General features: G+C 35.7%; 4 protein-coding genes across 7 annotated transcripts in view; 2 read left to right on the top strand and 2 right to left on the bottom strand.

The window, feature by feature from the left end:
• Positions 1-710, top strand: part of LOC132616019 (protein OBERON 3-like) — a 1,441-nt gene extending 731 nt beyond the window's left edge. Inside the window, exon 1 of the mRNA XM_060330626.1 lies at positions 1-710. This exon is cut by the window's left edge and continues 731 nt beyond it. Coding sequence (XP_060186609.1) covers positions 138-710 — 573 coding nt within the window. The 5' untranslated portion in view covers positions 1-137.
• LOC132616018 (protein OBERON 3-like) lies at positions 502-3,262 on the top strand. Of its 2 annotated transcripts, none has more exons than XM_060330624.1 (3): positions 502-1,043; positions 1,178-1,537; positions 2,732-3,262. In XM_060330624.1, the coding sequence occupies exons 1-3, from the start codon at positions 1,007-1,009 to the stop codon at positions 2,932-2,934; spliced, it is 600 nt and encodes a 199-aa protein (XP_060186607.1). In that variant the 5' UTR covers positions 502-1,006; the 3' UTR covers positions 2,935-3,262. The 2 variants fall into 2 exon arrangements, with proteins under 2 accessions (XP_060186607.1, XP_060186608.1); XM_060330625.1 differs by having other exon boundaries at positions 508-1,015.
• A 131-nt stretch (positions 3,263-3,393) lies between these two features.
• LOC132616017 (alpha-xylosidase 1-like) lies at positions 3,394-9,429 on the bottom strand. The gene is made up of 3 exons (XM_060330623.1): positions 9,038-9,429; positions 8,159-8,847; positions 3,394-5,375 (listed from the first exon to the last, which is right to left on the bottom strand). The coding sequence occupies exons 1-3, from the start codon at positions 9,268-9,270 to the stop codon at positions 3,505-3,507; spliced, it is 2,793 nt and encodes a 930-aa protein (XP_060186606.1). The 5' UTR covers positions 9,271-9,429; the 3' UTR covers positions 3,394-3,504.
• A 28,827-nt stretch (positions 9,430-38,256) lies between these two features.
• Positions 38,257-40,580, bottom strand: LOC132614955 (protein stu1-like). 3 transcript variants are annotated; one of them, XM_060329506.1, is made up of 4 exons: positions 40,216-40,580; positions 40,052-40,119; positions 38,685-38,741; positions 38,257-38,617 (listed from the first exon to the last, which is right to left on the bottom strand). In XM_060329506.1, exons 1-3 carry the CDS (start codon positions 40,387-40,389, stop codon positions 38,732-38,734), a joined length of 252 nt encoding a protein of 83 aa, XP_060185489.1. In that variant the 5' UTR covers positions 40,390-40,580; the 3' UTR covers positions 38,257-38,617; positions 38,685-38,731. The 3 variants fall into 3 exon arrangements, 2 of the variants coding, with proteins under 2 accessions (XP_060185489.1, XP_060185488.1); XM_060329505.1 differs by having other exon boundaries at positions 38,257-38,594; XR_009572516.1 differs by lacking the exons at positions 40,052-40,119; positions 40,216-40,580 and adding an exon at positions 39,259-39,988 and having other exon boundaries at positions 38,257-38,594.
• Between the last annotated feature and the right edge of the window lie 31,509 nt (positions 40,581-72,089).

Here is a 72,089-nt window from a genome sequence, read left to right as displayed (position 1 = left end):
TACTCGGAAATTTCAGGATTGCGATGTCTCTTCTAGGGCTGAGAAGATGGTTAGTTATAAGGGAAAGGAAATAGTTGCTTATGAGGATCAAATTGAAGAAAGCAACATATGGTTAGAGAGAGATTTTCGTCAGTTGAATGAGTGTTAGAGGGAATTCCTCTAAAAGAATAGCTGAGAATGATGAGGAATATCAGGCAGAAAAAAAGCCAAAAGGTGGAAACTTGAATCTTTCTTTGGCTTTACCTGATGTTGATATACAATCTTCACTTGAACTATCAAATAACAACACAAGGATCGGCTATTTCAGGAACGGCTCCTTGTTGTCGTGCTATTCCCATCCTTTCTCCCACAACCTAAGCTACTCGCTTACCCTGAGTTCGGAAGAGGATAGTGAGTATTCTGTCAAGGGACTTAATTGGTCGGATTTTACATTGCCTTGTGGAAGTAGTTTAGCTCTAAATTTTAAACTGGTCAATAAGGAAATACTATGTGATAATGATATTGATAGGATTAGCAGCTCCAATAGCAATTCGCTTTTCCTGTTCGAGTTGCCTGCAAGACCAACAGGCGATTCGAGAGTATCAGGAAGTATGGATCCTTGGAGAATCCTTGGAGAAATAGTTTCGCAGTGTGTTCCTCATATGGCTCAGATGTACAAGAACTTCCTGATGGAACAGTTGAATCAGCAAAAGAATACTTCAGAAACCTAATTGCAATTCCTGAGAAGAATGATTTGTTGGTCAGCCTTCAGAACACGCTTAATGACAGAACTGATCTTACCGTTGAGACTCTCTCAAAGTGTAATAAGACTCAACTGGAAATTTTTGTTGCAATAAAAATGGGTTTTGGAAGCTTCTTATCTTTTGAAACCCACCTTCAAGACACTGAATTAATGGAGATTTTCGCTTATGAAAGGTGTCGAAATATTCACTGCAAGAGGGTGTTACCTGTTGATAATTGCAAGTGAAAAATTTGTTCGAGAAACAAGGGATTCTGCAACGTATGCATGTGTCAAGTATGTTTGAACTTAGATTATGCCAATGGTACTTGCAGTTGGGTTGGTTATTCCTGTTACTTTGGTTGGATTATTCGTAACTTGCATATTTACTATATAGGAGTGATGATTAGTTGGAGTACCTTTAATTAATTAACATCTCTTCTTGATTAACCTCTGTAGGCTGTGATCTATGCGTGCACTGGTGTCATGTTATCTGTGCTATTCAGAAAAATCTTATAAAGCCAGGTCCGAGTATCAACGGGCCATCTGGAACAACTGAGATGCAATTTCACTGTCTTGGTTGTGGTCATGCTAGTGAAATGTTTAGGTTCGCCAAAGAAATGTACAGGTGTTGTGCAAAGAACTGGGATCAGGAAATCCTAATTAAAGAACTTGATTATGTTCAAAAGATTTTCCATGGGAGTGAAGATTTTAAAGGTAAGGAGTTGGATGCTATAACTTACGGGTTGCGTAATAAGCTCGAGAAAAAGATGATTTCTCCTTCAGACGCCTGCAATTTCATCTTTCAGTTTTTTAAATGTGAGTATCAGACCAAACCTTATCCTTTCTAATTTCAACTGTTAGATGTTATTTGTTCTTACAGGTTTACGGTAGAAGCTCAACTCTCTCTCTCTGCATTTGTTGGTTTTTTTTTTTTCTTTCATCTTATACCTTTTATATGGTTGTGAGTTGCTTCTGTAGTTAAATTTATTTGGTTGAGAATGTTTAGTCTTCATAATGATTGATTATCTGTGTAAATTAATAAGCTTGGTTTAATAAGGTGTTAGCTGTGACACTAGAGGTCTGCTTCTTCTTGGAATGAAAAAGAAACTAAACTTATGAGCGTTACCCTTCTGAAGAGGGAAGAGCACTGGCTTTTGTAATACTCCCTGTTTCAATTTATGTGTCTTGACTTAGAGCATGAAGGTCAAACTGACTAATATTTGGTGTGAATTCAAATATAGAATCTTCAATTTTGAGTAAAATTGACATATTTAGAAACTCCATAAAAAGTAATATAAGTCACAATAGTTAACAATTTTAAATATATAGAAAATATTTGAAAAAATCAGACTCAAAAAAAATATCCTATGACTCTCCAAATAGTAACTAAGTCCTAAAACACATAAATTGAAACAGAGGGGTGGTGACTAATTATCATCAAGTCGTTCTAATCAGAAGTATTTGAAATGGAATTTGTTTAGCTTTAAGTTGTCACACCCTTTGGGGTACGGTCCTTCCCCTAACCCTTCTAAAGCGGGATGCTTTGTGCACCCCGCTTTTAAAGCCGTTCTTATTTACATTTCTGGCTTTTTAAAAGAAACTAAAATAATGAATAATGATCATTAAGTCGTTCTAAAATTATGAGCTTGGCCCTCACATTATCGCTCCAAGTGTACAAAATAGTCCACTTCATATCCAAAAGATTTCATTGAAAGGCTTCAAGTCATTTACCTTGAGCTTTTAAACAATAATGAAGGACAAAAACCAGCCTCTATAAGTTAAGAGATACATAGAAAGGTGCCTTTAACACTCTTGGACCTGAAGAACTATCTAAAATTTTAAGAACCACGGGAAGTTGCTTATCGATATGCAGTCTGTTGTGTCTCAGTTGACATGTCCAGTGTTTTATACTAGTATCATTTGTCAATTATATGAGTCATCTTACATGTGCCGTATTTCATACTTCACTTTTGTACATTTGAACTAATTCTAATTTCCTGTTATTAACAGACACAGATGGCTTGTCACATTTTCTTTCATCCAGTTTTCCTGCATCTATCCCTCTTTGTGGTAAATCTTCCTTCTACATTACGATCACTGCAAGTGGAAGAAAAGGTATGATTATTGCTGATCATCATCTAAGTGATGCCAAGGATTCCTCAAAGACTGACAAAATGATTGAGGATGAATCTTCAGCCATCAAAGAAATATGAGCTCTCCAAGTGAAAGAAAGATACAATAGTTTGCAAAGCATTTTGAGGATCAAGAAGCAGAAACACTGATTTTCTAATTGTTTTAACTTCATTTTTTGTGACCTCACTTTTCAGCTCTATTGAGGATTTCTTTTTTCCCCAAAAGGCTAGCATTGTGATTGTGATTCTTTTAATTACTTCAGTTTTAATCAAATAATGGATTTGATTAAATGTGATGCTTTTGATTGTTCAAAGAACCGGTTGTAGCATAGAGGAAATGCTCCTAAGCATTTGTTTTGCTCAAGAACCTGCATTTTCAGTTTAATCTGTATGTCGTGATGCAACCGATTCCAAAAACATGGTATTAGTAAAAATTATGAGAAATCCAATTTATTATGTTACGGATTCTTTGGTTTTTTTTTTTTCCTTTTGAAATTTGACTGAGAAGCAGCAAACATTCTAAAGAATTTCTCATAAACATTGCTTTAAAAAACTTCACTGGATTTATCAAGAACAGAATAATGACAACTCTTACAATACTATATCTAGTACTTGATTCTATTTGCCTATTTCTATAAAAAAGATGGGTCTTCACATTTTCCAGGACATAACAAAGTTCCTCCCTAAAGGCAATTCCAGTCCATGAATATCCATCATCATACTCTTCCTAGTATCTCCTTCATCCTCCAAATTGTATGTATACTTGTGTTCTGCTGTACTATACTTCACTTTCGAGGTATCTTCAATCGGCTGTCCATCAACGTAAATTTCAAATGCTCCATCTGTGCCATTTGTGCCTAAAACTATAACCTTCTCAATGAACCAGCCTTTATCCAATGCAAACTTGCCTTCTTGAACTTCTGACCACAGCTTCACTGTTCCATTACTTCTTGTTGCATGGAAATCGATATACGTTGAGTACCCGTTTCCTAATTTCATCTCTGGAAGCTCATCATCATCGAGGAAAATATTTCCTTTAGCTTCCACATCATTCGTCCCCAATGATGGGAAGGTCACTATGAGGGTAAAAGGCGTCATTCTTGCTTCTTTTGATACCATTCCACCGCGTTGCATCGCTATTATGGCGTTTTGGAACAAATGTACGTTCACCACATTTAGAGGGGCGGCTAGTGTGATGTATTGTATTTTTTTTGTGACAATCGCTTGTGTCATATCGAATAAATTATACCACGTGCCCGGAGCAAACAGAGCTTTCACCTCTGTTTTCCCCTGTTCCAGCACTGGTGAGACCATGACACTGCTTCCTAGTAAAAATTGTGTGCTCACGTCGTAAAGCTCTGGTTGATTTGGGAAAGAGAAGAAGAGCGGACGAGCAATTGGGGCCCCGGTATTATGTGCCTCATAGTTCAAAGTGTAGAAATATGGAAGCAATTTATATCTCATTCCTAATGCATTTCGAGCTGATTCAGCCACGCTTTCCCATTGATAAAGTTCTTGTCTAGGGGAGTAGTAGTTCGCGTGATCCCTTGAGAATGGATAAAACGCTCCAACTTCAATCCAACGGTTGCAAAGCTCTTCCGTAGGCGCTGGATAGAATCCACATATATCCGAACCAACCATAGGAACACCAAACAAGCCAAAATTCAGCATTGTAGATATTGAATATCTCAAATCATCCCAAGTTGCTTTGTTATCCCCTGTCCAGTGAGCAGCATAATGTCCCGAACCAACAAACGTGGAACGGGACAATATAAACGGACGTTTTCCCTCGAGTCCTTGGAGCGCCTTGTGAGTTGCAATCGATTGAGAAAACCCGTAAATGCTATGAGCATCATATTCCCTAACTCCGTTATAGTGAACCGCGCTAGTGGCTATTGTTTTGTAACCAACTGGTGCTTCTATTCCACTAGCATTAATCTTGTAAGGCGGATCATCCCATTTAGTACTCGTTATGTTTTTGCAATCAAGGCAACAAATCCAACCCGGACCGGTCCCATTAGGACAAATCCTGCCATCGGGAATCGTGCACAAACCCGAACAAAAGTTGGACACTTCATTCATATCAATCCAGAGTCCATCAACAGGCACAAGTTCATGAAATCTCTTAATTTCATCACCCCACCAATCAACCGTTTTTGGGTTGAGAAAATCCGGGAAATTGACAGCACCGGGCCATACTTGAGCTAAATAAGGCTTGCCTTCGTATTTGATGAAGACGTCGTTGGCTATACCTCTTTGGTAAACACCATAAGTGTTATTGACTCCGATTCCAGGATCAACGATAACAATGTACTTCATGCCTCGGGCATGAATTTTCTTCAAGAAAGCTAGCAAATTCGGACGAGGATAGTTGACAGGGTTGAGGGTGAAATCTTTTTTACCATCCATGTGATCATCATCGTTCCAGATCACATCAAGAGGGATGTTGGCTTTGTTGTAGTTCTCAACAACATCCTCTATTACTGATAAATTGTGGTAACCCCATCTGCATTGATGGAATCCTGTAGTAATCACAAAGTAGGAGAGTTTAATTAGGAGATGTATACAATGAGATATTAGCAATTTTGCAAACATTAATAGTGATTTACTTTCCAATTAGAAGCTAATCGTTTGTGTTATATGCTAGAATAACATGCTGATTTTAGTGAGGGCTAGTTACTAATTTGAAGGGGATATTAAGTAACCTGCTATAACCGGTTAAATTGCACAGAATAAAAAAGTGATCAAGTGCTATAGGACCAGCCAACGATCCATAAATGACACTATTTTTATTGAAACTAATGTGAGTTAGTATTTTGAGCCCAAAGAACTCATCACTCAATTGATTAATACCTACTATTTCTAACTGCTTAAACGTGGGTGTTGTACAGATACCTATATGTAATTTAAAGCCCTTAAGTGGAGTGATTATTGATTAAGCGAAGTATTTCATAGTGCATAATCATGATTCACCAATATGGCAAAGAAAGAAAAGAATAACGATGATATAGTTCATTACATTATGACTAAAAATGATACTTTCAATCTTCCCCTAGTGTTATGTAAAAGACAAATTGCCTACTTTCCCTTTTCTTCTAAGAATATTCCATCAGTCTTTATCACTTAAGGGGTCATTTGATTTAGAAAGAAGTTAGGTAGGGATAGTAATCTATATATTTATTCCATGCTATATCAGGTATAATAATACATCATTGGTGTATTAAATTATATTAGGATCAATTAAACTTGACTTATAATACAAATCAAACACTGCATAAAGTAATGCCATATTTTATACCAATTTTGATAGTGATATAAGGCCAGTAGACAAAACAGTGATTTTGTTTTGTTCATATCACGGTATCTCCTAACACAGAGAACAGCCAAAAACTTACTGAAAGCCTAGTCACGGGTTCTAATGAAGACAACCTAAAACTACACATTCTCCACTGCCTCTATCTCAAGCCAAAGATAAAGACAATTTCAAAATTTAAATATTATCAATTCTGAGTTAAGAATGTATATTTAATGCTATTTATAATATTTACTTTTGAACACATATATCGGATTCGACCCTAGACTCTGTGCTATGTCGAACCTGAGAATCTATGGCTGAATAGCAGTACATGTTGGACTGCATGGTTAATCAAGAATTGGGTCATTAAGTTGCTCTAATATGTCCTAACAATTATACATATCTAGCAAATATTTTTGTCAAGGTTATTGGTTTTGTTTATGGGGCAAAAAGTTTTATATAGTACTATAACCTATGAAAAACACTGTTTCATCAATTTATAACATGAAATTTGTAAAGACTATGCCAAAGGAGCTCCATACTTATAAGTAGGTGTGTACAAAGTAAACCGACAAACCGTACCAAACCGAGTCAAACCGAGAAAAAAACCCGACTAGTGGTTTGGTTTGACTTGGTTTGGTGTTGAAAAAAAAAACCCGACCATAATTGGTTTGGTTTAGTTTTAACTAAAAAAAGTCAAACTGAACCAAACCAACCCGACATTACATGTATTCAATTTTTAAAATATTTTGTACATAAAAATATTTATTTGGAATGTAATTTATAAATATTTCTTAAATTTTTTGTAGTTTTTTATCTATTATCATATTATTCAAGCTTGAACTTAGAATTTTGAACGTCAATAAGTTTTATATCCTATGGATGTTAGTAACTCAAATAAAGTCCAAACCAAAACCAACTCAACACTAATGCTAACAAAAGAAATTCAATTTACCATTAGGAATGATAATAATGTTGGATATCTATTCTTTAGTTTTGCATAACTGATTTAGAGAGTGAAAATACATAACTTAAGTTTTTTTTCTCTGTCATGTAATTAATACTTATTTTAGCATGACTTAATATTTTTAGATTATGGTCATTTTCTTTATGGCTTGTTAATTAGCAATATTTATTTTAACCGATTTTATTAGCTTTTGTTAAATATTTTAATACATTGTCATCACTCTTCTCACATTTTGTGTTATTTTCTTAAGAAATACCTTAATTATATAGTTGTACCTTACTAGGACTAAAGAAATATTTGAAGTAAAAGTTATATGTTTTGTATCAAGACTATTTCGAAAAAAAAACCCGAAAAACCCGAGAAAATCGAATAACCCGAGAAAACCCGAGGTTGAAAAACCCGAATTTTATTGGTTTGGTTTGGTGTATAAATTTAAAAACCCGACGCAATTGATTTGGTTTGGTGTTTAAAAAATCCGAACCAATCCGGTCCATGTACACCCCTACTTATAAGCTACAGACACCACAACTAAAAATCAAGAAGATACTATTTCGATTCATCTTTACTACTCTTAGGACGCATTTCGGGATGTGATAAGGACTAATTTAGTCAAATGCCTCATTTACTTAATGCTATCGAATAGTTTTCTCAGCGGATTTAACAAAATCTTACACTATACTCCTTCCGTTCCAAATTAACGGTCACTTTAGCTCAAAACAATCTTTCCAAAATAGTTATCACTTTAGGGATTCAACACTAAAGTTGGCAATTGTCTTTAATTATACTCTTAATATTAAAGAAATACAAATAATTTTTTCTAATATTGCTCGATTTTCAAAAAGCATTTATTAAATAAGAATAACTCAATAAACTATACCGTATATTTATTATTTTACTAATGGACGTGAAAAAAGATTTAAATGATAGTTAAAACGTGACCGACCTACAATTGGGAGAGATGTGGTACCAACAAAAACTAAAAATGTCAAAGAGTATCACCATAAATACAAATGCATTAAAGGAAAAGAGAATTTTAAACTTACCAAAAGACCAATAAGGCATTGGAGCAGGTCTACCAATGAAGGAAGTATATTGATCAACAACAGCAAGAGGTGTGGGACCAGAAAAGAAGTAAAAGTCCAAAACACCCCCAATAACTTTGTAAGTTAAAGAATCTCCCCTGTAAAACACATCCATCCCATTGCTATTAAGCAACAAAACTGCATGAGCATTTGCTTCTCCATTCACATTTCTCAAATCCATATACATAGGATGGGACCCATACAAATCCACATTAAGATTAAGAGATGATACATCTGCTGTGTACAAAGTGTAAGGGTCATTTGGGTAAATTTTAATCCCATGGGGTTGTGTATTTTCACCAAGGCCATATAAAGAAGCGTCTTTAGGCAATTTTGTGGATATTTCAAGATATTGGTCTTTAAATACCAAATTGCTATATGGGTCTGAATCATCAGAGGTGGAATTGAAAAGGGTCTGTCCATTTGATTTTCTTTTCACAGAAAAACTGAAAGGGTCATTTTTATAACTGAATATTAACTCACTCCCTGAATATTCTGATTCTGCTGGTGGAAAAAGGTTCTTTCTTGATCTACCAACATTTTGTTTCAATGATTGGGGTGTACTTCTTTGTAATAAGTTGTAAGGCACCTCCCACCTCTGTTGCTCTGCGTCGGTTATGTGAATTCTCAAACGATCCTCTGTCTCATGCCTGAATAATAATAATAATAATCACAAAACTAACATAAAGATTCAAAAAAAAAAATGATATTTATGTCAGGATAATAATCACAAAATTGACATAAAGATTCAATTCTTTTTTTTTTTTTTCTTTTTCAAGAATGATGTTCATGCAAGTCGAAGACATGATTTTTTTTAGAGTGAAAAGGGGAAAGACTTACTTAACATAGAGCTGCAAATTTGGAATATCTGGTCCATAAATATTGTTCTTCTCCTTGACTTGGAGGTGACCTATGAGGCCTCCATCTGGTGATTTTTCTATGGAGATCAACTTGTAACCTTGGCCAATCTTGGATGGAGTTGTGTAGATAAAATCAACACCAGCTGTAAATAGAATCAAGATAATAAGCAAGAAAGTGAAGGGAGAAGGTGATGAGGAGGAAGAGAAAAACATGATTTTGTAGTGAAAGAATCAACTAAGTTGGCCTCAATGTGGCACTTGGCAAGAGTGAACGTTAGAGGTTTTTGTGTATGGATTTAACCAATATATAGGATACCATTTTTCTATACATTTTGTGTATTTTAATCTATTGTACTTTAGCAAATACTTGGTAGATTCAAACAAATGTCCCTTTTTAGCCCAATATTTAGATTTTATTCCTATTTCTAAAAGTTCTCCGAGTATAGCTTTTGAGAATAACAAATTAAAACAGATGCGTCTAATGCTACAAAATTTGAGATTTTGCTATGATGTCACTACTTAAAAATCACTATTAGGTTACTAATCCAATCTACATTTGGTAGATTCGCACAAATATCCCCTTTTAAGCCAAAATTCAAATTTTGTTCCTATTTTTAAAAGTTGCGCGAGTATAGCTTTTGAGAATAACAAATTAAAATAGATGTGTCTAATGCTACAAAATTTTAGACTGTGCTATGATGTCACTAAGAAGAAATCACTATTTCCCACTGAAAAATATTCAGTGGCTGAATGTCGGTGGGCAAAGCTAAATAGTACTGTTTTCGCACAAAAAAATTAGGAAGTTTCCAGTGTTTTAATAAGAACCTGTTTCCTACCATGTGCTTTTTCAGTGGGCTGGTTTGGTAGAAATGAAGTGGGAAAATCATGTTTTATGACACAAATTTCTCACTGAATTTCAGTGAGGAAAACCTCTATTTCTGATAATGTGTTTTCTCATTAGATTTTTAATTTGCTCAGAAGATATTTAGATCATGATCTCAAAGGTACATAATCTACCATAGAAATAGAAAGAGATTATTTACTAAATAGTCTACCATAGAAATAGAAAGAGATTATTTACTAAATAGTTATTCCAAATAAGAACACCGGACAAAAATTTCTTGTAGTACATAAATTTTTTACTCTACTAGTATATAGTTAAAACTAATTTGGCTATGTATTGGCTAAGGGGTCACAGAATACTTGTGATACAGATGAAGATTTATTCATCACATAATCATCACTTCCAAATTATCATGTGATTCTGATGTTCCTTCGGTCCCACCCATCTCTTTTGCTTTCCTTTGTTCCTACTTGGCTTAAGTCATCACATACCCTCGAACTTATTCAGAAATTTCATTTAAACCCTTCAACTAAAACTTGTACCATTTGAACCCTTAAAGACAACTTTTAGTGTGCCATTGAGACACTCCTCTGTCAAACAATCAACAAAGATAAATGTGTATATTGCACTCGTGGCAAAGTAGCCAATTAAAAAAATACATGTGGCATTTATTCCTAATAATCCAAAAAAATATAAAAACTTTTGCACAAAAAAGGAAAAAGAAAACTTCATAATCTGCATTCCCCTCCCCTCCACTGTCTTCGTGCAACTGCTCCGTCACCGTCGGCAGACGGCATTGCCTCCATCCCATATAAATCATCAAGATTTTTGCATTTCGGGGACAACAAGGATCTCATGAACAGAAACAACAACCAAGTTATTATCAAGAACAAGATATTCTGAGATTTCCATACAATTTTGGGGATTTTTCAAGAATTGAACCATCTAATAAAGGTAATGAATTTTGAACATCGGAAGTTATTTAATTTCATGAGGATGCCAAAGATTGATATAAGCCTTTTCTCTCTTTTCAGTTTATGGTGTAAACTGAAGATCCTTCGATTGTCCTGGGTTATGAATTGCTTGTTGATTAATTTTCATATATCCCCGTTAAATGGGAACAATTTTCTCATGAATTTAAAGGGGAAAAAAATCGTGTGATAGATGGGCGGTGTATGAAATTATTTGCGGTGGTTATCAAAATGGTGGAGGTATAGAAGGATCTTCTATGATGATGAGTTCAGTAAGGTGGTAATGAGAACAATGGCTATGGTGGTGGCACCAGTAGCTACGGTGGCGGAGACAATGGTTGTGAACTAGTGGGTTCGGTCGGCATATTGATGGTAATAGCGCAGGGAGAAGATGAAAATTAAAAATAATTTTTTTTTTTGTTTTATTATTGAAACATGTTATCAAGGCGGATCCAGGATTTGAAGTTTCGGGGTGCCGCATTTCTTTGAATCCAAATATAGCAAAATTTTGATCAGTTTGATCGACGTTAAGCTTCAAATCAGATTATTCGTCTTTTCAATTTATATTATACAAATCGGGATTGAACGGAAAAATATATAACTATGACAACTCGGTATAATAGAGATTTTGTTCCGATAGGAGAGAGAAGATTTTTGTACTAGAAAACTTATGATAATTTAACTTTATATATTTTAGCAAATACTATATATATATATATATATATATATATATATATATATATATATATATATATATATATATATATAAAGTCAAGATTAATTAAACAAAGATAATAATACTAATAACTAAAAGCAAGTTAAGAGGAGGAACTAAGGAAAAGAAAAGAAAGGAAAGAGAATAAAAGCAAGCGTGTGTATTTGGTTTAGGTGCAGCAAGCTAAAAAGTAACAAAAGTGCCTTGAACGAGGCTCGAACCCTCATCTCCTGGGAGGCAACTCCCGCTCCTTGCTACTGGCATTTTCTCATCACTTATTATTCAGGGTGCCAATATAATTATTGATATACTTTCATATGGATATAAACATATACACATAGTGGTTTCACCGAAGCTTGCGGGTGGCGTGGCACTCTCGGGCCCTTAGTAGATCTGCCCCTGTTATCAGGGCCCCACATCAATAGTGTTAAACTCCCTCCGTCCCATAATAAGTGTCACCTTAACCAAAAACACGCATATTAAGAAACCAATGATGAAGTGTAAAGTTTACCAAATCACCCTTATGTAAAAGAAATTTTTTTTCCTCTTGATGATTAGAGCATGTCAGCATGCACAAGTAGTTCATCTTTTGACATTAGGAATGCAACCATCATCATTTAGAGTACTACTACTTCTTTTGCCTCTCACTATTCCATAGGACAAAATTTTTATTTTCACGTGAAACCCAAAATTTGACATTGTGAATCCAACTTTTGCCTTGAATAAAGAAACTTGTCATTTTTTGTCCAAGGGCAAAGATGGAAAAAATTAGTCAATATATGCATTGGTATCCTAAGGTGACACTTATTATGAGATAAAAAAAATTGGCTAAGGTGACACTTACTATAAGACGGAGGAAATATATGAATTTCACCCTCTTAAAGGGTGTGTGGAACACGCACATGGACAAGTCCGCAATAGCAAAAGTTGTATTTGAGGGTTTAGATGGTACAAGTCTCGATTTGGGGCGTTCAATAAATTTTTTGGATAAGTTCGAGGGTCCGTCGATGACTTAAGCATTCCAACTTCCATCACAGGCGACAGCAATAACTATTGAGGAAACTGTGTTTAGCTTTTTGTCACTTATTATATCACCCAATAGATCTTTGTAATCATATTACCTTACCCTATGAGTCTGTGACACAAAATTTCATCTTATTGTCTTTCACGTTTTCGTGCTCTGTCACAACAAATCAAGAAAAGTATGCTGAAATAGGCAGTAAGCACATGTAGTTAACATTGGAATTAACAACTCCAGTATCGTTATTACGAAAGATGAATTTATTGTAATATATATAATAATAAATACTTTTTGGTGATTTAGTTCGTAGAGATTCAAGTATATTTTAGGGCTATTTGGCCATGTAATTTGGACTTCAAATTTAAAATTCTCATTTGAAGTTTGTGTTTGTTTATGACAGTAAACAATATTTCAACTTCAAATCGAAATTTTGTTTTCAAATGCCAAATTCACCTAAACGATAAAATTTCAATTTTTTATAGATTTAAAACTTGACTCATAAGTTTATATTTTTGTCAAGAAAAGATCCAAAATATTAAAATTTACAAAAAAAAAAAGAAAGGGGGGGGGGGGGGGGGGGGGCTCATGCTCGACATATAAAAAGATTGTCCACATCATAGGGGAGGATTATATTAAAGAATAGCTAGTTATTATTATCGCTGATTGGGAAAAGGGTCAAACATACCCCTAAAATATGAGAAATGGAGCAAAATCGCCGTTATTTTAACTTTGGTCCCAAGTATACCCTTATCACTGATGGTTTGGTTCAGATTTATCCCTCAACTATAGGAAATAGAACAAGTTTGCCCTCTGTTTGAATTTGATCACAAATTGTGTTTTTCATGGTGGAATAGCTCATAGTTGCCCCTCAAAATTAATATAATCCATTTTATTTCGACAAACCCTTTTATTAATATACATAATAACTCCATGCAATTTCTTTGTTTACTTTTAATTATTTTTCATTGATTTAAGAATTTCAATTTGTATTTGTGTTCTTGCAGATTGTTTATTTGTCCCATGAAAATAATTGATTTAATTTAGAAGTGGTGTTCTATTTAATACTAGTTGTTAAATTTTTGGAGAGTGAAAATAAAAATAGAGGAAAGACATATCGGATATGATGAGCAATAATATGTTTTCGGTTCTTTAACCAATTTAGATCTGTGTATTTTTATTTATTTTTTTGTTAAAAGTTTTACAAGAAATTTTTGAGGTTAAGATATTGCCTTGCATAGTAGAGATATCATCTTGCATAGTAGCAATCCATCTTGATATTAAAATATGTTTTAAATGGATTAAATTAAAAAGTTGAAAGTCTTTTTTTTAGGGGCGAATATGAGCTAGTCCGCTCATGATAAGGGCAATTTGGAATCCAATTCAAACGGATGGCAAATTTGTTCTACTTCCCATAGTTGAGGGGCAAATTTGAACCAAATCCACACAGGGGCGGATTTAAAGGGGCAAAAAATTATAGTGTATATATAGGATAAATTTTTTGTGTTTATGTACATATGTTAACTTTTGAACACCCTAAACGAATGCAAAAGGTTAGCTCAAGTGGTCCACAATGTTCAAAATTGTCTCTTGTGTTCTAGGTTCGATTCCAATTGACAACATTATTTTTTATATTTAGCTTTTGTTGTTTTTCTCAAACCCCCTGAATAAAAATCTTGGATCCGCCACTGAATCCACAAGTGACAACGGTATGTTTGAGGGCAAATTTTGCTCTATATCTCATAGTGAGTGACATTTTTTGCCCTTTTCCCAATCAACGATAATAGTAACTAGATATTCTTTATAATCCTCTCACATGGAAAATCTTTTTATATGTCCATCATGAGTCTTTTTCTTTAAATTATTCTCTGGCAAGTTGACATTCCATCTTAATAATAAAAAAATAAAAAAAATGAGTAAAAATAAGAAGTTGGAAGTCCGTTAATTTTGATGGGCAAATATGAGCTACTCTACTCGTGATAAGGGTATATTTGGGACAAAAGTCAAATAGACGTCAAATGTGTTCATTTTCAATAGTTGAGGCGCAAATCTGGATCAATCCACAAACGATAAGGGCATGTTTGGGGCAAAAGTTAAAATAAGGATAAATTTGCTCTATTTCTCACAGTTAAGGGGCATTTTTTGGACCTTTTTCCTTTTATAAAATTAAACCCCCATCTATTTTTGACCCGACTAATCTGTATCTACCATGCTTTCCCCGTTAATCAAGAATACTTTAAAACGTAAGAATAATTTTTGTTTTAATCCTAAAAATTATGTCACTGCTTGTAATGTCCAATATCTAATTATTGAGTATCCATATCGAAAGACATCTCACATTTGCATAAATTGAAATGCGGAAAACAGCACGATTCAACGATAAAATTACACAAACTGAGATGCACTCAACAAGAAAATTACTAAATTTGTAAAATAAGAGTACTGAAACCAAATTCAACAACAAAACTAAAACACATAAGAATGATTTGGGATTAGCAAGTATGTTTGTGGGTATGGTTGGATATTCTTAATAGTTTTATAAACTTATGTGTGCAAGTCATGTCTCCTGTTTTTCAAACAAAAAATAAAAATAAAATATGTTTTGAAAAATCATAACCAAACACATTTTTAATAAATTTTCAACCAAATTAGGTTTTTCAACTTTTCCGGAAATCTACGGCTAAACGCTAGCTAAAAGGAGTAGTTTCTTAGGCTGGCTTTCCTAGATAGAGAAGGGCAAAGCCACACGCATGACAAATTAAAAACTGAAAGCTTCAGTTGCTTTGCTTGTGGTTGTGGATTTTGGTGCCGAAAAGCATGCACAAACAAATCGTGGTCCATTTTCCTAAGAGTCGGAGACAGTGTTTTTGGTTTATTCCAAGTCTAATTTTAGTTTTTGGGATCGAAACAATAAGGGGTTATAAGCGGTACCATACTTTAATTTGACTTGATCAATTGATCTATATATGAAAAAAATTAATATAAAAGAAAGTATTTAAAAATTATGGATCGGAAATTTAAACAAGACAATTGTAATGATTACATTGTGGATTTTTTGTTGACAGAGAAGGAATTGATGGGATATATACTATTAACTATGTGTTTAGATATAATATTTATTATAGAATAATTGTTTATTCAATTTTAATAATGATTTAAATAGATCATGTACTCTTATGTGTGTACTTTTTTAAAAACCAATATTTTTATTACATAAGAGGTAGGGGAAGGGGGAATTGAGAAGGGATTATAATGTGGGGATTCAAACTCTCACTAACAAAATAAAAGTTTAGATAGTCAACCAATTTGAGCTACTAGATCCCTACCTTATGTGTGTGTCCTTTACTTATGTAGTAGATGATTAAGTGTCTAGAGTTTAGCTTATACACGGAAAATTAAATCATCAGTTCTTATAAGTATAAAGTTTATGTTCACAATTTAAGATGAAAATTGGACAAAACCATCAGGTATGATTGTAGCACAAGATTAAATATAATTTATCTTCATTATGGGAACGATATAATTCCGACTTCTTGTGTTAGTACATTTTATATGTATTGAACGGACCAAGTAAAGATAAGTGTTTTGGTGCTGAATATATAAAACAACTTATCCAGTTCATTAAATGTACTTATACTCTTAATCTTGACATAATTATTACGATCAATGTGATTTGTTCATTATTTTGATCTACCAAAAGGTACTTTTGTGAGGACCCACAGCTGGGCGCTAACCATACTGTGAACCCCTGGGTACAGCTGGGCGCTAACCATACTGACCCCATGAACATACGTACATACATACATACATGACATGCATACTCAGGTATTGTATGGGCAGGTGCCAACAGACAATTCGATATACGCTGCAGCGGCTGGTATCGAACCCGTGACCTCCCCCCTTTTGTTCTCCCAAAGGAGACGACTCTCACCAGTCTCTATTGTGAGTCAGTGTATCTAATAGGTTGGATAGCAACGAATAACATTTGAGAAATAATAATTAGTTGATAGAATCTATTTCTCGACTTTAAGATTGATGATACTCCTTTAAGGATGCTTATAAGTTTTCATGTGAAAACCCTACAGGTAGATTTTGTATCCATCACATGAAATAAGTTAAGCGGAAGTATAAGGGATTTAATTATTCAATGAATTAAATTGTCAGTAATTTAATTTAACTGATTGGTAACTGTAACAGAGGAGTGCAATTACAAATTTTTAGTGGAATAACTCATAATTTATTATGGTAGGATAAATTCAGATATTTCGAATTTTTTCCATAATAGGAAGCCTCGTTAATTACATTTTGTGGTCTCTACTGTGCCCGAATAATAAGGAATTAAATGGAATCTAATTTCTTGGTGGAAAAGAAAGACCTAGCAGGTTTGGGGGAAAAGTTTAAACCCTAAAACATGTAGTTATATACAGGATCTTATTCCATAAGGAGGTAAGAATAATATAAGTTTCTTCACATTTTCTATAGAAATTCACCTACACGAACTTCGCAAATTCTTGTATTATTCGGGTTACACATCAGAAGACCGTGGAACAAAAGGATGAACGCATGGACGGCTTTTGCTCATGGTTGAAGGCTAGATTCGTGGTCGTATTCACACTTCAATAGATAAGTATCAATTGTATGTTTGATTAAAATCTTGATTATGCGTTGTCTATTTCCTTCCGCTGTTTATGTCTGTATTCCATCAGAAATGATCTTCTATTTATAAAAGTTCAAATCTTTTCCTCAAGAAAGGATCAGTCAAACATGGAAGAGACCTTTTCCACCGATGAAACATTTTCTACCAAAAAGAATTATTTGAACTATGACAGGAAATCAAGACAAACCCTAACAATTTTGAAAATTCCATTGTGATTAACATTTTTATCTCTTTATCCATTCTGTCTTTCTATTCATGAAAGTTTGATAAATCTGAATTATTTCCTATCCAGTCTGCAGTGATGACGCAAAGCCTTGGTCATGTATATTATCAATAGTCTGCATAAAGTTTTTCGAACTACTTGTTGGTTGTACAAGGCGAATTTGCCTAAAAGCTGAAATGGAGAAGCAATTTTTTGAACGGCTCAATTAATTAGTGGACATGGTGCTCTATGCACCTTGGTTTGTTGGCTCATAAGTGGACTCGTGATCATAAAGTGTCTATGAATCATCCTGACCATTATAAAACATATTTAAATCTAAAATAGACATTCTCTTTTCAAGAGCTATCGGATGACTATCATGACACCATTTTAAAGCCAAAAAGTACATTAAAAAACAAGAAATAAAATTGATTTGGCTAACAGCTCATGGTGATTACTTCTCTTATAGATTGCTTAATTGATCAAATATTGCAATGGTCCACGTATATTGATAACTCAGAGGACCATACAAGGACAACAAAAGGTGGAGTTGGCCCAAGGCTACTATAACGTTATCAAGGCATGACTGAAAGGGTTAGGAATAGTGACGGAATTAGAAGGATCATCAAATGTTAAATCGAGAAGACATGCTTAATCACGATTTTTATATATGTGAGCAAAATACATGTTTTGTGTACTTATGATTTAATGTACGCATTAGATGCAATATAAATTTTCAAACGCGAAATTGTCACATATGTTTTTTCCAGTTGATCAGTTTACTTAAGGAAATTTTCAAAACGAGACTACTTGAGCAAATCTTGATGATGTTTTGCGTGCAATCATTAATAGCACTTTCGTTCAGCAAATTCCATTATCCCACAAAATTGTGCAACTAATTATTTGTTCGAGCATTAATAGGATTAAAAAAACTGCAGGAATGAAAGCTCTAATAATTAAATTAAAGACTACTCACACGGGAAAGAGCAGTTCCACTCATACCTCTTTTAACATTCAAACTTAGCAGAACTTAAAATTTTGTTGCGAAATAGTAATTCTTTTTCGGGGTTCTTGCGATTTGTTTTGCAAACACTTGAGAACACAAATTGATTTGAAAGGTATAAAATCATCCAATAATTTAAGGATATTTTGGTTAAACATAAAGAGAAAGTTGAAAATTTAGGTACTTATATGAGCAAAGTGAGGCAAAATGATGTTGCTGAACATATAAGAAGAGTTGGCGAATTGAACCGTAGGAACTTGCCTGTTGTGACGTTTCTATAGAAAGGCTAGAGGGTCTTTGAATATGTTAGCCCTTTTTTTTTTTTTTTAATTATGATACCAAGTTCAGTCTTAGTAAGCTGATCTCAATTAATAATGGGAAAATTTCATAAATATACGATTGAGTCACTTACATTGCAAAAAAATAGCCTAAAACTTACATTGCAAAGCTCTAACCCAAAACTCCCCTCTTCTCCCCTCTCTCTCTCCACTGCCTCCTTCTTTTTCGTTTTTTTTTTTTTTTTTTTTTTTTGTTGGAGTTCGCCACTACCTCCTTTAAAAAAGAAAAAAAAATTATTGTTATTTTTTTAAATTTTTTTAATAGAGTATTATAATTCATATACCCATACACACCCATATACAATATTATACAACATTATAATCCATACACTCATATACAATATTATGCACTCATATACAATATTATACAAAAATTATAATCCATATACCCATATGCATTCATATACACCTATATACAAATATTATACACCCATATACAATATTATAACCCTTATATCCATATACACCCATACACACCCGTATGCAATATTATACACCCATATACAATATTATAACTCATATACCCATATACATCCATATACACTCATACATAATTATACATACTTATACAATTATATATACTTGTATATATAGTATTTAAAAATGTATCAACATTGTATAGGTATGTATAAATAACGATAACACATGTTTACAGTAAAGAAGAAGAAGAAGAAGAAGAAGTGAGAAATCCACTAAATACCAGTAAACAATGTATCCATCTTGTATAATAGTGTATAAGAGATGTTTATACACCCATATACACTATTATAGAAGAAGAAGAATTCCACCAAATACATGTAAACGATGTATCAATCTTGTATAATAGTGTATAAAGGTGTTTATACACGCCTATACGCTATTATAAAATATTATAAAAATGAATCGTATCAATGGAGCTTCACATGTTCTTCTTTTTCCTTGAACTTCTTTTGAAATTTAATTCAAATTTAACTCAAATATGCTCCAAATCACATCAAGTTTAAGTTTTGAACTCTTGTTGATGTTTCCAATCCATTAGAACAATACCCAATGAAGTTTCCAAACAAACCCAACAACACTTATTTCAAAAATAATCTCAAATTTCACATCCGAGTTTAACTTTTAAACTCAAAATCTATGATACGGCTCAAACTTAAAGCTTAAGCTCTTCAATGGAATTTTCTTTTTAATCAATCAAATTTCAAATATGAGAAACTTGAGCTTCATCAATGGAGGTTTTCTGATTTTTTTCAGTAGCATATGAGATTCAGGGAAAATTTTAAACAACTGGGATAGTGGAAATCTTCACAAAAAGACATGGGTACGGGGCGGGGGAGATGGCTGCAAATGAGATTTTGGAGTGAAGTCCTCTGAATCTTAGATGCAATAGCCGTAGCATTGTTGGGCTTAGAGAAAGAAAGAAAGTTTAAGTTACACGCAAAGTGGGTCAAATAGTCTAAGAAGGTAAAATATGGGCCTAATTTTGTAGTATTGTTGCCCCAATTGATATACAGTGTAATTAATCCATTAATAATATCATTTTTTTTTTATGAAACTAATTGTTGTTCAATTGCTAAGTAGAAGACAATGCCCTAAACAATAAAACTCCTACTCATGTACAAAATCGATAGAAGAAAATGTCGTATATGTAGGATTCTTTATGTTAATTAATGCCTAGTTACTACTCATATTCATAAACAAAATGGATGGTCGGGATATTGGACTTTGGTTGGGTTATTGGAGTTTGGCTCTATGCTATGTTAGTTTTTCTTATAACATTGAATATATCTTGATTAATTATGTATTGAAAGTAGAACATTATATAATCTACTATTAATAAATAGTAACTATTTATATTTACCTGAAATTTGTGTAAATTGTCTCTATGTTGGTTTTCTTCTTTTTTAACTTTGGTGCACTTTATCTATATAACTGTTTCATATCCGTATTTTTCCTCATTGTTTTAATTGGTTGTTTTGTTATTAGCTATTGTGATTAGATATATGTTGTGTCAATTAGAATCCATCTTGCACTTTGTAAGTCTTTATCACTATTTTAGTGGATTTCAAAGTCTTAAAAGTTACAATTCTATCTTTAAATTAAGGACATAAAAGTCGTTTAATATTTAAAGGCTATTTGAGTCAACCAACATTTATATTCATAGTTTTAAAATAATAAAGATTATCTAAACACAAATTACTATTCTCAAAAAATAATTTTTCAAAAAATATTTTTACAAAAAACACTTCTCAAAATAAGCAATTTTTAAAATTTGGCCAAATAGGTTATAAGAGTAATGTTGAGAACAGCAGAGAAGAAGACATTCCACGAATTGTCCTTCAAATGGGCTGATCTTTAATTTTAACTCCTCCAAGGGTTGTTCTTTAATTTTTTTCCCTTTAGCATTACTTATGCTTAATCTGCATAAACTCTTTAAGGGTGCAGGACATAATTTGTGAATATTATGGTATGAAAATATAAATGTATGCCCTGAAAAAACAAATGTGTTATGGAGGACAAAAATTGAAGACCAACACAACATAGGACATAAGTGCAAATGACCGGCCGAGAATGATAGTTGTTTGCCAGTAAGCAATAAGCCTTAAGTAATTGCACGGTTTGTCCTTCAAATGGACTGGTCTTTAATTTTTGTACGTCAAATGGGCCAGTCTTTAATATTTGTCCTTCAAAATCAAACATATACCTATAGGCATAAATTCTTTAATAGTGTTGGCATAACTTTTGGATATTACAATGCGTAACTTATGCCTCTATAGGCATAAGTTCGATTTTGAACGACAAAAATTAAAGACCAGCCTATTTGAAGAACAAAAATTAAAGACTAGCACTCCCATTTGAAGAACAAAAATTGAAGACCAGCACTAAGTAGGGAGAAAAGTGCAAAGGGTCATTTGCACGATCACCCTTCGAAAGCACTGCTCTTTAATTTTTGCCCCTCAAATTGGTGGTCTTTAATTTTTACCCTTTGCCTAATACCATGAGGTTTGGGATTCGAACCCCGGCTTAGTTAAAAAAAAAAATACCAAGGCAAAGTTTCGTAGCAAAGTTAGGCCTATTCGGGCCAAAGTTAGGCCTCAGGCAGAGTTTAACTCTGCCTTGCAAAATTCTTTCTTTCTTTTATTTTTTATTTTTTTATTTACTGAGTTGGGATTCGAACCTAGAACCTCAAGATATTAGGCGAAGGACAAAAATTAAAGACAATAATTTGAGAGACAAAAATTAAAAACCAGTGCCTTTGAAGGACAATCCGCACAAAAATGACCCATAAAGCCTTATAATCACTTTTCAAGCCCAAGCTATCACTGGACTCAGCCCGCATCTAGGCCTACCATTTTCTGTAAAAGCAGTTTGAAGGACCAAAGGATTAACATCACGAAGTCAACTGAAACAACTTAGGTTACCTGCCTCTCAGTTGTTTCTCCATTTGACAGTTTCTTCCCTCGGATGCCTTCATTGAAAATGACTTCTGATCAGAGGCGAATCTAGAATTTTTAGAATAGTGTACTACTAAAGAAATATGAAAAAAATTGCATTAAGTGAGAATTGATTCTTGAACTGCTAAGTAAATAACTTAGGTGCCAGAAGGTAATACTAGATATATTTTAAGAATAATACACATAATATACTGAATTTAATCGGGTGACCATGAATTAACGTAACCCTGTTTTACACATAAATTCGTGACTAATTCTTACCTAAGTGAGATATTCGAGAGAAGCAAGTGAGATATTCGAGAGAAGCTAATGTTAGTGTCATAAAATCGTATGAGTGATTTTCACAAAAGGTAATACTGAACAATTTAGAAGGAGGTAAAACTTCCATTAGTTGGCACTAATAATTTCATACGAATTTAGCGTTATTTTAGTACCAACAACCCCTCATAATTAGGGGGCAGAGGTAGGCGGACTTAAGGGGTTCATTCAAATTCTTTAAATATAGTAGATGTAAAATTTCTTTATCCTTAGATGTTTTTACTTCTTTAGATTTTTGATCTCGTTATTAAAAATTCTGACTCGGTGACGGCTCATAAGTCATAATGTAATTGGAGTAGCATCTTTTGAGACTGACAATTATGAACTTATAGGAACGCCAACTTACTCTCAACTGACCCTTAAATAATCCAACTATACGTCATACATTAATATGATTCTACGTCATTGTTATTACGTCATATATAGGTGCACTAATTAGCTGACAACTGCAGATTCCTAAATTATCCTGAAGAAGAGCCAAACTTATTCGCTCGTGCATCTACTCTTCTTTGTTTAAACAAAAGGGTAAACGGGTCTTATACGTCAATTAAGAGCCCGTTTGGATTGGCTTATAAGTTAGTTAAACCGGTTTATAAGTTGGTAAAAATAAAAAATAGTTTAAATTAAGTTAAAAAGTGCTTAAAATAAATTAAAATCAAGAAGTTGCTCAACCCCAATTTTTTTTTCCTTAGAAGCTATTTTGGTTTGACCAACAACTTTATCTCTTATACTTTTTTTATTAATTTCAATATTACCCTTACTTCTAAAAACCCTTTAAGCACTTTTATCCAAACACGTAACTGCTTATTTATAAAATAACTTTCAGCACTTAAAAAGTACTTTAAACAATTATACTTAAAAGCCACTTTTTTTTAAGTTAATCCACACGGGCTCTAACTCATTTTTTATACCGTCACTTTGAAGTGTTCTCATTTCAACGGGCAGTTTATATTAAAATAAAAATCTAATGAAAAACCAACAAATCCCAGGCTAGTTACACTTCCGCAATACTCCCTCCGTCTCCAACTTATATAAGGCGTTTGATTTGGCACAACATTAAAAATAAAAAAAATAAAAAAATAAAAAAAAAAAAATTGAAACTTGTAGTTTAAAATATACTATAGACATTAATGTTAAAAATACGTTCGATTATTTTTAAATATAAAAAGATATCCTCGAACATACTAAAAAAAATAGTATCGATTAGATTGGACAGAAGGATTACTCTTATCACATAGATATTTGTGATGTTTTCATCATTTTAATTATACATAACTCTAAATGAGTTTAAATTTGAAGAAGAAACAAAAATATGGCCTACATTCATCAACACCATCATGTTTCTCGTTCGAGGAGGGGTATCATGGAAGATAATTTTGTATCATGGAAGATAATTTTTCTGACTAAGTTACAAATAAAATATTTGATTCTATAGATGCTGATTATATATTTGTTATGTGAGTGGTGCAGTAGGCGAGACAGATCTAGAGTTTAAGTTTTATAGTTTAATATTTAAGGTTCTTAATATTAAATTCATTATTTTTTAAAAGTTACAGATTTATTTACTATTTGTTATAATTTTCATGAATTTACACATTAATTTATATTCAGTGTTGAAAGTATTAAATTCAAATGAACTCGATAACGACACTCCACATCACCTTCTGGCAGTAAGGCACCTAAAATTTGAATCTTTAAGCAAAATATCTGACCTACCGAATGAAAACTGAAGTCATTCGCATGACGAGAGTAGGGTTGAATATTTCATTTCATTTCAGAATTGAGACAAATGATTGAATATTTGGTAGATTTGATTTTTTAATTGGTTGCTTGACCATCTGGACAGTCTGGTTTTGTACAAAATGATACTTCCTCGGGTGTTTGATTAGACACGAAATTTAAAAAATAAATTAAGATTTTTAAAATTTTCGGTCTAAAATAAATTATAGAAATTTGTGTGGATAGAAATCATTTCATTAAGGATGAAAAGACAAATTTAAAAATAAATTATTCTTAAATATAGAAATGCATCATTTTTTTAAACAATAACTTAAAAGAATGAAGTATCACATGAATTTGGACCGAGGAAGAACTATATTTTAATGGCTTAATACCTAGATGGACCCTTAAACTTGACATATTTTGTAAGATAGGCATATAAACTTATAAGGTGACCAGATAGACACTTAAACTTACTCAAAGTGTATTTTTCAAGTTTTTCAGTTGTTTTGAAAACAAAAACTATATTTTTCAAACACTCACAATTTTCATGGCCAAACAAGCCCTAAATATATCACAAAATATTTTTTTTAAAATGCAAAAATAAGGCAAACGCATATACATGAGACTATAAATATGCACTTAAACCAATAAATACTCGCTAATCGCAATTTTGCAGCTTTCAATTAACTCGGATTTTTTTTTACACTTGAATAATTAAAAAAAAATAACTTTAACCAATAAAAATTCTTAAAAAAAGAAATTTCAAATTAAGAAATTTCTAAGTTCAGTATTTCAAGTGTAAAAGAAATTTCAAATTAAGAAAACTGTAAAGCCGAGAAGAAAATCCTTAAAAAAAAGAAATTTCTTAATTGAAATTTCTTTTTTTAAGAATTTTTATTGGTTAAAGTTATTGTTTTTTAATTATTCAAGTGTAAAAAAAAAACCGAGTTAATTGAAAGCTGCAAAATTGCGATTAGCGAGTATTTATTGGTTTAAGTGCACATTTATAGTCTCATGTATATGCGTTTGCCTTATTTTTGCATTTTAAAAAAAATATTTTGTGATATATTTAGGGCTTGTTTGGCCATGAAAATTGTGAGTGTTTGAAAAATATAGTTTTTGTTTTCAAAACAACTGAAAAACTTGAAAAATACACTTTGAGTAAGTTTAAGTGTCTATCTGGTCACCTTATAATTTATATGCCTATCTTACAAAACATGTCAAGTTTAAGGGTTCATCTGGGTATTAAGCCTATTTTAATCCTTTGTTGTCCCCAATTGAAAGTCTTGTTTTACTTTTTCCTCATGCGGCTAAAGTCTTTTTTTATTACTTTGCCAGAGTTAAAGTCATCTATATCTACCTTTTCAAAAGATTTATTTATATGTACTCTTACAAATATAAAAATACAGTATAATTTTAATTACTTTGCCAGAGTTAAAGTCATCTATATCTACCTGTTCAAAAGATGTATTAATATATAGTTTTTAGAAATATAAAAATACAGTATAAGTTCCATTATGCTATGATTTTACTTAGTTTCTTAATATTTAAATTCAAAAGAGGCGAATTTAAGATTTGATCTTTTTGGGTTCGAATTTGAAATTCAATCACAATTTATTTGATTTATTAGGCTCGAAATTCCTTCTTCTTTTTTTTTTTTTAATTATTTAGGAAAATTGTAAGTTGTATACAGAATCAGAGCCAAATTAAGCTATTAAATCCGATAAATCCATAAAATTACCACTACATCTACTCTTGATAAAATAACTTCTACTCCACTCGATAAACAATCAATTTACACTGAATGAGTACGAGAATAAAAAATCAATTTGGGAGTGAAAGGATGTAATTTTTCTTGTCTTGCGGAATTGCATATTATTGGATGTCATAAATTGTTTGTTAGTTCTAATATAGCTCATGGAAAGTGATGCAAATTTCCCGTATGTAGTGAGAGTAGTTTATAGTATGAACTATTAATCCTGAATCAAATAAAAGGATTCGATATGTTTTACTATATTTTTGGGATTACACCGTGTAAGATGTTGTTGTTGGGGAAAATTTTAGCAATTCGTTGGGTCGTTTAAAGTTAAGACATTTGGGATATTGACTTGAGTGCTTTTAAAATAATACTTTTTGAATGTTGCTTTTATTAGTTTAACTGTGCTAACAACAATTTAATAGTTTTTTAAAGTTTACCAATGTAAGATCTTGTCCAAATGCGTTGTTTTAAAATTAAAAAAAAGTATAAGTCTTTGTATAATGATAGAGGGGTGACAGTTTAAAAAGAGGTGCTCATGCGACTTTATCCCTTTCATCTTATATACCTTAAAATATAAGGAGTAAATATAGTTTTTGTATTAATTAAGAGTAGAGGGGGTTATATGTAAGGTAGAAACCGACTCGTGTCCACTGTTCATGTCAAATCAATAGATATGCATAGCATATATTTTATATACCGTTCTAAATGATAATTAATTAAAGTGCACCCTTACTTTCTTAAATGATCACCTAAGTTTATTCCGTTTGATATAAATATTAGGTGTGGATAAATATATACGCATTTCTGATATCATAACCATTTCAAAATCAATGTCAATTCCGTTTAATTTTTTTGAACACATTAAGGCTCAGTTGTTGGAAAATCGAAAAATATGTTAAGAGCATCACAAATCACCTTCTATTTTCAAAAATTGAAAAAAAAAAATCTAGAAAACTTTTGAAATAAAAGTTGTATGATCAGACGCATGCTGCAAAAGTATATCATTCCACATGCCTGCAAAATTTGATGTCGTTGGCAAGGCAGCCAGGTTTAACTGTTTTTATTCTTTTTACAAATGTAAATTTTTTATATATATTGGTTTTAAAATCTTTACATTATAAGTATATTTTAATTTGTTATAACATATCGTTTGCACTATGTTTATCTTAATTTGACAATGTAAGAAACATAGAGTGCATACTTCCTCCATTTTATTTTATGTGACTTAATTTAACTAATTAAGCACGAAAATTAAAAAAGAAAAGAAAACTTTCAAATAATTTTGTATTCTTAAACTAAAGGTCATATGTATAACATGTTAAAAGTTTCTTTTTGAATTTTGTAATCTTAAAACATGTGCTTATGTCATTCTTATAAGGGAGTGTTATTATGAATAAAATAGAAATATTTCCAATTAAAAAGTTACTGTATAAAATATAGGACAAACTCTTTCTGGAAAAACGCTTCGGCGCCTTCAATTTTTTTGTCAGTGTAGATGAGTAAGCCAAAGAGGACTGAATCCACCACTTCATTTAGTTCAGGAGAAAAATGACATTCTTTTTTAATAGATAAATAATTGGATCGTTCGAAGTAAAAATAAGACATAGTACAGTAAAAAGTTAAACTCTTAACGATTGGTGTGCTTTACAAGTATAAATAGTTCTGTGATAAAATTAATACTGTTTTATTCCTTGTTTGGTTATCTATTTTCCTATAACTTAAAATCAGTACCGGGTATAACTTATACCTGCCAGATTGCGGAATAATAACAGTACTGGGATTAATAATCCCTGGAATTTACAAGAAAATGATAAAAATACCCCTGAGGTCCCTCAAACCATTTTTTACATGTCATATTGGACGATATTTATGTAAACAAACAACTTGTTCTTAGAAATTATGCATTGCATGTTATTTTTATAATCTGTCCAAGAAAGAGTAATACATTTTTATGTTTGAAAATAATTTAACTTAAAACTTTCGCCGTGTCTAGTCAAACTCAGTGGAAGATCCAGGATTTTCACTGAGAGGATTCGAAAAATAAAAATGTAGTGACTGGAATTTGAACTTGGAAACTCAAGGTGAATTTTGAACCCCCTGAACCATTAAACCAACCTCTTCTCTTGTGTTTAGGATATTCAAAACCTATTTATGTACATAAAAAAAATACATTACATATACGGTATAATTTTTTGCGAAGCTGGCCCTAAATCTCCCCTTAATCTATCACATAAATTAAGACGAATAAAGTATCAAAATATATAATAACAATATAACTAATCCTAGGTAACTAATCCCGGAATAACACCAAACGACCCCTTACAGCGCTCTTGCTAACGGGCAAAAGCAGCCCCACATGGGAATTAATTTAAAAATGAGAAGTACAAATACGTAGGCATTCGATACTTGGCTGACGACATTCCTTAACACAACATGTGATGTCACATGGTTGATTCGCTTCGACAACTCCCAAAAATCCACTACTATAAAATAGGTAACACGACTCCACAATAATCAACCTCTAAAAATTCCAATTTGGAAATTTCATAGTCCTTTACACATTTTCTCCACTCTTCTTTAATCCCCTTGCCTGAGAAAGAAAAAGAAAATAACTTAATTTTTTTAAATTTATGATGGAGGTGCAGAAACGAAAAAGAATAGATGATGAAGAAGAGATTGACAATAAACAGGTGAAAATTGTTAAAGAAGACGAGGAAAGTAATGTGGATGATGATGAAGTGGAAGAATTCTTCGCGATTTTGAAGAGAATACGCGTGGCTGTGAAGTATTTTGAGAAAGCTAAGAAGCCGGCTTTATTGCCAGAAGATTTTGAAGGCCAAGAATGTGTTTCGGACAATGGAGGAGTAATGGATTTTAATGTAGATCCAGATAAACAAAAGAAAATTATACCTACTACTCCTAGTTCAAAGAACCATTAATTAGCCTTCCTTCATCTTTGATTTTAATTTCTTTTGAGAAATGTTGTTAAACTCATTTTCTTTTAAAATATTTGAAGTTTTTGGAAAATTAAGAAGTCGTTTATTATGGAGTTTTTTTTTTTTTTTTTTGCTTCCAAATATATAAGATTGTCTCAAATAGTGAAAAGTTAATGCGCAAGACTTCAAGGATGAAATAAAAGATAATTGTTACTGCGTAGTATATACTCCTTTATTTTTACAGTCACACAAATATGTAAGGCTGGTTGTGGACCACATATTTCAAAATTCTTCCTTTATTTCTTAAACTTTGTGTCAAGTCAAACTAAGATAATCTTTTTGAGACGGAGGGAGTAGTATTTAATTTGGTCATAATTGTGGATTACATTTAAATATTAAAATAATGTTACTACATTATATTATTGATCATATTAAAATAAACTGACTTATATTATTGATCATGACTATTATATGGAGAAAGTGGTCATTACTGATCTACTACACCACTACTTCATGATCTTCCAAGATCTATAAAATGGTCACTAATATTCCTCGTAACTACTAAGTACCAACTCATGTTCTCCCATATTCTCATAACTTATCACCTCACTATCTTCCAATTTATTCCAAGGAAGAATTCCAAACATCTTTAAATAGTAATCATTTTATGTAACAGGTATGAAAAAGTGAGGTTAGAGTTAGGTTAGAGTTTTGAAAAGAAGGGGTTATTTGTTGAAGAAAGGCGTTTTTAAAACCTTTAGATTCAACAACTTATCAACAGTTTGTTCGAGTCATATGGAGAATTGGAGATGTCGGTAGTTATATCCTAGAGGAGACAAGTCGAGAGAATTACTATTGGACCAATGAAGATTTTATTATAGTAGGCTTGAACCTTGTTAAAGAAAGTGATTTATCTACATCTCAATGCGAAGATATTTTTTTTTGTTTGTTTTATTTTTTAACTGCAATTGTGCTTTCACTAATATAAATTTTACGTATTTTTGACATATGTAAAGCTCTCAAAAGATGGATAATAAAGAAATCCAATTGCACAGTTCTCGTTATCGGTTATTGAATTTGAATTTGAACTACCACTAAATGATATGGTACAATGGATAGAGCGGTCTCAGGTTCGAGTCCTGGATATGAAAAAATCTTTGGTACAAAAGTGTTTCCCCTGAATGGGTCCTACAGGATGCGAGTCCGACTTAATCGGGCTCCAATAATGATATTGGACACCGGATGAAAACAAAAAAAAAAAAAAAAAGGTTTGAATTTGAACTCATCTTACTGCATTACGAAACTATGGCAAAAGGACTTCTAGTTTTCCTGTTCCCTCTTTTAGCTTTGCCAATTTTAGTGATTCATTGTTCTCATTATGGGTTATTATATATGTGGATAATTAAAAAGGACTAGTTACCAGTTTTCCACCATTAAATTATTGGATTATACTTGACTTAATTTGTATTTTACTATGGTGTTCAATTTGATCTAGAATTCATTGGCACTTAAATCATGATCAGAATATGGTACACATGGACATAAGGTTCATTTTCCATCAAAATATCAAAACACGTGTTCCCGTATTAGTAAAGCAAAAGAGTCTGGAGTTTCATGCACAAATCACATGGGAAACTATTCATCGCAAGAGATCTCATGTGCTAAAGTCTATGAAAATTTAACAAGAAGATAATTATACCTATTTTTATTTCTTCTAGTAAAAGAAAAACAAATATACATCCAGATTATCCCTTGGATGATCAATGTCTTCATATACGTTTGCCCCATTCCAATGTGATTTTGATCTTCTCTTTTCTTGATCTTCATTGATTTTGTACGAAGTTGACCTTCATTATTGAGTCTTCAAACTTGCAAATCTGATACAAAAAGATGAAGCAATTTATTGTTAAATACAATTGAAAATCATTCTCTTGAGTTGTAGAAGTATTTGAAACACCATTTGGTTGGTTGAAACTTGAAGAATAGGGTTTTGTCGCCATTGAAGCTTCGTTTAAAGCTTGGTTCGGGTTGGTTTACGAAATCGGAAGCATTTTCGACAGTGTTGTCCCAAACGCTTGAAAATTTGAGGATCTTATATATCAAGTTTGTGACAAGTGCAGATTAGGTGAGGTTTTGGATCGAATTTTAGATAGAACTAGGTTGAAGTAGAACATTGCAGTCCGGCCCCTGTATGGCTCGTGTATATCATATGTATGCCACAAATATTCATGTGTATAATAATACGCACATGACATACGTTATAACAATATATATAGGATTTACACATGGCATACACAGATATATAACGGAAATACACAAATATACACAAGAATACTGCGACGCCAAACTCGTTTCCAAATCTTTAATCAAATTTTACTAAATCAGTTCCATCGTTTCCAAGCTCCGGATTTAGCCTCACCTAGTGGTCATACATCGTCAAGTGGGGTAAAATTTCTAAGAAAGAAGCATTGCAAAGGCTTTAGAGTTTGTTTTACCTCATATACAAATAATTACCCGGTTTAGCAATGAATCCGTTTTTCAAAAAGTAACAATAATTTTTTAACAAAATATATACAATCCAGGAAAAACATGCAAATACTTACATAAAACATACAATTATATTGTTTTAAGCAATCCAGAAGAAATATACAATTGACATACACAAAACATACAATTGTGTTTATTTTGTATGTATTTTTTATGTCGTGCGTAACCACTGTATGACACATTGGACATACAAAAAACGTACACCCGAAACACATCCTGCATACAGTTATTTCACCACAAGAAAAACCACCATACACATACCAAAACTACTATAAACCATTATTCCTTCAACCATAACAATGCAAAACTATTTCTCTTATCAAAACATAATCTTTTTGAATTTGATGCATAGTATCAGTTTACTTAGGATTCAAACCACTAGAAGATGTTCGGTCTAATCTTTGTAATTTTTTAAATTTTCTTTTCAATTTTTTTGGATTCATTTGGAAGGAATATGATTTTTTCAGTACTCTGTAATTTGGGAGTGGATTATAATCCTACTTTAGGAAAATAATATGTTAAGATTTGCTTTATGCATTATCACCAATGCAAGAGAATTGGATGCTGGAATGCAAAAAATGGATGCTTAATTTCTTCTGCATGATGAATGGTTTTAGGGAACTGATTAGGCAATAAGGCAGGGAGAAGGTAGAGAAAATAGAGAAGATTGAAGCCTAAAATCAAGAAATTGCTATGTTTTGAAAATCCAATCTTACTTTATTAGGTAATTACATAACCTGCCCTAAATATAATGGATAAAACTTAAAATAGCTTGGGCAATTCACAGGAATGCCCCTTATTCGGGGTGGTCTTTAATTTTTGCCCCTCAAATTGCTGGTCTTTAATTTTTACCCTTCGACTAGAATACCGTGAGATTCTGGGTTCGAACCCTGGTCCAAGCATTAAAAAAAAAAATCGCAAGGCAAGGCTTTTGGAAAAGTCTATCTAATGCGGCATAGGTTGCCTTAAGGCATAACTAAAGTTCTGCCGGATACGACAAAGGTCGCCTTATAAGGCAGACTTTTGCAATCTCTACCGCAGACGACATAGGGTGTCTTAAGGCATAACTAAGTTATGCCTGATCCGACATAGGCTACCTTATAAGGCAGACTTTAGTTGTGCCTTAAGGCAACCTATGTCGAATCCGGCATAACTAAAGCTATGCCTTAAGGCAACCTATGCCTCATAAGGCAGACTTTTCCCAAAGACTTGCCTTGCGATTTTTTTTTTATTTTTTTTTACTGAGCTGGGGTTTGAACCCAGAACCTCGAAATATCTTCGACCACTTTTTTAATCGAAGGAAAAAAGCTAAAGACCAGCAATTTGAGGGACAAAAATTAAAGACCACCCCAAAAGAAGGCCAATCCGCGCAAAAAAATGAAATACCTTACTTATGTAAAAATCTAAAATCTTTAAGATTAATTATGGTTAAAGGCCACAAACAAGGACATGGGCCAAACCCTCCATGAAGAGTGGTTGCTGAGCCCAATTGTATCTATATATATATATATATATATATATATATATATATATATATATATAGAATAACCTATATATACGTAAGAATAAGGTATATTTACAAAATATGATGATACTTTTCAGTTTACAGAACATATCAATAAATTTCTTACAAAACATATACGAAAATTTTGTGTATGAAATGTGTATATCTCGCTCAAAGCTTAAAATTTTCGCTCAGAATTTTGTGTATGAAAACTGTATAAAATATGTATATCTCGCTCAAGATTTAAAAATTTCTCTCAAATTGTTATATATATATATAATATATATATATATATATATATATATATATATATATATATATATATATATATATATATATATATATCTTGCTCAAAAAGTAGAATTCTCACATTTTTCGTGTATGAAAACTGTATAAAAATGGTATGAAATATGTATATAAATGTATAAATTTTGTATAAAGTCCATGTTAGGTTCTTGAAAATTTAATACAATTGTAGAACTTAGATAAAAATCTCAAGCGAAATTGTGAGAGAATACAAAAATTTGGAATCTGACAGGATGTGCGAGAATACGAAGCGAAATTGTAAGAATCTCAAGAGAAACTATACAACTTCGAATTTGGATGGCCATCATACAAAAAATCAAAGTAAGCCACAATCCATATGATTCTCAAGCCAAAAAAGAGCTGAAGTGCGGCCACCAACCATGGTTGAGTAGACCTAGAGCCTGTTTGGATTGGCTTATAAGTTGCTTATAAGCTGTTTTTAACTTTTTTGAGTGTTTGGCTGGCCAGCTTAAAGTCATTTTGTGCTTAAAATAAATTCAAAAAAATAATTGGGTCCGTTTGACTTAGCTTAGCTAAAGCAGCTTATAAGCCAAAACAAATATGTTGGGCTACCTCAACTTATTTTTGTTTAGCTTATAAGCTGCTTAAAATAAGCCCATCAAAACAGGCTCCTAGCACTTAGATAAGAATCTGACATGATCTGAGCAGATTGTGAGAGAGAAGGGGAAGGGAAGGGTCTTTTTTTTTTTTCCAGCTCTGGGCAGATTAGGGAAGGGGAAGGGAAGGATGAGCTTTTAATTTTTCAGATCCGTTATGTTTTGTAATTAAGTTGGTATGTTTTGTAAATAAGGAAAAGTATTCTTATGTTTTGTAATATAGTCTTAAGTAGCATTATTAGGTCATTTTCCCATATATTATCTAGCAGTCCAACAATTTCCCATGAGGAAATAATATTTAAAAATGTTTTTTCCCCATATAAATACAAAGATCGAGTCAAATTTACTGAGTTCTGCATACATCTCTGCCCCTGATTATATGGTTTAAGTGAAGACTAACTTAGCTACACCATTTTTACGAGACCATGCAAGGACGACATCAATTCAAATATAGTTTATAATCATGATATTTATAATTGAATTTTTTATTTCATAAAAGTACAATATTATTTGAGTTATAACCTGTTTAGAAGGTATAGCTGGCCATTAGATGTACCTTCGTTAAACGACACTTCACAACCAACGGGTGAAGATTATTTTGCCCCGCCTCCCTCTTTATTTGAAAAATGAAACTTCTCTCTTAACAATTAACTCCAAACAAGTAAAATTTATATTATAAAACATGATTTTCCCACCTTATTTTGATCGAACCAACTCAATAGGAAAACGCATGGTGGGAAACAAGTTCCATTAAAACGTGGAGAAGCTTCCTAATTTTTCTATGTGCAAACAATATTATTTAGGGGTTTTCCCACCGACATTTAGTGAAAATAGTCACTGAACATTTTTTAGTGGAAAAATAGCAATTTTGTAGTCTTGTTTACCATTAATTTAGAAATTCTAATGTAAAAGTGCCACGGTAGGCCTAAGCTCTAACGTGTACACACAAAACTCAAAAAATTCAAAGTAACTCTACCGTGAAACTACGTCACGTCCTTTGATTAATATTGTACGCGATAACAATCATTCTCTAGGAGCCTACGTCATTTTTTGTTTTGTGTATGGAAGTATTCCAATTCCTAATCAGAGAAGACAATTTTCACATTGACAGATAAATCTTAATGAACTCTTTTAATACATTTGCTTAATGTTGCTTAGAATTCAAGGAAGTAGAAGATTCCATTAATCAGATTAAACCTAAAATAAGACCTCAATACAATAACTTCTTGGTCTGTGGGCCATTATCTTTGTTTCAAAATTCCAATTTTGTCATTAATTCCACACAGACAACTTTCTTGGACAAATATATAAAGTATTCTCCGTAAACACGCCTTCCATTGGCGATTCTTGACTTGCTAAGTCAATATTATTGTCTTCAATGCTTAAAAAGGAAAAACAAAGAAGTTTGATATTGACAAAAGCTAATAGAACATTGTGAGACTATTAACTGGCTTTGCTTTATAGAAATAGTCTGACCACTTAAGACACTATCTTTGAAATATAATTACTATGAGGTCAGAATTTTCACTAAAAAAATTTAAAATATAAAAAAGTAAATATATGAAAAACTAAGACAATTCAACATCTATTATATATATATAAATATAATTTCGAGTTTGTATATATAGTGTTTTTTCGACGCCCTTCCGATACCCTAGCTCTGTCCTTGTCTCGAAGTTTCAAATTCCATAATAGACACTATCTTTGAAATATGATTTCAAAGACATGTGTTTTATGTTTATTTGTTGTTGATGATGTTTCTTCTTCTTCTAGTTTTGGAGAAGATATGTGGAAGAAGAATTTTGTAATAGTGGAGGAAATTCTCCAATCTGTCTAACAATAACCAAGAATTGTTTAAATAACCCGAAAGCTATTTAAATAATTTCAAGGAGTTTAGTTCAAACAACCAGAAATATATTTAAATATTGAAGAGAAATTTAGACATTTGGAGAGATGTTTAAATAACCTCGGGTTTTAGTTAGAACAACCGGTAAATGTTTAAACACTAGAGTTATCGAAATATTCATTAATTGTTTAGATACGAAGGAGGGGGAGGAGGATCGATAGTGTTTTTCACACTTCCCCTCCAACGCGACTCGAATCTTGGATTTACCGATCGTGGATAGAGGTGCTTTATCAACTGAGCAACATCACTAGTCATTTTTGGGATTATGTGCCGTTAATACTAAGTACTAACTAAAAAATGTGTCTCCTACCATTTCTTAAGACTTGAATCTTTTACATTTAATGTAAAAACATGGCTTACAAGTTTCTTATAATTCAGTGTCCCAGGCGATCGCAGGCAATGGTGCTTTATGACGCGATTTACCCTTTTTAACAGAATTAAGACCCCAACATAACTAGGGGAAAAAAAGAAACTGTAAACCGTAAAGCATTTAAAGAAAAGAAGAAGAAAGTTTATAGTAAAGAGGATGAGCTACCCTTATATATGCAACTATTGCATGCTAATTACTAGCGCTACATGCACTTACTACTTTAAAAAAATGTTAGTGCTGAAGTCATTCGCATGACGAGAGAAGGGTTGAATATTTCATTTTATTTCAGAAGTTTGACACAAATGATTGAATATTTGGTAGTACTATTTTATAGGAGGTGCTTTATTGGGGACGGAATTTAAGAAATAAAAGAAGATTTTTAAAATTTATGATCTAAAATAAACTATAGAAATTTGTGTGACTAAAAATCATTTCATAAAGGGTGAAAGACAAATTTAAAGTTGAATTGTTATTAAATATTAAAAAATGTCATTTTTTGGACAATAACTAAAAAAAAAAAAGAGTATCACATAATTTAGAACGGAGAAAGTAGTATATTTTATTTCTTTGTTGTCCCCAATTGAAAGTCTTATTTTACTTTTTCCTCTTGCGGATAAAGTCTTTTTTTATTATTTTGCCAGAGTTAAAGTCATCTATATCTATCTTTTCATAGTTTTTACAAATATAAAATACAGTATAATTTTTAGTGCTTTAATTTGCCAAAGTTAAAGTAATCTATATCTATCTTTTCAAAAAAATTATTTATATATACTTTTTACAAATATAAAAATACAGTATGAGTTCCATTATGCTATGGTTTTACTTAGTTTCTTAATTTTTAAATTCAAAAGAGGCGAATTTAAGATTTGATCTTTTTGGGTTCGAATTTGAAATTCAATCACAATTTATTTGATTTCTCAGGTTCGAAATTCTTTTTTTTTTTTTTTTTTGTAATTATTTAGGAAAATTGTAACATGTATACAGAATCAGAGCCAAATTAAGCTATTGAATCCGATAAACCCATAAAATTACCACTACATCTACCCTTGATAAAATAACTTCTAACTCCACTCGATAAACAATCAATTTACACTGAACGAGTACGTGAATAAAAAATCAATTTGGGAGTGAAAGGATGTAATTTTTCTTGTCTTGCGGAATTGCATATTATTGGATGTCATAAATTGTTTGTTAGTTCTAATATAGCTCATGGAAATTGGAAAGTGAGCAAATTTCCTGTATGTAGTGAGAGTACTTTATAGTATGAACTATTAATCCTGAATCAAATAAAAGAATTCGATATGTTTTACTATATTTTTGGGATTACACCGCGTAAGTGTTGTGGGGGAAATTTTTAGCAATTCGCTGGATCGTTTAAAGTTAAGACATTACTGATTTGGGATATTGACTTGAGTGCTTTTAAAATAATACTGTTTGAATGTTGCTTTTATTAGTTTAACTGTGCTAACAACAATTTAATAGTATTTTAAAGTTTACCAATGTAAGATCTTGTCCAAATGCATTGTTTTCAAAAAAAAAAAAAAAAGTGTAAGCCTTTGTATAATAATGATAGAGGGATGACAGCTTAAAAAAAGGTACTCATACCACTACAAGAAAGTTAGGATAGGACGACATTATATAAATGTCATATTACACTACTTAAATGTCATAAATTTGTTTCCCGACATTTAATTTACATTTGTGTCAAATGTCGTATATTTCAGTGTCGGGAATTTTTCGACATTTAGGCAAATGTCGGTAAGAAATTTACGACATTTTTGAAATGTCACTTAAAATCTCCGACATTTAAACTAATGTTGGTTAAACATTCGCGACATTTATTTACAACCTTTATTAAATGTCGCATTCTTATTTTTGACATTTTGTTAAATGTCAATAAAATTTTTTACGACATTTATTTACGATCTTTGATAAATGTCGCTTTGCTATTTTTAAATTTCCGACATTTAGATTAATGTCGGTACCGAATATTCTGGAGTATTAATAATAATTCACTGTTCAATTTTCATCATAACACAAATATTTATATTAAACAATCATAAATATCAACCTTTATACACAATGTAACAAATACGAAATAATAATCTTTAGATTTTATTTCAAAGGACATAGCAGAACTCTCCTGGCAAGTTATACGCTATCAAATCAAATGACTAGTTGTTCTATCTCAAATAAAACAAATTCAAACTAATAAAAGCTAAAGTAATTTCAACATGAAACTACGTCAAACTCTCTCCTCATCATCTGAATTAATTCGCTAAACTTCTAGAATAAATTCTGCAACAAGGCTAATGGAATTCATCTTTCCACAATTCGAGCACCACTTGCCAATTACACTCTTCAAAAGTGCTGCAAAAGAATTAGACATAAAACTAGAATTCAAAGTATGTAGTAAACGAAAAAAAATTAAAAGTGATTTGCATGTTTTTCCAAACTTACCCACTTCTTTTTTTGCGTGTCAACTCCATTATTTCAGGTGTTGTTGATTAAGTCAACCTGAGAAGAAATATTCTCTCTCAAAGCAAAAAGTTTACCATCTAATAACAGAGCCATCAATTCTTAAAATGCTAACAAACAAGTGAAATCACCTTTTATTAAAAAATTACGAGAATTAACCATACTTCAACAAAACAATGACAAAACTTTCCTCAAATCAAACCAAAAGCAACTGACTCCCAATTATGCTCAAGTAAAACAGAGCACTATATCCTCTAGATGTATACAACCAGGTGCAAAGAATCCGGTTTCATCAAGTCTAGAAAATATGTTGAGAACTAAATGATACAGAAAAGGACATGGAAGAAAAATCTATAAAAGATGATGAGAGCACAAAACATTTACTCAAAGTTATAATATTATAGAAGACTTTAAGTATTGAGATGATTAGAGACACCAGACAAGTATGTCTTCAATAATTGAATAGTTGGTAGATCTTGATAGAGGGAAAATCCAGTAGAATATGAAGGCAACAGCAAAAAGGAAGCTTGACAAAGATATGGATGGCACGAATTACGGTATCATCATGTCAAGCTAAAGAAAGACAATCACCAAGGGCTCAAGTTTGCTGCTATAGGCAATTAGCAAATGAAGCTCCGTTGAGGGTGAGACACAAAGAAAAGTTAAGATAAAAAACTTATGAGGCCATTTATTCTTAGACTAGCAAAGCATGCCCGTGTGATGCATGGGCCAAATCAAATTGTCTTCTAGTTTAGCGAAGTATTTTGGTAAAGAAGTTGTGTACAAAGACTATCTGTCACACGTGTTCACAGAAAGCAGTAAATGAATGAAAATGAAATTATTTGGAGAGTATTACAACTTTCTTTGCTTTTTGTAGAACCATTTGTAGCATGTGTTCGTACTCCTTCCTCACTTAAATATAATAGAAATTTTACTTGTAACATTACACATTTTCTCACAACTCTTCACTGACTTAGATGACATTAAGTGATTTCAACAAAAACACATCCATTATGCTCAGAAACTAATACATAGACGGAAATATAGGGAACCGAGCAGAAAGCAAAGGGAAGTAATTAAGTTTCTGATATCTTCATTTCCTAATTCAATTGATATTCAAGTCCAAAAGGGACAATCAAGATTGGTATTCCTTTTACCGGTCATTCAAGCAAGTAGAGAAAGACAAACACTTATCTAGGGTGGTTACCGAAATTGAAAATACAAAAAGGAACCTACATTTATATGCTGGATACAAGTAGCACATATTATGCTTTAAACACAAGATAACAACACTTGAAAATCACATTCGAAACTTCAATGTTAACTAATTACAATACGTACGAACTCACCTTTTTTGTTCGAACAACGAAACCGGTGATAATGATTGTTGGCGGTCTTCACATGAGTTATCAGAAAGCTATCAAAAAGAGGAAGATTGTTATAATTAAAAGAAAAATAAATGGCACAGCTAACTTAAGAGGAAAAAAATGTGAACCAAGCAAAAATTATTTACCTCTTCGTTACTGATTGATCTACTTTTTGAGCCATTCGTAAAACCCGTACTCTGTACATATGCTTGGATCTTTGCCTTCACTCTTTCCTTCACCTTTTCCTTCACCTTTTCATCCACCTTTTCATCCATTTTTGCTTCCATAGCTTGTTTTGCTTTAGCCAATTTTTTCTCCATATCAATTTGGAGTGCTACAGTATTTTTGAACTTCTATCTCAACCTTTGCATCAAAATTCCGTTGTTCCACCTGCGACTTTATCCTCTTTTCAGGTGAATGCAAACAATAATTAGTCCAATCTAGGATTTGGGTATACTAGAATATCACTTTATGGCGCCATAGGAAATTGATAACAACTCTTCCTTTTGCATTTTTAATCAGTAGCTGCAAATGAAAACACGGGGTCGAAGTAGGGGTGGACATAGTACGGTATTTGAAATTTTGATACAATAATTTTAATTTTTAAAAATACTATATATTATCGTACCAAATTAGTTCGGTATTTTAAAGTTCAATTTCGGTATTTTGCGGTACGGTAAATCAGTACCATATTTTGTCCGATTTGGACTTACATATACTTATATCGTGGAGAATTATGACTTCTGCTACTGAAGAAACGTCTCAATACTAAACGCCTTACACATGTAAAAACATTCAAAAGAAAGTACAAGCAATTCCATTTGTAAATCAATTACCCAAAAAGGACATTTAAATCAAGATAGAGTAGTCAAAGTTCCAACGTTAAACAATTAATTTTCTAATAATACTGGTCTATATATTTGTTAGCATTATAATACTAAGATATATGTATTGTGTATGTAATTATATACTTCGATATGGTATTCGGTATTTTGGTATTTTCTTTATGAATACCGAATAACGAATACCGTACCGAATACTAAAATTTTTAAACATGCATACCAAATATCATAATACTGACACCGCGATATAAAAAATTTCGATTTCGATATGATAATCGGTATCTACCATACCATGCCCACCCCCTAGGTCGAAGTGGAGAATTTAGTTCTTTTACGTTTGTTACTTCTTGAACTATCCTTACACCGGTTCATAGTAAGTGTCCACTTCGAATGGGTACGTGCAGAGGAAATATTTTTTAATTCTCTCATGTTCGGTTAGATAAGATTTTTTTAAAAATATTTTCTTTAGAAAAATAAGTTACTAGGAAATAACTTTCCTAATGAAATTAAATAGAAAAAACAAGCTCCACAAATGACATTCTGTATTGATTGTCTCCTTCCCACCCACTACCCACCCCCACACCCCATCTCCACCCCACCACCTACCCCAACTCACCCCCACACCCACTATCCATGACACCACCTCACCACCCACTCCCACACCCCACACCCACCATAACCCCACCACCACTACCCCCACCTAAAATAGGAAAATTATAATTAATTCTATCTTGAGTTTGTAAATTGACAAAACTTTTGGAACGGACAATTTCAGTAATGTGGACAACTAATAGGAGACGGAGAGAGTTAAACACTCTGAAAAGGGATAAAATGGTAAAATCTTAGAGACGACTGTCTCATGTCCTGTAAAATTTGGTAGGCCTTACGTCAATCGGAGGTGGATCTCCCTAAGGCAATTATAAAATCAGCAAACTTTATGTTTACTACCCAAAGTACAGACATACAACTATATAAAGTAGGACAAGATCATGTTGTTTTTGGAAGTTGGTTTGATGTCTATTCAGTCCTCTCCTAAAAGCTAACCACATTTTACACGTTTGCCTTAAAATATAAAGAGTGAATATCGTTTTTGTATTAATTAAAGAGTAGAGGGGGTTATATGTAAGGCCGAAACTTACTCTTGTCGACTGTTGATGTCAAATCAATAGATATGCATAGTATATATTTTATATACCGTTCTAAATGATAATTAATTAAAGTACGCTCTTACCTCATTAAATGATCACCTAAGTTTATTCAGTTTGATATAAATATTAGGTGTGGATAAATATTAACGCATATCTGATATATAAAGCGGTTCAGTTGAATTTATACACATGGTTAGAGACACGTAAATCAGAGTAACCAATAAAATTAAAGTTGCTAGTATTGAAGTATCGTAAATAGACGCAAATAAGATAAACAAAGAGAGAGAGCCTGGATTAGAGATGCTTATCCGAGGTTAGACTCCTCTTGTTACTAATGAGCCGTGACTCCAGAGCTTAGTAAAGCAATAGCAAGAATATATATTGTACATTGATGTGAGATTAAGTACTGTGTGTATTAGCTTGAATATCGTGTCCCTTACAATAGGAATTACCTCCTCTATTTATACTTAGAGCTAGGGGAACATATTCCATGTGTCACGGCCCTGCTCATAATAAGCCTTAAAGGCATGACAATGATGTACAATAAAAAGAGTCATAAAGTCGCAATAATAATGAATTTGTAACGCCCAAGCTGTGTAATAACGGATGACCGTTGTTACGCCCTATTTTGAACGGGTCCAAGATAGTTTGCAACTGCCCGGTTCTTCTACTGGTTTTAAAAGGGTTAGAGCCGCCACCTAATTTTTAAGGAAAAATAGGAAACCTATGTGTATTTGTGTGTCTACTCCATTTTTAGTCCACGAAACCTATAAGATTCTAGATAAGGGTTTTATTTACCCCAAGGTGAAGGTATTAAGCATCCCTCAGAGCCTGTCCAAAGATAGTCCTTTGACTTAGTTTAACTGAACACTAGAGGGGGATTATCTATATGTTTATCATTATTATTACATGTTTTCAAAATGTTATGACTTCATGAAAAGCTACACTAGGTGATAATATACTAAGTATATACAGTGTATAAAAAATGCATGTATATCAAGTATCAAGTATTTATAAAGAATGTATATCGATAGGAATGTATAAAGGATTGTAAATAAAACATACCTCGTTCGATAGTAGTGTATTTGTTAGTAAAATGAGTATATATCTATTGCCACAAAAGGTATATCAGTTGGTGTAAATAATATATACAACTATATAAAAGATGTATAAAAAATATAAGAGTATAGATATATCAAGTATATAAAAAATGTGTGTCTATGTAAAAAAAAAAGAATGTATGTATATGAAACATATAAAGAATGTATTTCAAGTATAAAAGAGTGTATATCAAACATAAAATGTCTAAAGAATTGTATAACTAGGTATATTAGTGCATAAAGAATGTAAAAATAATCTACGAATATTCATTGGTGTAAAGAGTTTATATAATAAAATTATTAAGAAAAGTGAATTTGATTTGACTTGTTTCTACCGTTTAATTAAAAAGAGTGTTCATTTAATGAATATCCTATCAAAAGAATAAGGAACAAAAGGATAGTAAAAATTTTTGGTAAAAAATAAGTATAAGGAATTGTGTATAAAAAAATGAGTGAAAAAGATATAATGCCTTTAAAAAATGAAAGATTTGTAAATGGACGGCCTAGTATTTAACTAGCGTCAAAAATGTGGATTTAACTTAACTAAAACATGTATTGGTGTATACGAAATAATATAAAATGTACGTTGTATAAAGAATATAAAATAAAGGATGGGCTAGTATGTTTTGCCTAAATACCAAAAGTGTGAATTTAATTAACGAAGCATTTATACCAAGTCAATTTAATCTATTTATGAAAGTATTGATGGCCTAAATCTTGCCTAAAGCGAATGACAAATTTTAAGTTGAACAAACACGGCGACAAGTAAATACATATATCAGCATGTCATTCCAAAAATAAAGTTTCCACTATACCACGAGTTCATGTTTTGTACATTTATAAAGAATGTAGAAAGTAAATCCAAACAGTGATTCGGGTTCCTTCCGAGTATCGTCTTCGAGATGTATTTTCCCATACCTATATAAGCACTTGGTAAAAATGTTAGTAAGAAAATAAATAACTATTTAATGAATTAAAGAAATGATAAATAAACTTAAAATAAAAAAACTCGTCTTTTGTACATTGGAGGCCTTGGAAATCAATGAAAATTTCTTCATCGGCCATTTGGGTTTAGTATTCGCCCAAATGAGTTTAAATAAATGGTAAAAAGGGTAATAGTGTCATTGGCCGCCAAAAGTATTTTCCGGGCACAAAACCAACATGTATTTAATAAAATAAATGTAAAATCAGTCCGAATGCAGTGTAACAGTGATGAATGTAGTACAAAAATAGTAGCAAAATTAGCTAGCTAGATTACAACAACAGCAATAACTAAATAAAACAACGAACTCGCAGAATACGTCGGACAAATGCAAAGATAGCGTTAGAGATTCTCCGAAACAGTTAAGGCAACTAATTTTTTTTTTAAAATACAATTATGAACATAGATGGTTTAATGTAACATCACAGTGGTAGCAAAAGTAGGCAAAAACAAGGCAGCCATGGTTATTAGAGAACAATCTCCGGCGAAACTTCGGGCAAAGCAGTAGCGATGAACAATAGAGGGCAAAGGGAGACAGCATTTTCCGGCCAAAATCATACACCAAAACAACCACAACAGTCAAGATATGAAAACAACCACAAAATAAACATCAATGGCCATGCAAACGAACACAAGCACAACTGGACATTTGAAACGAAAATAAGATAGGAATATTGAAGACAGCCATGGTAGACGTCGGAAAACACCCAGTCGTCGGAGCACGACAACTCCATCCAGATCTGAACTGGAAAAAAAAGCGCGCACACACACATACAAAAATCGTTAGAGGATGAAGGAAGGCAGCAACGACTGGTGGTGGTGTCGAAGGAGACGAGGACGAGAGGGAGGGTTTGGCAGTGATGATGTTGTGGAGATGGAGTAGTAGTCGCTGGGGATGGTGGTGGTGATTTGGTTGGAGTTCACCGGAGATGAAAGAAAGGGGCAGCGGTGTTGTGGCTGGACGGAGCTGGGGTGGTGGTCAGCGGCGATGGGAAGAGAGAGAGGGAGACGAAGTGGGGCAGCGGGGACGGTATGGAGCGTCGCCTGGTGGTGGAGGTGAAGTCCACAGCCGGCGGCGGTGAAGGTGGTGGTCAGCGTTTGAGAGAAAATGAGGGGAGAAAAAAATGTTTAGGGTTTAGAGGGGAGGAAAAAAATCTGAGTGTTGTGTGTGTTGTGTAGAAAAATGATAAGTAAATTAATCCCTCCCTTTTCTTATAATGTAAATAAACACCCTCTTTTGTCCAAAAAATAATGATCTTCCCCCTCTTGTCTCCTTTACCCCTTTTAACCCGTGTGTAAAAATGCACTAACCAATGAATTAAGAACCCAACCCATCACCTCAAATGTCAACTTTTAAAAAGGTGACGAGACCTTGACTCGATCGAATTCTTGCTCTGTGTTTAAGAATTAATTGCTCCGATTTTCTCTACACTGACGGACTGTATTAAAATATAGTTTATTAATACATGTATAAATAATAATGTAAGTATAAAATATAAATATTAATGTGTAAGATATGAAAATGTATTGCTGTAAAATTAAGAAACAATTATTAATTGCACAAAAATGGTAGTATTACGTTGTACATGTGCAAAATAATTATTCTTGGAAAATGACAATAAATTGATAAAATTCCTAAAATAAGGATAATCATCAATAAATTGTCGAAAAATGTAAAAATGTGTAAAAAAAATTATTTCGCTCTCTTTAACGAATCAGGGCCCCCCCAAAACGTTAATTTTAAGCACGCCGAGCCAAAATTAGGTGTCAACAACCGTTATGCCTCTCAGGTCTGGAGAAGCTGCATGTTACACCGGACCTGCAGCTTCTTATTGTACCATAGATCTTCCCTCGGTGGCAGTGATGCCGATTCATCCCAAGTCTTACCCTTCGTGCCACGTGTCTCGACGACATTGGTACAACTGGATCATTTATATTACCTAATACAGATAGTCCCCCCACTTTTTCGGGATTCAAACAGGTTTTCCCAAGAAATGGAAGAGTCATCATAACAAACGTGTCCGAGACACTTTAATTTAATGAAAAGACACGCCGTCTGATGCTCTGATTTTTGCATTACATGTTCCCGTTATCGGGGGGTACGGGTCTGCATCCCTCCTCGCGGGGTCCCGAGGCCAAATGATGACCCTACGAGCCTCATGATGACTCTAGGTCTCTTCCTGCTTATAAATATACCTTCTTTCGATCCTCACTTCTTTCATCTCATCTTTTGCATTTTTGAAGAGCAATGCTTCCGCAATTAAATTCCGATCATTGGAAAACCAAAATTCTTAACTTATCTCTTCGTACCTCCACTCTGAAAATAGCATCATACCTTCTTCCAACTCACCCAGAAATGCCACTTCTTTTGCCATTGCTGCCACCCCACCGCCACTGACGGCTGTGCCGGAGGTGGCGAGAAACACAATCGTCCTGCCAGATCCATTATCCCCAAAAACTGAAATTGGGATAATGATTTTACACCCAAAACTACTATCTTGGGTAAACCTAGAGCCCGAGACTCCCATGTTGGTGACTACCGAACTCGGATCTCCCCCGATCGCCTTCCCGTAGTCTGAAGGGACTGCCGGTGGGAGGACGCGGAAATCCTCCCCCCGGGTCCGGATGAGAGCATCACCTCTCACCGGCAAGGATATTCCTTCGTCTATACGTACCCATTCTCAATGAAAATTGGGAATGAGGTAGACGAGGTGATCTTAGAGATGTGCCGTTGTTATAAAGTGTGCATGGCCCAGATAAGCCTTTCAATATGGAGAGCAGTAGCGAGTATCCGGTACTTTTCGGAACAAGCTCAAGTGGGATTTTCTCTGGCCCATATGATCCGAGTCTATTCTCCCCGAATCTTCCGGGGAGGCATCATAAAGCTCACGAGGAGGGGCAACAAGTCTTTGATGACCGACCTTGACGATGACCATGAGCGAGGGTGGGCAGAACGCTTTGTATTAGTCAATACCATCGACCTGCTTCCTCCCGGTGATAGGCTCATCCCCGAGACCTGGAATAAAACTCGTAAGTGTATATTCCTTTCACAGTTCTTGCTTATACGAGCCTTACTAGTGGAACCTCAACCTTTTTTTTAATCAACTACCATCTGGGAGCCCCCAGAGATCGAGAATCTCGAGGATTGGATTAAGAGCATACTAGAAGTCTCAACCCCCAATACCCGTACTTGGAAAATACTCTCCGAGGACCGGAAGTGGATCCCCAGTAACCATGGTAAGTCCGCTTCCTATCCTTTCCTATTTTGAGTTTGCTACCGGATACTTACATTTGCATTCTTGCCGTCCCAGAGTTCGAAATCAACTCCTGCACCCCTCATCTCAGAAGTTCCCGGGGACGCGTCTGCGACCCTTGAGAAAGTGGATCAGATTAATGAGCGCAAACATGATCGAAAGAAAACTTCTTCAAGCCCTCGATCCAGGATTAAACAGACCAAAAAGAAGCTAACTAAAGGCTTAGAAGGACCCGAATCAATCCTTCCATCAACTTCTCAACTACCAGCCAAAAATACCAGCATTCAGTAGATTATGGATCTAGCGAGTCCGGATGAAGACGATGTGCAGCTCTCAAGGAGTGTTGGCGAGAGCAGCATTCCTGGTGCCGATGCTCGGAGCGAACCTGCCCTGTGGGCTTAAATGGTGATAGCTGAGCGTGGAGCCTCGGCGACCCAAGCTACCTTCACCCTAGTAGGATCCGAATCCTCTGGCCTTCGTGCTCGAGCTCCTGCTTTATCTGCTACTCCGGCTCCCCCAGCACCTGTCTCTATAACTGCCGCCCTCGGTTCTGTTGCTCTTCCGACCTAAGAGCATGGCCCTTCGTCGCCCATAGAGAGTTTAGTCAATGAGTACCCTGCTCCGGCCAATGAACCAAATGCATTCAGACAGGTTGCCTTCCAAGTCTCAGCTGAGTGCCACCTTCTGTCCCAGCATGTTGGGATTACTAATTATATGTAGTATGTGGCCTCGGAGAGAGAGACAAAATGAAAGCAAAGGAGGTCTCTCCCGAATGTCTGATTAATACTGGCAATCATGCCGCCGCCGGGGTGAGACCAATTCCATAGCTGCTTCTAATAAAATTTTGCTTCTGCCATTTCTAACTTTTTCGTGATACAGGTTGGCTTTCTTTGCAACAAGAGACTGCTACGGATGATCGCAAAAAAAAACCGCTCTCATTCGGGAGAGGGACTTAGCTATAGAGAAGATGATGGCTACTGAAGCAAAGTTAGCTTGGGCGAATGAGTTGGAGACCAGGCTCGGACAGGTTGAAGAAGAGAAGAAATTCTACAGGACAAGGCTGATGATTGGAGGAACAGGTGGAACATGGCAAATAATCAAATTTGCAACTTAACAGCTCAGATGTTTGCATTGGAAGTAGATGTGCACTACCTGGACGGCGTTTCCGAGGCCAAGGACGTTGAGATTGTTGTTGTTCGTACTGAGAATGACAAGTTGAAAGACCAACTGGCTGTGGTTAGGGCCCAGAATCTCGAGCACCGGGATAGTAATCTAAAGTTTTCAGCTACCATAACTGCACTCCGGAGCAAAAATGCTGATATGATCCTTGCTGCGGATATGGCTGAGGCCAAGTTCCAGGCCGTTGTTGACAGCCGAGACTTAGGCATGATTCGAAGCTCTTACCAGATAAGAAGGTAGACCTTTGAAGCCATTAGGGCCGGGCACATAAGCGACCTTAAAGATGAGATCGAGAAGGCCCGCCTATTGGAGCAAAGGTCGGTGGAGTCCCCATAAGAAGGGAACCAGGATGAGGGAGATAGAGATAATGCCTTTACTGATCAAAAGGCCATTGAAGAATCTGCGCCGGCTGCAAGCCAAGCTCTCCCCTCGGAAACAACTCCCCGTCTCTCTGCAATGTCTCCAAGCGTTTTCGGATTTCCTCAGCTTCCGTTTAAGGCTCCTTAGAACTTTGAAAACCTTGCAATTCCTTATTTTGTTTTGAAAACTTTGATTGGATAACAGAGCCAAGTGTGTTGGTCTACAGGTTTTGTAACTCCTCTTTTGATCCTGAGCAAATAGAACCTGGAGGTAAGAAAATGACGTCTCCTTATTCGTTTTGGCACAAATGTTTTTGACATTAACGTTCACTTGCGTCAATTTACCGAACTCTGCTTGTCGTGGCAAAGAAATTCGCTTAACATGGCTAAAATTTTTGCTTAACATGGCAAGGAAAGTAACTGCTTAACATGGAAAGAAATATGAACTACATATTTCAAAGTGAGAAAATTCCATTTCCATAAGTTTTCCATAAATTCCGAATACATGTAGACATTTCAACCAAGCAGTCCCCAGTATTAGTATAGTTCATCTTATATATATGTAGCCCCATAATATTTGGAAGCAAAGTATGAGGTTCCAGACATTGAATGATGCCCTTAGGAAAATCTATTGACGACCAAACGGTACTGCCTCGTTAAAAACCTTGCCGGAAAAACTCAATTGGGAGAAAAATCGGACGAAGGGGAAAATAGTGCAGTACCACCGACCACAGTTCCCCGGCTAAGCATAATATTTTTTGAGAAAACTTCCATTTTAATTATTGGGGACTTCCTTTCCGTCTGCATCCTCGAGCTTGTACGAGCCTTTTCCGGTAATACCAATCACCTTGTACAAGCCTTCCCAGTTCGGACCTAGCTTTCTAGCATTTGCGTTTTGAGTACTTTGAGTGACCTTATATAGCACCAAGTCCCCGAGTTGGAAATGACAAAGGTTGGTGCGACGATTATAGTATCGCTTCATCTGCTGCTTTTGAGCCACCATCCGGACGTACACGAGGTCTCCATGTTCCTCCAATAGATCCAGCTGAACTGACATTGCCTCAGAGTTAGTCTATTCTTGTGCCAAATCGTACCCGGGGCTAGGAGCTCCGATTTCCATTGGGATTAACGCCTCCGCTCCATACATGAGGGAGAAAAGAGTTTCACCGATGCTGGATTTCACCATGGTTCTCTATGCCCGTAGCACCTCCGGTAACTTTGAAGGCCATGCTCCATTGACATCTTCTAACATCTTCTTCAAATTTAGGGTAACTGTCTTGTTTATTGAATCCGCCTAACCTTTTCCACTGGGATGGTAAGGGGAAGAAGTGATCCTTTTGATGCTCAACTCCTCAAGAAAACGTGCAAATTTGGCTCCAATAAACTATGGGCCATTGTTACAAGTGATTTCTTTCGGAATTTCGAACCTCCAGATTATGTGATTCCAAATGAAATCAATCACTTCCTTCTCTCTGATTTTCTTGTAAGCTACAGCCTTGACTCATTTAGAGAAGTAATCTATTACCATTAGTACGAATCATACATGACCTGGCCCTGCCGGCCACGACCCTACTATGTCCATCCCCTATTTCATGAACGAACCTGGGAAAATAACCGGGTGTAAATCTTTACTGGGTTGATGCAACATTTGAGCATACAGCTGGCACTTGTCATACTTTCGAATGAACGCCTTGGAATCCTCTTCCATTCTAGGCCAATAATACCCAGCCTGGAGCAGCTTCTTTTAGAGCGAATCTGCACTGAAATGATTACCACAGATCCCCTCGTGCACTTCCCGCATGACGTAATCCGACTCCTCGGGTCCTATGCTCCTTGCCATCAGGCTAGAAAAATACCTGCCGTGAAGCAGACCACCAATGACGCTGTAGCGGGTTGCTTTTATTCGCAAATCCCTCGAAGCCTTTGAGTCTTTCGGTAGCTTCCTGTGGTTGAGGTAGTTCAAGAACTTATTTTTCCAATCCTATATGAGGTTTGTTGAATTGACTTAATCGTACCCTTACTGATCAAAGGCCGAATGCAGTAGCTGGACTACATATACTGAGTTCGGGCTTACTGACTCCGTGGATGAGCTCAAATTGGCCTGTGCATCACCTTCACATTCTCCTCGTGAGGAATGTGCACCACTATCTACTTCTGAAACCGAGCCAACAACCTCAAGACCTTCTCTAGGTACTTTAGCATCCGCTCTTCCTTGGCTTCGAATACTCCGTGCACTTGATTGACCACCAGGAGGAAATCACACTTCGCCTCAATGACATCTGCTCCGAGTCCCCTAGCTAGTTCTAGACCTGCAATCAAAGCTTCGTATTCCGCTTCGTTATTAGTGAGAGGCACGCTATTAATATCTTGCCTCAAAACATCACATGCGGGGGTGCGGAGCACAACCCTGAGCCCCGTGCCTTTTACAATGGACGCCCCATCCGTGTAGAGTGTCCATACCCCAGATTCAGCCCCTTGTACTAGAGAGGCTTCCTTCTGATCCTGGGGAGCCACGCCCGGACTGAAATCCTTCATAAAGTCTGCCAGGACATGGGACTTGATTGCAATACAAGGCTTATACTCAATGTCAAACTCGTTTAACTCAACCGCCTACTTAGTTCAGGCTTGTGGAGCACCTTTCTTAAAGGAAAGATGGTAACCACGGCGATCGGGTGACACTGAAAATAAAGCCGAAGCTTGCGCGAGGCCATTACTAGGGCGAAGGCCAACCTTTCAAATAAAGGGTACCGAGTTTCATCCCCCGACATGACTCGACTTACGTAATAAATAGGGAATGCGTACCTTGGTCCTCCCAAACAAGAACTGTGCCTACCGCTACCTCGGAGACTGCCTGATAGACTAGCAGCACCTCTCCGTCCTTGGTTTGGACATAAGCGATGGTGAAGATAAATACGCTTTGAGGTCACGGAGCGCCTGTTGACACTCCAATGTCCATTTGAAATCATTTTTATTTTTGAGCAAAGAGAAAAATTTGTGACACTTCTCCGAGGACCTTGATATGAATTTGATGAGAGCAGCTATCCGCCCAGTGAGTCGCTGTACCGCCTTTATGTCTTCAAAGGTATCCAGAATGTCTTTGATGGTCTTTATCTTCTCCGGGTTTATCTAAATTCCCCTTTGGAAGACAAGGAATTCCAAGAACTTACCGGATCCGACCCCTAATGCGCACTTCTTAGGGTTCAACTTCATATTGTATTGCCTCAAGATGACAAATGTTTCCTGCAAATGATTAATATAGTCCCCTACATGGATACTTTTGACTAATATATCATCTATGTATACCTCCATGGTTCTGCCTATTTGTTGTTCAAACATCTTATTTACGAGCCTTTGATAAGTGGCTTCAACATTTTTTAACCCCAAAGGCATTACAGTTTAACAGTATGTTCCGAAATTAGTTATGAAGGAAGTTTTCTCTTAATCCTCCGGGTGCATCCTTATCTGGTTATACCCGAAGTAAGTATCGAGAAAACTCATTACTTCATGTCCAGCTGTAACATCGATCTTTTGATCGATACTCGGCAACGGGAATGAATCCTTTGGGCATGCTTTATTTAAATCTTCAAAGTCTGTACACATTCTAAAATTGTTACCTTTTTTCGGAACTACCACTACATTAGCGAGCCAATCTGAGTACTTGACTTCTCGAATGGACCCGATGTTTAAAAGGCCAGCAACCTCTTCCTTAACGAACTTGTTGTGGACCTCCGCTATGGGTCGCTTCTTTTGGCGAACCGGTGGGAAGCTAAGATCCATTCCAAGTTTTTGAGTTGCTACGTCCGATGGGATACCTGTCACATCCTTATGGGACCAAGAAAAATAATCATTATTATCACGTAAATAAGCAAGTATAGCTTCCCTGAGCTCCGGAGTTAACCCCATGCCTAGATATACCTTTCGCTTTGGAAGTTCTGGACGCAAAACAATCTACTTTAACTCCTCAGTAGTGGATTTGGTGGCATCTGATTCGTCCGGTGGTTGAAATATCTCGGGACCCCTGATCATCCTCGACCTCCTCATGCTTTTTGTTATTTTTTCTTTCCACTGAAGCCTTCTTGTCTTCATCTGAGGTAGGTCCCGAGATCTGTAATTGCTACAAGATCGGCTCATTTTTGCCCCCATTGCTACAGGATCTTCCACAACGAAGATGTTATTTGCTGATTGGTCACCCTAGATCTGTTTGATCCCGGCCAGAGTAAGAAATTTAAGCAACAAGTGAAGAGTTGAGGGGACAACCTTCATGTCGTGGAGCCAAGGTCTCCCGAAAATAGCATTGTACTGCATGTCACCGCCGATCACATAAAATTTTGTCAACTTCATGACCCCTCCTGCTTCTACGGGCAAGTCAATTTCGCCCTTGGTGGTTTCGCTGGCCATGTTGAAGCCTGACAATGTCAGTGCCGCCGGTATCATTATCTCTAACATTCCCATTTCTTCCACCACATTCAAGCGGAGGATATTTGCTGAATTTCCAGGATCTACCATGACTCGCTTAACTTGGCAATTTCCAATAAGTACGGTGATGACAAGGGCATCATTATGATGCGAAGTGATGCCCGCGGCATCTTCATCAGAGAAGGTAATAACCTCATCCTTCAGAAACTCTCTAGTTCTCTTTTCTCGTGTCACCCATTTCTTCATCTTCTTGGATGCGGTGAAGCTAGTCCCTGCTATCATAGCTCCTTCAAAAATCATGTTGATTACGTGCGGGGTAGCAGTTGGCACGCCCTTCTCCTCGGTAGGGTTGGCTCTGCCATAATTTTTTCTTCCTCTCTCGCTCAAGTATTCCCGGAGATGTCCTCTGGAAAGCATATTCGCCACCTCCTCCCAGAGATGTCTGTTGACACCTAATTTTTTTATCTTCCGTAATTGTTTTTAATTACTCAGAGTCCTTAGATGACAAACAAAGTGAACCATGCATTTTTAGTGGTCAAAATGATTTTTATAAAAAAAATATTTAGGTCAATATTTTACCCCTCTTATTTGGTAAAATAATTTTTACAATAAATCATTTAGGAATTAGTTGGTACATTTTATGGCATTTATAGGATATTTTTTAGATTTAATCAAAGAAAAGCAGTTTCAAATAATTACTTATTTAATTGTTTAAATTGTCAAAAAATCAAATTAGCAAATATATTATTCCCTTAATCCAAGGAATTTGATTAATTAAAAGAAATTGACCATTTTACCCGTCAATCCTTAATTTTGCGCATTGACATAATTTGTTAAAATTAACCATAATTGTTTCTAGTGTTTAATTAGGATAGCTAGTTAATAAGAAAGTCATTATTCCAAATTGAGTTTTAATTATTTAATTATTTCAGTCATGGCCACAATTGAATTAATCAACTTATGGTTTAAGGCAATTGGGGTCAATTTTGTAAATTTAGCCCCTTAGTAACTTTAATTGAAATGAACAGATCCATTGGCTCAAATTAATTAAGGTCATTAGTGTAATTTAGCTTTAATTGGTCAATTGGTTATTGTCAGGTCATAATTGAACTGTGCAATTAGTGGCCATTACTTTAATTTTGACCACCTGTTAAATTTTTGCATGCATGTCCCTCCCGTATACATGTATACACAAATATACACTTTCGTATACATATACACATATGTATATCAGGTATACATGTATACATAAATGGGCCCCCTTCTCTTTGTTATTAACTCGGACCGAGTCTAGCCCAAAAGGGCCTGACCCGACCTAATGCCGTGTATAGAGGGGGTAATACCCCTTCAATGTTCATTTCATACCAAACACCACCCTATATGCTCCTCTCTCTTGCCCTATCCCTAACCCTAGCTGGCACACCTCACTCCCACATCTCTCTTCGTCCCCACTGCCAAAAATGGCAATAATTCCGTCGTTTCAGATCTTGCTCAGTCCTTACATGGCCGTTTGGGGAAAACAATTACTGCATCTGCCCTTGTTCCGCCTATTTCCACCCTATCAAAATACAAGCTTAATTTTCTGAAAATTTGGCAATCTCCCACATCGACCAAACTATGGTTTCATCTGAATTTAGGGTTCTATAATTAGAACCCTAATTCACAACACACAAAAAAAGAGGAGACACGCACAAAGCCCAGATTTTGAGCACTTATACTCGAAATTGGGGTTATTTAGTTCAAAATTTTATACTTAACTGAAAGGTTGAGTTCCTAGTTTAAATTTTTTTATTTTTTCTTGTGTGGTGGTTTGAGTTGGAGCAACGAAGCACAAAGGAGCTTTTAAATCCAGTTCTTGAACCAGGCTCTGCACAATCAAAAGGTAACACTTTATCTTATTGAAGTTCTTTTATTTGCCTGCTTAGTTAGTATTTGTTTATGTTTGTGTTTAGTTAAGGTTTACTTATGCTTGACTATAGTAGTTTAACTAGTTTTTCTACCTTTTTCAATATAGGTTTATGCTTAGTTATGGTAGTTTAACAAGTTCTTGCCTTTGTCACTGATAAAGTTTATTCATTATGACTATGTTTGGATGAATGATAGCTTGTAATTACTTAACACTATTTTGAGACCCCAATCAATATCTTTCCTTTATAATAAAACAAGAATATGCCTTTGTTTGATGTTCCTCTGAATTGGACAGAACTTGTGACTATGATCTGAATTTGAGCCTGGCCTCTAATTATAAGATGGCTTAATTTCTTCATGAACAAATGATTTGAAGTTTAAAAACTAAACTTCTCTTAGCTTAAATTAGGATAGACTCTTAAGGGTGTCTAAGCTCTTTAGTTTTAACACAATATGCTTCAAAAAGGCCTATGGCATCCCTGATTTTGGCTATTTAATGTTGTTATTCAAATTTGTCCCTTTTCTTTGTAGTTCATGAATGAGTGTCTTGTTTTCCATCCCTTTCATTCTATGTGTGTCCAGCATCATGCGATCACCTGAAACTAATTAGCATTTTTCCTTCTTGAAAACCTGAAATTGGAGTTCCTCACATAGTCCTGACAGTGTCATGAAGTTAGCCTTTATGATCTTAAGGATAAAAAGGGGGTAAAAGAAGAGAAAAGTATGAGAGGCTTGAAATGAACTTATTTAAATCCCTCCATATGTAGACTGTATGCTTCACCTCTTAATGTCATAGCTTGAAAGTTAACATATAGTGTCTATAGATTAAAAAAATGAGCTTTAGAGGTGATGGCCTCACCCTGTACTGTTACTCCTCTAGGACCCTGAAGTCATTTCATGCTGACCTTGTTCCTACTAGCAATTGGGGCCACCAAAGTCTCTTTGATGGATTAACTAAGGTTTAGTGTTAATTTAAAGACTTCCTAGTTAAATTAATATATCAAGATCAGCAGAAGTCAACATGGAAGGGGCTTTAATAATGTCTGGTGTGTTCAGCCACAATATGTATAGCTTAAAATTGGTCTTAAAATATGGTGTATATGTCTGTATGTACTTTTCATGATCAAAGGAGATTTTGGAGCAATTCTGTGATTAAAGTCTTGTGACAAGTTAACTAAAATGCTTACCTGTGTTAATATTGATTAAGTATTTAGACTGAGATTGGTTAAATGACAGTGTTTGTATAAGTCATAAGTATTCATGGGCAAGCTAAAAACCACGTGACTTAGAAGAGCCTTGTAAAGGTACCTTGAGAGAGGATTAAGGAGAATCAAGTTTAACTTGGTTCATAATGCCTTTCCTCCAAATAAAAGATACCATGCCACATCCTATAAGTCTATGGGGTGTGTGTTTGCTATATGAATATATTTAGCCTTACAATCCTATCATTAGACTAAGGGCCAAGGGTTGAAACCAAATCTATCTTGCTTAAACAGTCTTCTAAAACCATGTGGTAAATATGTTCACATATAGTTGGTTGATTTCTGAGAATTGGTTGAGTTGAAGTCTTGGCAAATTAATTTGCTGTCTTTAAAAATGAACATTAAGGCTCTAGAATCTTTTGATCTGTTGGACTCTTCTACATTGGTTTTTTGTCTGAAAATTATGTTTAATCTTTGCCCGACATATTTCTTTCTAATTGAATGAACTGTTTGGGATTTGAGTGGTCATTTCACATTTCTACTTTCCCTCCTGAATCTGTAAAGGTTAAATGTCAATTCTTAAACTGTTAAATTCCGTCCCTCCCATGCTGCCATTTTTTTGTTCAAGTATTTAGGTTTTGGATCATTTTTGTGCTTTGATTACTTGGCTTGGGTTGCAAACCCTCTCTACAGTTATAGCTATTATGTGACTGCTCCCTTAGCTATGGGCTTTGCTGGATCTTGGTGATTGCCTAGGCCTTATAAACTGATAATGTATACTGATTTGGGCTGGTATAAGTACTACATGAGAAGATGGATCATTTAGAACTATGTTTAGAGAGCTGTTGAAGTCATCTTTCTGGAGTAGTTTGAATAGGATGAACTTAGTCTTGGCCTTAATATAGGCCGAAATTGGGGATAGATATACAGATATATATAGGCTGGATAAGAGGAAAGGGAAATATATGCAGGGTATACACCTGATATACACATAAAAAATGTGTACATCATCTATATATCATGTATACATACGAGTATTAATCACATACACAGTGTATATCATCAAGTACAAAAGGGAATAGAACCTTTTTAGGCTTTCAAATCAATCCGAACCCAAACTTGGCAAATTTGGGCCTGGCCCACTTCTGCTCAATATAGAGACATGGCCTGATCCACACTTAGAAAATATAGGGATAAAGAGGGGCCTGGGTAGAACACTTAGGATGTACTGACGGGCTTCTAGGCCCAATAATCTGGAAATCGTATATGTGTGCATCTGTCTTTTACTTCATGTATACATATTATGTATCTATGTGTTAGTGATAAGTTCAATAGTATTCTTCTAACCGGGTTTCCTTTTTCCTTTTTCCTTCCTCCCACTACATGGGCCACTCGGGCCGAGTCGAAGCCAACCTGTTGGGCCAAGGCCTAACAGGCAATCTTTCATCATCATCGAGTCTGATAAAGATGAAATGGAAGCAAATATGCATTGAATACACAGAAGGCCTAGCCATGGGTGAAAAGCCTGCCCTTTCTTTTTATTTTATGCATGCCTTCTTTATTTGTAATTTTGCTGTATTTGTACTTGTAAATATTTGTAAAAAGCTCTTACATATATTGGAATCTTTATGTTTTGAACTAGTCGTCTTAGGACAACGGTGCCTATGCCGTTTAGTTGACTTTAGGTCCCCAAAACGATTTTTCAAAACCCGAACTTGGCTTAACTATTTTCTCGAAATATAAAAAGGGAAAAATACAACAAGCCTGTTTAAATAAGTAAGAAGGGAGTCTCAAAAATCATAAAATACTATGATGTTTCCTCTAAAATTGGATCAAATTTTGAAACCAAGGGACACTTGTTTTTTTTTTTTTGAATTTGAACTAAGTTTTGGACCCCAACAAAGAATGGAAATAAATGTTTTGGGCCGAGCCCAATAATGGGAAAAAATCGAGATTATAGGGGGCTGACATTTTTTAAAATTAGTACAATTTGAAGCCCTCTTTAAACCAACTTTCTGGCTAGGAAACAATCAAATAAGATTTGGGGTCAGGCCTAAAACAAAAATGCCTCTTCTAAAGATAGTTGTGGACTTTAGGACTTAAAACCCAAACTCAAAAATCAATTGTATATACATGTCTATGAACTATTGATTTTATAAGTCAAACCTTTTAAACAAATTAAAACGTTCATAAACACGAAGTGTTAGGTGAGGCATTCAAACGTATTATACGGATTGACCCGAATGCAAGGTGTATGATTATAACAAGAGTATATATACAAGCAAATATATATTTTTGGCAAAAACCGAAAGATTCTTATATTTTTAAGGAAAAAAAATACATTATCCTTATATATAAAAGGAAATTACTTTTACTCGGATATTGTCCGAACCTAAAGTACCCATATATAAGGGGAATATATTCAATTTTTCTTTAAATCAAATGATATGCAACAATGGCATTCTTTTATAATTGCGGGAATTTAGACACAAAATAAACAGTTCATGCAAATAATCATACACTGGAATTCGAAGGTCAACCGTATAGTATGGATCCTTAATACTAGGGTGACTGACACCCAGGGGCGGATCTACGTGTAAGTGAGGGTGTTCACCCAAACACTCTCGACAAAAAAATACAATGTATATATAGGGTAAATTTTCTGTATTTATGTGCATTTATTAACTTTTGAACACCCGCGGCAAAAAAATACAGTGTATATTTAGCTTTTTTTTTTTCCAAACACCCTGGATGAAAATCTTGGATCCGCCACTGGTGACACCTTCCCTAGGGGATCACCAGAACCCTTACCTAGAACTTTGGATTACAAAGGTTTTTTCACAGTGTTTGAATAAAACCTTCACCACTAGTTTTCCTAATTTCCTAAAAATTAGGTGGCAACACTTTTTTCAAAACAAGTCCAAAAGAGCACCAATAAGTTTTTAGTCACTTTTCGAGCGCTAACCCCGCCCACGAAATGCGAACTGAAACAATGTCTACAATCGGTGGTCTTATGCCGGCGAGACCCGTGGAATTCACACCATACCATCTGATCCCTTGAATTTGGGTCGGATCGCAACGGCCTCAGAGGACGAGAAGACAGATGAGTCTTCAGAACATCCACTACCTGAGATTCGCTAATGGTGAAGCTGTAATCCGAAAGCCTTGGATGTTTCGATCCCTTCGGCGAAAAACTGGACTGATTATACCTGGGCTGCAAACCCCGTCCATTCTTCCAGGAGTTATCTTTTTTACTTCCTCCGGGCTTCTCAAGTGACCTGTAACCGGACCCACTATTGGCAACTTCTGGAGGAGGGTACGGCTGGAAACGATTCGTTGAAGAGTTCCAATCTAGACGGTAACCTTTGTCCGCCTTTGAAGGGGAAACTAAGGACGAAGCCCCCAGCAAGTCGTCTTCCACTCGAATCTTGGATTCATAACGGTTGTGTATGTCCTCCCAGGTTGTGGCTTCGAACTAGATGAGACTTTTCTTAAGCCTCCAGGATGCATCAGAACTCAAAGGATTTAGACCTTTGGTAAAAGCTTCGGCTGCCCACTCATCCGGTGCGACAAGTAGCAGCATATGCTCCTTCTGGAATCGGGTAACGAAATCCAAGAGATGCTTCGATTCTCCCTGAGCAATACGGAGGATGTCTACCTTCCTAGTTTTCACCTTCCTTGCACCGGCATAAGCTTTGATAAAAACATCTGCCAGCATGGCAAATGATGTGATTGAATGCAACGGGAGCTGGGAGTACCACATCATAGACCCCTCGGCAAGGATCTCACCAAACTTTTTGATCAACACAGACTCGATCTCCTTCTCCTGAAGGTCATTGCCCGTGATTGCCATAGAGTAGGTCGTAATGTGATCTTGCAGATCAGTGGTGCCATCATATTTGAGAATATCGGGCATTTTGAACCACTTCGAGATTGGCTCTGGCGCCGCCTCTAGTGTATATGCCCGCTGGCTATACTTCTTCGAATCCGGCCCCTTCACGATCGAAGGTGCCCCAGGAATTTAGCTGAGGCGATTCTGGAATTCCTTCGCGTTCTTCTCTGGCTCCTTAGCAGTCTTATCCATATTTCCGGTAATTTCCCTCATGAACCGCTAGACTTCAGCTTGGAAAGGATTAAGAGAAGCCGTTCCACTTCTGGTGGCCTCTCCACCTCCTCCAACCATTTGTCTGTTTCCTTGGGTGGAGTTCGAGTTGTTCACAGGTTCTGGCGCACCGGTAGGAGGTGTGGTGGCCTGACCTGTTGGTGTTGCCATGAAGGTTTCAACGATCTGTTTTAACGTTGCTCTTCCGACATTGCACCGTTATATTATCCTTTAAGGATCTGGATGGTTACTGCTATAGGTTCGTCGGTGGGAATATTGTCTGTTATGGTGTTAAGGTCATGATCCCCTCCTGTTGTCTGATCTCCCACGTATGGCGACTGCAGGCCAGTTTGACTGGGTAGTCCATCCGGTCCCAGTGGGAAATTGGCATGCTGGTTTGCAGCGTTTGGGTTTCCATTAACTCCTGACGTATCTGGATTGGATACTTAGGGAAAAACAGAGAACTTAAGAGAAACTTAGTAAAACAACTGATGGTTACAATGATAACCACAACTGTCCCCGCCCCACGGTGGGCGCCAAGTTGTTTACACATAAAACGGTTCAGTTGAATTTGTACACGTGGTCAGGGACACATAGATCAGAATAACCAATAAGATTAAGATGCTAGTGTTGAAACACAAATAAGATGAACAATGAGAGAGATCCTGGATTATAGATGCTTATCCGAGGTTAGACTCCTCTTGTTATTGATGAAGCGTGACTCCGGAGTTTAGTAAAGCAATAGCAAGAATATAAATATTACAGAAATGTGAGATTAAGAACTGTGTGTATTAGCTTGAATATCGTGTCCCTTATAATAGGAATTACCTCCTCTATTTATACTTAGAGTTAGGGGAACATATTCCATGTGTCATGCCCCGGCTCATTATAAGTCCTAAAGGCATGACAATAATGTACAATAAAGAGAGTCATAAAGTTGCAATAATGATGAATCTTTAATGCACCAGTTGTGTAATAACGGATGGCCGTTAGGCCTCTCAGGTCCGGAGAAGCTGCGCGTTACACCGGACCTGCAGCTTCTTCCGGTACCATAGATCGTCCCCCGGTGACAGTGATGCTGACTCATCCGAAGTCTCACCCTTCGTGCCACGTGTCTCGACCACATTGGTACAGCTGGATCATCTATATTTTACCCAATACAAGAACCATTTCAACATCTATGTCAACTCTGTTTAATTGTTTTAGACACATTAAGGTTCAGTTGTTGGAAAAATCGAAAAATTTGTTAAGGGCATCACAAATCACGTTCTATTTTCGAAAAAAAAAATCTAGATAACTTTTGAAATAAAAGTTGTATGATCAGACGCATGCAAAAGTATTTCATTCCACATGCCTGCAAAATTTGATGTCGTTGGCAAGGCAGCCAGGTTTAACTTTTTGTATTCTTTATACATATGTAGAATTTAACTTATATATATTGGCTTAAACATCTTTACATTATAAGTATATTTTAATTTGTTATAACATATCGTTTGCAGTATGTTTATCTTAATTTGACAATGTAAGAAACAGAGTGCATACTTCCTCCGTTTTATTTTATGTGCCGTAATTTAATTAATTAAGCACGAAAATTTAAAAAGAAAAGAAAACTTTCAAATGATCTTGTATTCTTAAATTAAAGGTCATATGTATAACATGTTAAACGTTTCTTTTTAAATTTTGTAATCTTAAACATGTACTTATGTCATTCTTATAAGCGAGTGTTATTATGAATAAAATATAAATATTTCCAATTAAAAAGTTACTGTATAAAATATAGGACGAACTCTTGCTGGAAAAACGCTTCGAGGCCTTCAAGTTTTTTGTCGGCGTGGATGAGTAAGCTGAAGAGGACTGAATCCTCACCTTCCTTAGTTCAGGAGCGAAATGACATTCTTTTTTAATATATAAATAATTGAAACGTTCGAAGTAAAATAAGACATAGTATAGTAAAAAGTTAAACTCTTAACGATTGGTATACTTTACAAATATAAATAGTTATGTGATAAAATTAATACTTGATGTGCCGCGGATTTGTGGCACATTCGACGCCTTTATACTACGGATTTTGGGTGTTCTCAAGTAAGTCTGGTTCATTTTAATGTGTTTTTGTTGTCTTTTAGGAAGGCGATGGCCCAAAAGCAAAAACAAAGAAAAAAGGAAAAATTGCCCAGAAATGAAGATTCGACGGTCCGTCGATTGATCGACTGACCGTCCTTTGGAGCGTAGATAAGTTAAATTTTGCAGTGATGGCCTAAGTTGAAGAGGACAAAGGACGGAGCCATCGATGAAGCGTCGACTCGATTGACGTTTCGTCGTTTGTCTCGTCAAACAGACCTGTCCACCAGAAGAGAGAAAGGCGAAAGAATCGACGGAACGTCGAACTGGTCGACGTCACCGTCGAATGGACCATCAAACTGAAGAACTAAAAGACGAAGGGCAGTTTTGCCAATTGCTGATGTGCATTTTTGGAGCCTATTTAAAGAACATTTTAGGTTTTTGTACACATCGAAATTTTCTCCAACATTTAACACTTTCTCCATTGGTGGGTGAGCATTGAATACTCCACTTTTTGAGCTTAGTGAAGACAAAAGGATTCAATTCCCACCATCTTTGTTACACTTTGTAAGCTTTATGTCTCTATTATTGCTTACTACTTTTGTGACCAATATGTGTGAGTAGTTTTCTTAATCAAAGTTGTGGACCCAAATGATGGGTGTTATGTAAAGGGTGTCTAACATTGTATATCTATATAATGGGTTGTGAAGTGTTTTATTATTTCTCATATTCATTGTTAGTTAGTGGTTGCAAACACTTACTTATGCACAAACCCTAGTTTTGTTTGGAAAGATGAACTAGGGTTTGAGTTGAAATATTATAATAAGGACTCGGGGTGCAAACCTTCGTTTAATGAAATCACTTAGGGATAAGATGAGTTCTACTTGGCATATTTAATCGGTTTTACTTGCAACTTTTCTATATTTGGGAAAATCATGAAAAGAAATACTTTCTAACTATTGAAAAAAATTAGAAAGTGCATTAAAGATTAAGTGCATACGAAACCTCGACCCATTAGAAATATATCATATTGATATCCATAGCATAACATCTAATCACAGCGGGGACACAACTTTGGTTCTTTTAATTCAAACAAATTCCAAATACCTCAAAATAGCGAATACTATACTAGTCGGAATAGAACTAAAGTCTTTAGAGATTAGTAACATATATAATTAGTACTTATTTCACACTGTATTCCCTGTGGGATTTGACCCCAACCTAATTGGGTTACTATATGTGACACTGACTGCCTTACGCCATAATTTAGGTGTAATTTGAGCGTATCAAATTTTGGCGCCGTTGCGGGGGAATACGGTTTTGAAATTACTGATTGTTGTGTACTTTTCTTTAAAACTTTTTCTATTCCATCACACTTTATTTGCTGTTTCTAGTGAATCAGGTGAAAATGGCAGGAAGACACAATCGAAATCAAGGAAACCAAAGTGGGCTCCAAGTGAACCCACATGCACTAGAAGAGGGGGAAGATGAGAATATATTTGCAGAATTCATTAATGAAGCTTATTATGCTTCTGCTGTGGTCCATCCTAGGACTGGAAATTCTACTTTTAAAATCGATAGCTCTATCTATAAGCTGCTGAAACTTGAAAGTTATTTCTGAAATTCTTCGGAGGATTGTCCACTCTGACATTTGAAGAACTTCCTGCACGTGTGTGCTCAACAATCCCAAGGTGTTGTTTCTGCTGATGCACTTCGGTTACGGGTCTTCAAATATTCCTTGGCTGGCCAAGCAAGGGAATGGTATGAAAAACTTCCCAGCAATTCTATCCACACCTGGAGTGAGCTAGCCAATACATTTTTGAAGAAGTGGTTTCCACCGAGCAAAAAGGCTGAACTTCGAGATCAGATCTTTGAGTTCAAACAGCTCCCGGGGGAACAATTATATTCGGAATGGGAGCGGTTCAAGTACTATCTAGCTCAATCTCCAACGCATAGGTTTCCGGATGCTATCCTCACCGAGAAGTTCTACAAGGGGTTAGATATAATGAATCAGATTGTTGTCAATACTGCTACTGGTGGATGCTTCATGGACAAGTCATTTGTTAACATCACCTGGTTGCTCGATAAGCTCACCACCCACAATCAAGCTTGGCACTCCAATGATAGTGAAGATTTGTCATATGGTAGTCCTTCTATTGCCGCGGTGGCCAAAGAGAATCATGAGCGAGATCGTGCTTTTGCTCAATTGCAAACCACCGTGGATTTGCTATCAAAGAGGCTTACGGAGAAAGAAGCTAAGGGTGTGAATGTTGTTGGAGAAATGCCATCTCATGCTCGCGGAATGTATCAAGTCTCAGAGGAGACTTATCTAGAGGGGCAACAACAATGTGAGGATGCTAATTATATCGATAACTCTCAAGGGGGTTATCGAAAGAAATGGAGACCCAAACAACAAAGCAATCAATATGGCTGAACTGAATATGGTGGTTCGGATAGGAGGGATTAAAACAACAACAATTATGGGAGAGAGGCCATTCTTACAACTCTCAAAATTGGCAAGAGGGTTCTTCCAATGATCAAGGGACCTCTCGAATGGAATCTATGCTTGAGAAGATCTTGGACAACCAAAACAAGAGTGACAAGAAGATGGAAAATTTAACCGAAGTGGTAGGCTCTCACACCGCTTCGATTCAAAAACTTGAGTCACAAATGCGAGATCTTTCTCGTGAGCAACATCCTCCACAAAGAGGAGGACTTCCTAGCGACACAATTCCGAACCCAAGAGGTAGTGGAGGTGATCACATTGCCTCATGCAAAGATATTTCTACTAGAAGTGGAAAGATCCTTAATGCGGTAGATGAGAGGGTGGTTGAACCTATTATTGTCGAACCGATTGTTGATGACGTTATTGAAGGAGAAATTGAAGAACTTGAGGCACCAATTGAAGTGCCTAATATTGTTGATAAAGAGAAGGTGGCACACCCTATTGTTCTCGAGGGTGAGGAGGTGCCAAGTGTTGAAAAAACTATCGAGGGTAGCACTCAAAAGAGCAAGGTCACGGGGGAAATTAAACCCTTGACTCAAACATATAAATATCCTCCTCCGTTCCCACAAAAATTGATGAAAAGAACAGAGGATGCCAAGTGTCAACGCTTCTATGACCAATTGAAAGGGCTGTCAATGAATATCCCATTTCTTGATGCATTCCAAGAAATGCTGGGATTTGCTAAATACTTGAAGGACTTGTTGACGAAGAAAAGATCAATCAAGCATGATACGGTGGGAGTCACCCACCGTGTGAGCTCTATTATTTCTTCCTCAAAGGTTGAGAAGAAGGGAGATCCCGGGGCTTTCACTATTCCTTGCACCATCGGTCACCATGATTTTGCTCGGGCCTTGTGTGATGACGGGCTAGTATTAATTTGATGCCACTAGTCATCTATAAACAATCCAATTTGGGGACACCTAGACCAACGAGCATGCGTCTCCAAATGGCCGATAGAACCATCAAGAGACCGTTAGGGGTTGTTGATGACGTCCTTGTTAGAGTGGGGGAATTCTTATTACCGGTGAATTTAGTAAACCTTGATTGTGCGATTGACAAAGAAGTCCCAATTATCTTGGGGAGGCCATTTCTTGCCACCGGGAGAGCTTTAATGGACTCGAAAAAGAATGAAATAAAATTCCGGGTAAATGATGAAGAGGTAACCTTCCAAGCTAGCAAGGGGTTAAAATTGCCAAGTGCTTATGAGAGCATTTCAGTCATTGATTCTTTCGTAGTGGTAGACGAAGAGGTGGATCATACGTTAGAGGAGGAGCACTTTGACGAAGCCCTTTCGGCTATTTTGGTGAATTTTGAGGCAGATGACATGGAGGGGTATGTTGAAACGGTAAATTCTCTTATTGGCCGGGGTTCATATTCTTATGAGCCGAAGAAATTATCTCTTGACCTTGAAAAAAGAACCACTCCTCCGGCTAAACCTTCGATTATTGAGCCACCAAAACTTGAGCTCGAGCTACTTCCATCTCATTTGAAGTATGCCTTCTTGGCCCGAATAATACTCTACCGGTTATTCTCTCATCTTTTCTAAATGAGGAACAAATTCAAAGGGTGCTTGATGTGTTGCGAGCTTATCGAAGATCTATTGGGTGGACTATTGCGAATATTAGGGGGATTCCTTCCGATATTTGTGAACATAGAATCGAGCTTGAGAAAGATAGTTCACCAAGTGTAGAGCATCAAAGAAGGCTAAACCCTCCTATGCAAGAAGTGGTCAAGAAGTAAATAATCAAATGGTTGGATGCGGGTGTTGTATACCCAATTGTAAATAGTCTATGGGTGAGTCTGGTGCAATGTGTGCCAAAGAAGGGGGGCATCACCGTTGTCCCTAATTACAAGAATGAATTGATTCCTACAAGGACAGTCATCGGATGGAGAATGTGTATAGACTATCGAAATCTCAACACCACAACTTGTAAAGACCACTTCCCTATGCCTTTTATTGATCAAATGCTTAATCGGCTAGCCGGAAGATCTTATTATTTCTTTTTGGATGGCTATTCGGGGTATAACAAAATTAACATTGCCTTAGAGGACCAATTGAAAACCACTTTCACTTATCCATATGGCACCTTTGCTTTTAGCCGAATGCCTTTTGGCTTATACAATGCCCCGACTACATTCCAACGATGTATGATGTCTATTTTCTCGGATATGGTGGAAGATTTCTTGGAAGTCTTTATGGATGACTTTTCGGTTGTCGGTGAATCCTTTGATAAATGCCTTGCCAATCTTGGTAAGGTATTGAAGCAGTGTGAAGAAATCAACCTTGTACTTAATTGGGAAAAATGTCACTTCATGGTGAATGAAGGGATTGTCCTTGGCCATAAGATTTCTGAGAAGGGTATTGAGGTAGACCAAGCAAAGGTTGATGTTATTGCCAAGCTTCCTCCACCTATCTCCGTCAAAGGAGTTCGTAGCTTCTTGGGACATGCCAGCTTCTATCCGCGATTTATCAAAGATTTTACAAAAATTGAAAATCCAATGTGTAAGCTCCTTGAAAAAGAGGCTAAGTTTGTGTTTGATGAAAAATGCCTTAAGGCATTTAATGAATTGAAGGAAAAGCTCACTTCTACTCCAATTATTGTCTCTCCGAATTGGTCATTGCCATTTGAGCTCATATGTGACACGAGCGGATTTGCTATTGGTGCGGTGCTTGGGCAAATGCACAACAAAATCATGCACCCAATTTATTATGCTAGCAAAACCCTCAATGGTGCTCAAATGAATTATACCGTCACCGAGCAAGAACTTCTTGCCATTGTATATGCTTTTGAAAAGTTCGAGTCCTATCTTTTGGGATCCAAAGTGGTTGTCCACACGGATCACGTGGCATTGAGATATTTGATGACAAAGAAAGATGCAAAGCTGCGGTTGATTCATTGGGTTCAAAGATCGAAAAGGTTGTGAGAACCAAGTTGCGAATCATCTATCTAGGCTTAAGGAAGCCGGAAGACCGAGTGGAGATCTTGAATTAAATGATGCTTTTCCCGATGAATGACTTTTGGCCGTATCTTGTGAAGTTGCTCCTGCGGATATCGCCAAATTCTTGGTGACGGGTCTTATTCCCGACGACATCAAAGCTTATCAAAAGAAGAATTTTTTTAGAGATAGTCGTCAATACTATTGGTATGAGACCTATTTGTTCCGCACTTGTGCCACCAACATCATTCGACGATGTGTGGCTGAATCTGAGGCCATGAAAATGTTAAAAGCTTGTCATGACTCTCCCATGGGGGGTCATCATAGTAGGAACCGCACCGCGGTAAAGGTTCTTGAATGTGGCTACTATTGGCCCACGTTTTATCATGATGCAAATTTGTTGGTGAAATCTTGTGACCAATGTCAACGCCAAGGGTAAATTGGGAGAAAGCACGAAATGCCGATGAATTTTGTTATGGAGGTTGAACTCTTTGATGTGCCGGGCATCGACTTTATGGGCCCATTTGTGAGTTCTCGTAGTATGCGGTACATTCTTGTTGAGGTTAACTATGTGTCCAAGTGACTCGAAGCTATAGCGTTTCCCAATAATGACCGCAAGAGTGTCACAAAATTTCTAAAAAAGAACATATTCACAAGGTTTGGCACTCCTAGGGAAATCATTAGTGATGGTGGCACTCACTTTTGCAACAAGCAATTCACTAATCTCATAGAAAAATATGGAGTGAAGCATACGGTGGCAACTCCTTACCATCCCCAAACTAGTAGGCAAGTCAAAGTCTCTAATCGAGAGATAAAGAGTATCTTAGCCAAGACAGTTAATGCAAACAGAACCGATTGGTCATTAAAGCTTGACGATGCTCTTTGGGCTTATCGAACAGCATTCAAGACGCCCATTGGTCCTTCTCCCTATCGGTTGGTGTTTGGCAAAGCTTGCCATCTACCGGTTGAACTTGAACACAAAGCTTTGTGGGCATTAAAACTATTGAACATGGATTGGATGAAGCAACCAAGTTGCGATTGTTTCAAATAAATGAAATGGATGAGTTTCGATGTCATGCCTATGAGAGTGCGGCTTTGTATAAAGAAAAGATGAAGCATTATCATGATGTCAAACTCTTGAAGAGAGATTTCCAACCGAGTGATTCGGCGTTGCTATTCAATTCAAGGTTAAAGCTCTTTCCGAGCAAATTGAAATCCGAGTCGTCCTATCCTTTTACTTTGGTGAGTGTTTCACCTAATGGTTCGATGGAATTGAAGTCCGAAGATGGGACTCGTACTTTCAGGGTGAATGGCCATCGGGTAAAGCACTACCATTGGATGGTCGACGGGGACAAGATTGTCGTTGCTCACCGGTTGAAACATGGCACTAGACCTTGACACCAATAGTAGTATCACGTCATGCCGCGACATTAAATTGTGTGTTTCTTGCGAGGCAACCCATGTTCATTTTCGCATTATGCTTTTCGTTTTGTTGGTTTTTATTTTTGTGTTGTTTTGATGTTTGTTGATGTGTCTAGGAACCTAAGTGTTGAATGCAGAAATTTCCAGGAAAGCAGATGAACGGGCCGCATTCGACGGATCGTCAATCAGTTCGACGAACCGATGAATGCGCCGTCAAAATGGACCACCAGAAAGATTCATCACTGGAAATGATGGCCTTTCGACGACAAATTTGACGCTACGTCGAATTGAACGATGGTCAATTCGATGGGCGTTTTTCTCCCTTGTATATAAAAAAAATGACGTTGCACTCGACGAAAGGTCGAACCATTCGACGTTCCGCCCTTTTTACGCGTCAGGTAGGGTTATTAGTTATATAACCTGACGCTCCCCTTTCTCTTCCCACTTCTTCTTTTTCAAATTGTCCCTCCTCTTTCACCTTTCCCACACCTATAACTGTTACCCAACAATTACTCCACCTTCCCCTCTCTTAAATTCACCCATTAACCACCATTCCTCTCATTAACCATTATTCTCTTCCTAGTTTGCTCTCTCATTCTGTAGTGTTGTAACCCTAGTAGTGGCTCCTTGTGTGTTCACCATTTATTAAGTGCTAAAATCAAGTCTTCTTTCAACTTTAAGGTATGCTAGATCATGTATTGTTTGTTTACATGTTCGTACTCGTTGTTTGCTTCCATGTATTGTTGTTGTTAGTTTAGTTGTGCTAGTGGTTTATGTGGATGTTTGATTCATTGGGTATAACTGATTGCTGAAAATTGAGACTCGTGGAGCGAGTGCATCGTCTTCCACCGAGTCGGAGGGCATTACGACAAACACACCTCATTTATGAGATTATTATTGTTTTGCCCACCACCTATTTGATGAAATGCCTAAGTGTAAAATTGTTACTGTTTGAAATGTTGGCTTGGAGGGCATTACGACCAAATAGTTATTTTGCCCGCCAATTGTTTTCCACAATCTAACCCGAGCCAACGTTAGGTGATGTCAGAGTAACCCCAATTATGAGAGGGTTTGCTCCACGACCCGAGGATCGTTTTGAGTAAGCCAGAAGTCCATTCGACGCTGAGTTCGACAGTCCGTAGATTCACTCAACGAACCGTCCCTCTTACCGTCGATTGTTTCCTCACAAAGGTTTGAGGCAAAACAAACTCGTCGGTGGACTCGCGGTCCGTCGAATCAATCGACCGAGAATCCTTTCCATCGTCTTTAAGTTGAAATTTCCAGTGACCAAAGAGGGATTGACGGTGTGATCGACAGGTCGTCGACTGTTCGACGAACACTTCGACGTCTCTTCTAGCAAATCGACGGCACCACTGGTAGCTTTAATTTTTACGACTTCGACGTCTCTCCTGGTTTTGCTATATTTTTATGGTCGTCTCAATGACGAAGGGTGTTCTTTTTGCAGATATGCCTCCAAAGAATCCAGTCAAGCGGGGTGGTAGTCCTAAAAAAAGTCGAGGTCGGGGACAATCGACCCTTACTCTTAGAGATGAACCGTCAAACTCTGAACGCCAAGAGATGGTACCAACGACTAGAAAGAGGGCACAGACCCCACCACTCCTCGTACAGTATCACCTGCCCCAAACGCTTCCCAATCTGAAGAGGGGGAGTCATCCTCCACATCCGCCAGTGTTAGCGAGGCAGCAACAGAGCAACAAGCCGCTCCTGAACGGAATTCAGATGAGGAACAAAAGTTGTTGCGGCTGCAGAAGACAGAGATAGTTGCAATCCGATTCCCTTATGATGGGTGCAGAAAGTACTACATAAAGGGGGCAACTACTGTCACTGGGGTTAACCCGAGGAGGAATATTTAAGAAGAGGAACAAATCAGTATGAGCGGATTAAAGAGTTACCCTCGGATTACTGATCTCATCCAGCATTATCATCTTGAGGCATTCACACAACCTCCAGGGGATTATTGTCCGACCATGGTTCGGGAATTCTATGCTGCCTACAGAATGTTGCTAGAGCAGCGGCACAAGAACAAGAGAGCTTTGAAAGCCGCCCCTCCATTAGATACAGTGTATGTTCGGGGTGTACATGTTGATATCTCAGCCCACACAATCAATGGGTTTTATTTTAGGGATGACTTCGTTGAGCCAACCACAATGGAATATGATGATAAGTTTGAAAGAAGAGTTGAGCAATCTGTGAGAGAATAGTTTGCGACAATGATGGCTCGAGGTCCGGCAGACACGGCCCCAGGGTGAGTAACTTGGCTGCCAAGATACATAAGGCTGATATCAACTTGGAAGCTAAATTCTGGTGGAATTTCGTCATATATCGCTGTCACGCCCCGAACCATGGCCTGGGCGTAACACAGCACTTGGGCCTTTCTTGCATGTGTCCGAGCGAACCTCATGGCTTGCTTGTCAACATGGGCATCAAAACAATATAATATATATGATGCAATTTAAATGAATCGTGAAAATGTAATTGCGGAATAAAGTCTTGAAATTATCTCATAGCATAAAAAATCATGAAAACGTAATAGTCTGAAAACATGAAAGCATAACTGACTCTGTGAACTAACTTCTGTCTATGA

Source organism: Lycium barbarum, chromosome 10, assembly GCF_019175385.1.
Source record: "Lycium barbarum isolate Lr01 chromosome 10, ASM1917538v2, whole genome shotgun sequence".
Classification (NCBI taxonomy): Eukaryota; Viridiplantae; Streptophyta; class Magnoliopsida; order Solanales; family Solanaceae; genus Lycium; species Lycium barbarum.
Note: the sequence above shows the minus strand (reverse complement) of the source record. Positions and strands in the feature narration are given on the sequence as shown.

Excerpts from the sequence above, each read along its gene's own strand:
- LOC132616018 (XM_060330624.1), top strand. The coding sequence starts at position 1,007 with ATGTGTCAAGTATGTTTGAACTTAGATTATGCCAATG. Across the intron at positions 1,044-1,177 it reads GAACTTAGATTATGCCAATG|GCTGTGATCTATGCGTGCAC; the intron begins GTACTTGCAGTT and ends TAACCTCTGTAG. Across the intron at positions 1,538-2,731 it reads CATCTTTCAGTTTTTTAAAT|ACACAGATGGCTTGTCACAT; the intron begins GTGAGTATCAGA and ends TGTTATTAACAG.
- LOC132616017 (XM_060330623.1), bottom strand. The coding sequence starts at position 9,270 with ATGTTTTTCTCTTCCTCCTCATCACCTTCTCCCTTCACTTTCTTGCTT. Across the intron at positions 8,848-9,037 it reads AATTTGCAGCTCTATGTTAA|GCATGAGACAGAGGATCGTT; the intron begins GTAAGTCTTTCC and ends ATTATTATTCAG. Across the intron at positions 5,376-8,158 it reads AATGCCTTATTGGTCTTTTG|GATTCCATCAATGCAGATGG; the intron begins GTAAGTTTAAAA and ends TGATTACTACAG.
- LOC132614955 (XM_060329506.1), bottom strand. The coding sequence starts at position 40,389 with ATGGAGAAAAAATTGGCTAAAGCAAAACAAGCTATGGAAGCAAAAATG. Across the intron at positions 40,120-40,215 it reads GATCAATCAGTAACGAAGAG|CTTTCTGATAACTCATGTGA; the intron begins GTAAATAATTTT and ends TCTTTTTGATAG.